Below are 72,089 nucleotides of genomic sequence, written 5' to 3'. Positions count from 1 at the left end.
AGGATGTGTTTGCAGTGGTCACAGAAATAATCCCAGTGGAGAGGCGAGAATAAGGTGGCAGGGAAGAGAAGCTGCAGACAGACAATGTTTGCACAGGGCAAATAATAGGCAAGTCCGGAGTTGGGGGGGGGGGGGGGTGCAGGAGCTGATGCACTGAAGGCAATAGCTTATTTGAAGTGGACAAAAGGTGTGGTTGCTGTTTGTTGAATAAATAAATGAAATGGGATGGAAGACAAAAGGAGATGAGGTTAAAACAAAGGCGAGCTGAGTGAAGAAGGTGAGATTTGGACCAAAATGAGGAAGTGAAGGTCAGGAGCATCTAAACATCATTAATATATCAACTAATTCTCACCACAGAGTGAGAGAGGGTCTCACTGTCTGGTATGTTCAGATTTCAGTGCAGCAGAGATCCAGTGGACATGAAAGAAAAAAAAAAAAAAAGAACTTTGAACAATCAGTCGACTGAATTTGAAACAAATTACACCTCCCTTGATTTTAAGCAAATGTCTTTCAGAAGGTAAAAATGCTGCAGCGACAAAGAAATCTGTCAGGGCTTTTGAAAGAGATTAACAAATAACGGCGCTCAGACACCTGTGACTATTGAGATATTGCAGAATAACGGGAAATTACAAAGAATTCCATCAAGTCGACATCGTGGAGAGGTCATTCACTTGTTCAAGGCAAATTGCATCACCTGAATTTTGTTGGTCTCTGCGCTCTGCTTGTAGTTTAATTTGAGGTCTCACTTTACAAGTAATGAAAAATGTCTACAAGAATGAGGCAACGGGATTTGTACAAAGCTGAACTACACAAGGCAAAACAATCCGAAAAGCCACAGAAAAACATCCCAGACTGCAATATTCATTAACATTTAAAGAGTTTCAACACCATTTTGCGTCATCTTGTGCTGAATAACTTAATCTGTTGTAACATTTGTATTGCTGTAAACTCCTAGTCTGTTTATTAACATATTTTAGCAATAAATTAACTTCTGCTCAAATGCTCAATCAACAAATAAAAGCCATTTCTACCCTTGCAATCTCCTCTTGTCTTTTATTGTAGATAAGTCATTTGATCCCGAAACAATCAAATCTATAAGATGATAAAGCTGACTTTGACTGTGCAGAAAATCCACCCTCTAATCTTTTCTGAGCCCTCTTAGAAGAGCTTTTTACTAAGTGCTCCATTGGATTCATAAACTCTCTGTACTGGTCTGACTAAATTTGCGTAGAGATATGTCGCTGTGAATTACAGTGACAGAGTTTCCTGATACTAATCCTATAGTCAAAGATATTTGTTATCCTAACAGATTAAGCTTTTATGGTTATACCTAAAGGTGACCTTCAGGATCTGCGTGTGATAAAATACTGCCACTCTCAAATTAGAGATTTAGTGTAATCCTTTAATAAACATCAAAGGCTGCATGCTTGAGAGTCAAAGAAAGTGGCATCAACATCACTCTGAAAATAATGGACTCTTAGCAATTATGAATAAATGCTGATTAATTTACAGGGACAGAAGCTTATTTTACAGTCAAATCAGAATTTCCTTTGTGAAATGAAACTATTGAGATTATTTAACTCAAGACAACATAAATGTGAATACTGGAGTTAGGATTTTATTAAAAAAAGAATAAAGTCTGTTATAAATGTGCATAAAATATGTGAGAAAATATTTATTTTCACTTTTAGTTTACTATGTGTGCTTATATGTCAGAATCTACTTTTTATTTGGGGGGGTATAAAGTAAAAGAACCTAATTAAGAACCTTTTATTTTCTTTTTGGGTGTAATCAATAGTTTTATATGATAGAGTGAAAACAGTGTGACATTGTGAAATGAGGTTTTATAGCAAGCTCGTTGTTTAGCTGTCAAGTTGCCAACATTACAGCTTTGATTCACTCTCGCCCGCCTTGTGGTGTCATTTCGGGCCAAGCAGGCAGCTATTTTTAGCAATCAACCCCTATAAAAAAAAAAAAAAAAAAAAAACCTATACACTACTTCCACTGCAACAGACAGCAGACAGAGACAGTGATGGTAAACACAGTGGAGCATGCAGGAGCTGCAGCAACACATATTTCCCCACGGAGCTGGTCAAGACCAGCAGCCTAAAGTGTGACCAGTTCACTAACATTTGTGTTGTGGCCAGAGACACAGCTCCTAAATGATGTTCATGTTATTCCGTGTCGCCTGCTTGTGTGAACAAGCAACTGCCTTCCAACACATTGACGACAGTGACCGTGACGGCGATGATACCCAAGGAATGAGTGGCATACTTGATGAGAGGGAATATTTTTTATATTTGAATGGACTTAAGGATTTTTATTTTTTAATCTTATATGATTTCCCAGGTCTACTTTCTGAACTAGAGAGACCATTCTTTGTAAATTAATGTTAATTAGAATGTAGGTAAATAGTGTTTCTGTGGTTCTTTTGACACACAGCTCATTTGTGTCCTCAGTACTTTAAGAAGATGGTAATTGGAGTTGGCCCCTGTTACGGACTGACTTACAAAATGTCAACTCTGCCAATACAGGGATCACTATTGGACAGTGTCAGGCGATAAAGTAACGCGAGACCTTTAGTGTGAGTTCTTCAAGTATCATTGAGTCTCCGTCTATTTTTACAAGCCACGATGCGATCAAAGCCACAGGAAACTTGGGTTAGAAGACATAATTTATTAAATGAATTATGAAAGAGAAGTGAATGTTCTTGACTCTATTAAAACTAGAACACTGAGACTCAACAAGAGCAACGTGTTTCTGTCTGTCTTTTGACGAGTGTGTTGAAATATTAAATTGGAGCATGTGTACCTGATTAGTTAGTCAGTTCCATGTATCATATTGTGATAACTCATGTACGCATGCGAGCGCATACTGAAGGACGGAACAGCAAATAGTTCATCTGCATGAGAAGAGTTAACATCCAAGGATCATGATGTGCCACACGCAGTGGTGCAGTGGTGTGTGCTCTCACCTCACAGCACGAATGTCTGGGTTCAAATACTGGAGAAGGCCTTTCTGTGTGGAAGTTGCATGTTGTCCCCTTTTCTCCAAGCACTTTGTCTTGCTTTCACCATCCAAAGACTTGCTTGTTAGGTTGGATTCACGGATTATTTTACGTTGTCTATAGATGTGAATGAATAAATATCTGTGTCAACATTGGGACTGAAAACTCACTGGTTTTCCGACCATACAGTAAACGTGTTATGGGAGTCATTTATGAATTAAAGACTTGGAGGGCTTGTCACTGCACCTCCATTCAGCACTGGCAGTGCCAGTAAATAAAACAATGTCTCTTTATATTATTGGCCAGAAGTAACGGTTGCATTTTGTCACTGAAAATTATGATAATGCTGCCTTGCTGAGATAAATAGTCGCGATAATGCCACAATTTCCAGATTCAGCCTGTCAATTGACAAACCTCTGGGAATTCCCAGAATGCCTGCAACGATGCCAGCTATATTTTGCGGTGAGTCCTGACGATGGGGGGAGGTTGCCTGAGCAACGGAAGCGAACTCCAGTGAACAGGAGTTGTTTTGCCACAGCGAGGCTTCAAGGATGCAGACCAGGTGTTTCATTACTGAGTAGTTTTGGCATCTTTCATGAAACCTCAAAAGCCCCTCGCCTCTGCGCTTATGTCATTTTCCCTTGACCGAAATGTTGGCCCAAACAGGCTCCAATTTGCTGCGAAACATCTAGAGCAGGTGTGTAATGATTGATGCTTGGACCTGGATTCAGGGCTGAGGCAGGCAGACCTGGATCCCGAGGGCCACAGGCCTTGATTCTGACGTGTCCCTGCTTCGCCTGATGAGTGGCTCATGAGTAGGATTTCTGCAGAGCGTCATGCGGACACACTTTTTACATTCAGGTGTGTTGGACAAGGAAGACGACCAAAACATGCAGGACTGTGGCTCTGTGAATAGTCTGATCGACCGTACCAGAATGTTAACGTCTATATATGCCTTCCCAAGAAGAAGAAAACAAGATAACATGGCTAGATGTAGGGTTCGTGTCCTTTTTACATTTCTGACCAATCACAACACAGAAAAACATTCTGCCCAGAAGCTGTGTCAAGAACAAGCTGCATGATGTCAAGAATAAACCTTTGCACAGTTACCATTGACCTTTAGTTTATGTCATTCACCCTTTATCTGGCAAGAGACTATATTTGGTTAAGTTGGCCATTTTGTTTCCTGTTTTTATAAACATTGACGATTTAAGGAAAGTCAAAGAACTGACAGTATTTTACATTCAGTATACATTATAAATTATATCAATAATCACAAAACACAATAGTTCAACAATAGTCCATAAAACAAGTGATAATAGACATAAAAACCCTTTGTTATAAGAAGCATTTTAGATTGTAGGGCAGGATTTTTTTCAAAAAGATTTTAATACTTTTTTAATCCAAGGAGAAATATATTCCATTGAGTTAAGTGATCAGATATTGTAAGAACAGAACACTTATACATGAAAATGTGCAGTCATCACACCCACTGTGAGCGGCAGACATTTTGCATGTTTATGCTTAAAATAACAGAAGATGCTCTGTGGGGCTCTAATGACCGTCATTAAAAAAATATCTGGACAACATTAGGTTTTAGTATTATGAAAAGAAGCACCATTTGGCTAAATATTCTTATTTTGCTCATCATTTTCTCTCATTATTCAATATGTACAGCCAAAATGTATAATGTTTCCCTGAGGTCAACTCAAATATGTTAGTTCCTTGTTAATGCAAGAAATGTATGCATTAATATCAAACCGATGACATTTCGGCAGACTTTTTAATGGCAGGGCTGATGCAATGTGCAATTTTCTTTTTAAATTTTTAAAAACATACATTTCAGTCAAGACGAAGGCCAGAAACAAGACCCGCAAAGCAAAACCTCTTGTGACTACTCTGTGTTCAAAGGCAATGATCGGTTGCATTAACAGCTTATCGGTGTCAGAACACTTGAGAAACAAATAACATGAAGCATTGGGCCTCTGACACCAATCTGCTCAGAGAATGAAAAAAGGTCAAGCACAAATAAGGATTTTTTTTTTCTGTCCCATATTGACGTTGAAGAGTGTTTCATAGATAATACTTTGAACCATGAAAGAGTAGAAAATGAGTTATTCGATAGAGCGGCAGTAGTCTAAAGGGTTCATATGAACTTATGTCTAATTATATCAGACATGGGTGAAGGAAAACTTCAAAGTATATGGCAAAAAAAGGTAGAGAAAAAAAAGGATTTGACAGCAACAGCAGACATTGTTGACAACATTCCGCCTCGTAAAAACAGTTATATAATGAGTTTATTATCATTTAAAGCAAGAATCCTCAAAGTGGAGTCAACCACCACCACGCACTCTTGTTTTAATCACACTTCAAGCCTCAGAAGTAGCTTTTTGTGTAGTCAGTAATCAGCTTAATAGCCTGTAAAACAATGTGATATTTAAATTGCCAAAATTAAAATATCAAATTATGAAGAAGATGCAGCATAAATGATCATCTATTAACAAGAAATTTCTTAGAAAACAGCTAAGTAATTATATTTAATTTTTTGATGAGCATTTTAATATCACATTTTGGATCAAAGTTAGAGGCTCATTTATCCTCAGCAGTAGAATCTGGTCAGGCTGTACAACCATGACAGTTTCAGTCATGTTCAATTGTGCTGCATGTGAGTGAAATGAAATATCACTTTTGGTATTTTCACTTTTCATTTCCGTCAGTGATTTTATATGCCAGTGTTCAGATTCATAAGGAAAAACATCGTACCTGTCACTGCCAACAGTTCAAGACACAAAACAATGCGTGCAACACACTGGCTCGCTTCTCTGCAGTACATCATTATGTAGCTGTCGCCTATAAACTGCATCTTCATGGTCATTTACTGGCTGCATCAGCATGACATGCATACTGCAGAGAGATGAATGTGACTCCATCTTTGGAAGCAGGCATTATCTAAGCAAGGCATTAAACCAGACATTTTCTCTTTCACTCCCCTGAATACCTCGATACATCTCACTACTGTGTTTACAGTACGACTCGCTTTATGGTGCTTTGTCGGAATGCTGTCACATACAGCCATTTTATGTGACAAAATGTTAAGCGTTGGCGGGGAAATCAGCATTGAATATGACGAGTACTAAGGCTTTCTTTGCTTTCTGCACCTCCACAGGTACATACACACACTGCGCCCCTGTCACTTGTGTGTTTGTGGCAGAGCCCTGCTTAGCAAAAGAACCTCCTCTCCACTCGTCAGCATTCAGAGATCGTAAGTAAACCTTCATTCTGCCTTTTTTCCTTTGTTTTAGTCTGGCAAAGCCGTGCATGATCCTTGAGAATTCTCAATGAGTGTGAGATTGTTAACACTGGAGGAAATATCAACCAAATCCAAAGGCAAAGGGACTATTAGAACATGAAACATGCAAAAAGAGATTTGAAAGTCTTTCTCTCGCAGTCTGACTTAACAACAGCTTGTGAAACCTAATCTTATAAGGATAACATATTGGATCCTTTATCAATAAGCTTCAGGCAAAAGCAATATCGCTATACTTTTCATAAACACATACCTCTTTCTCACTGAAACTATAATAAGCCACTTAATATGAGTCATGAATAATGATGATTCCTCTAACCGTCACAGTTTTTCTGCCATTCCTTAGAAACAATATGGACCTCAGCACAGGGTACAAGCTCCGTATGAGTTCAAACCCTCTGTTGTTTCGATGTTGCAGGAAACGCTATGATCGGATACAAACAATCTCTCTGCAACTACGTGAGCGTGCGTGTATGTACGCATGTCCTCTGCAGCTTTTGCTCACAACTGCAATTCTGCATTGATTTCATGCCAGTGAGCAGAGAGCCGATGCAGAGCGAGAGAGGAGGGGTTGTCCGTTCTCGCCAGGTACATCAGCCAGTGGCTACTGCCACGGTGGATTGTGTGTGAGGGAGTATGATAATGCCGCAGAAAAAAAAAGACTGCAGTCCATACAGTGATCATATTTGCTGCAGTCATAAATGATTTTATGGAAGTTTACTGTATAGTTTACACCATCAGGATAACCTTTTTTTTGTTTTGTTTTGTTTATGGAACATTAAAATATCACTGCTTACAATTGTGTAAAAAAACGGATTCATAAGCATTCTTTTTTCAATGTTTTAAAATGAAAAAAAGGAAAGATTTCCACATTAGCATATGAAACACAGTGTTCACAAACCTCAGAAATGTGTTGTTTACCCCCACGGCGCTTCAGGATTATAATCAACTCATGGGCCCACTTATTGTCTTTGAGAGTCGGCCACTTGTGCTTGTTTGGACCTCGTCTAAAATGAAATCACAGATATTTCAACACATCCATTCGTCATATGGCTCACCAGCTGAAAGTAGTGGAATGAGAAAGTTTTCAGTATGTCTGGCGAGTCAGCTGATGGCAGGAAACTTGGTGAGCTGATATTCACAGGAGCTCTGAGAGACGCTAAGCGTACAAGCTCCAGCTCGGCGATGGTGAAGCGTACGGACATTTCCCAAGGCATTTCTTCTTCATGCTTAATTTTTTTGTCCTTTTCTACGTTCCTCGAGAAACACCGTAAGGGCTACAGGGATAAACATAAAACAAAAATACATAATAAACATAGATGACCTCTTGCAGGTATACAAATATCACTTCAACACAACTTTTGCTGTAAATGTAAATATCTTAGACACAACATTACTGACTTGTTGAACTTATAGTAACATGCCAAAATAGAACACAAGCAGTACCATAATAGAGGCTAACGTTTCAATAACTGCTACAATACACACAAACACATTTAGACAGTTTGTTACGCAAGTTAAATTCACAAAAACACACCGATAATGATACTGATACTCGTCCTTTTTTCAATAATGATACTGATACTCGTCCTTTTTTTTGGCACTCATTCAGAAAAGTACAAAAATAAAAGCCCACAGCATTAAAAAAATTCATAAATGCACCTTCAAAATGAAAGCATGGGGGGATATTTATTTTAACAGTAAGGACAACCAAACATTTGTAAAGTTGAATAAATTATCAACAGCCAATTATCAACAGACATTTACACTAAGGTTGTAAACGTTCTAGCAAAACACATTGCATTGTATCAGAATTCAAAATGTTTAATTCCTGCTGTTAAAACATGGTTATTTCTCATATAAACTGTAGTTACTAAAAATCTCAATGTATGATGGGGATTTTTTTTTTTTTGTTGGTAGTGTTTTTGTACAGTACAGCAAGTTTGTTTGACATCAAACTAGTGCATGTTAAGATTAAAGACTCAGGGGAACAGAATTGCAGGTGCTCTCCCAGAAAGCTGTCATCCAAGTTACAATCTACAGACTACGGATAATCATAGGACCCCAAGGTATTGTCATTATGTTCCTATAAAAAGCAAAATGAAACACATCTTTGACGGTATGCAAACACAACATTAAGGCACAATATCAGGAGACAAGCTGCACAGGGGGAAGCAGTTAGGACCTTCACCCGATAGTGACAATATCTGCATGGAGTATGTTTGGCTTGGAGATTGTAGCCGAAATGTGAAATGAGACAAATTGATTTTTTAAGCTGATTACGGCGGATGAAAGTTTCAACAACGCTGAGGTATTGCCATCATAACTTCCCATGCACCAAAATGGGCAACTGAAAGACAGACTGCAGTCATTAAAAAGTTTTATTCAAACGAGACCCAACACGTTGTTAAGTAATGCCCTTAAATTTGACAGCTGCGTTAAAATAAAACACACAAACACACACAACCAAAAAGCCACTCATAAATATATCAGTGTTACTGTTGGAGAAGAGAAGCCAGTGTCCTTCACAACTTCACAGACATTCCAGAAAACTGTGATCAGTGGCCTCAGAAGACCGGCCGAGCCGGGCAGGGAAATTTAAAAAACACTCTGTGATATACTGGAGAAATACAGTCCACTACTCAAGCATATAGAAGGAGCCGTGATCAAAGAAATTTGCTGTTCTATCTCTTTATGCACCGTGATGCTTTTCCTCAGACATTCCTTTTGCGTCTGTTTCTTGCTCTTTAATAATCCATGAGAAAATGTTTCCATGCTGGTGGGGGAAAAAAATATCTTGGACTAACAGATTAAATATAGTTTAAGACACTCTCACAATATAAATGTTTCATAGGCATCTCATTATGTGTTGATGCAGAGTCGTCGTTATGTTTAAGAGTCTCACGCTATCCTTAAAACGATTGATTTTATACTAAATGCTTCAGAGTCTGATGGGTCGCATATAAGATTCATATTCAAAAAACCCTTGGAAGATATAGCTGCATTAGTAAGTAATAAGACACGAGTTAGGGACTCCAAAGAAGCGTTAGAGGTGCCTGCAGGCAGGTTAGAGACTTGCATTGAGGCTTCAGACTGTATCAAACCTTTTCCACAGATTTCCATCAAAGTTAATTTGACTTTAATATAGTGACGCCGATTTTTTTTTTTATGTGGCCTGGTCACAAAAAGAGGTCATTCCAGTTACTTACTACTCTTTACCTACATTCCTGAAATAGAAGCCGACATGCTTCAGTGGTTGTATTAATAAAACGTATCGAATAAGAGACCGTCATTTGATTTCGTAACTTGGTGATTTCTCTCTTTGACAAGCCAAAGCTCTGCTGCAGGATCAGGACGCTTCCCCCGCTGCGCTCACTCCAGACGCCCTGTTCAAAGTCTTTAGAGCCAACATCAGTCACATAATCTCATCAAAGACCAGCCGGGATGTTCTCGTAGGGAGCATTTACCAGTTCAAAACCAGCAGACAGATTCAGTCAGCCTTTGGTAACTCAGTCTACTCTAGACACCTTGACCCGAGTCTTCCTTCATCACCGCCCTCGTCTACTGTGCAAACTATTCTTGCTTTTCAACCACTCCCTCTCTGCTTATCCCACGTCGCGTTTGTATATGCAGAGCATACGACCCGAATTTTCTCTTGCTCCTTGTAGCCATCAAACTAATAAATATATAAATAAAATAAATAATGATCCTCTTGTGTTGAGAGCTCTGAACTCTTCACAAGTCCGTCCTCTTCCTCTTCAGGTTGAAAGGTGCTTGAGGGGCTTACAACATTATGAGGAGTGAGTCCTGTCGTAGGACATGGACTTTCTTTTTTTTTTGCCCACCAATGCTTATAGATGTACTTATTTGTAATCAACAACTCGCATGTAGTGTCTTTGCTTTGTGCAAAATTGGCTGAATTCTGGCCAGACTGTTCCCTGAGAACGTGAGATGTGTCCTGCTTAAACATGGCAGGATATTCATCATGTTGTTTGTGTGTGTGTGTGTGTGTGTGTGTGTGTGTGTGTGTGTGCGTGTGCGTGTGCGCGTGTGCGCGTGCGTGTGCGTGTGCGTGTGTGTGTGTTACAAGTGTGCTGCAGTGGGTGTGATCACCTCCAGACTCATCAACACGATACTCGTCTCCTGTCACAACACTGTCTGGCAGTGAGCGACTCAGTCGCGCTGGGTGACACAGCACTCCTATTAATCATAGATAAGGACCACTAATGAAGCCATTATGTTTTCTGAGCATTTCATCCTTGACATTCACTTTTCCTAGTAAAGGAATGGCTCATACAGAAATACACATAAAAGGCACAGTGGGGAATAAATTAGCAAAGATTGAGTTTGACAAGTGAAACTTCTTAACCTTTAACAAGATGTAGATTCAGTGTGGCTACCCTTTATATATATATATATATATATATTGATGTCATGTTGCCCTCTTTTCTACTGTTCTCACTACGATTTCATTGTGGATATTTGTTTTGGACAGCAAGAGGAACACGCGACGCAACACTATAAAATCTGCATTTTATAGCTATAGGACGAACAAATGCAAACCAATCTTAGTGACTGATGCTCATTCTAGTAGTATTTGGTTGTAAAGCAGAACCTTGCTCGTAAACAACACAGCACTGATGGCTAAAGTGATGAAGTCTGTGATTTGCATGAAGCTCAGGCTGCATTGCAGCATGTGCAGTATTTGCTTCTGCACATTCCTTTGTATAATTACTGAGGCAATATCAGCATCAGACAATGAGAGGCAGCATTAGATTTTAATTCTGCATCGGGCTTGTCACGTCCTTCAAGGCAGCGTTACCCAAATCTCCATTATAAGGTCACTTTGAGTGAAGGAGTGACATATGTGAATGGCAGCCGACAGCAAATTAATTTCCCTCAGCCCATGAAAGCTGCCATGCAGGCCACATTAACGTGATTTTGATAATGCAGTTCAACACAAAATGCTACTCGAATTGACGAAAAAGGCGAGATGTACCATGTGCACTGCCCAAGTGCCACCATTTAATATTTCATGTGAATTAGACTCAAGGAAAGCACTTCGCTCAACTCATTTAGTACAAAAAAATTATTCTGACATCACACCCCATTGTGTTTTATCATCTTAGATTTTGGCCTTATCTAATGCTGACTCAAGCGATCTAACTCATCCGCTTTGACTGGAGCCACAAAAGGTTTTACACAGCAATTGAGACCGATGCAAGAAATCACTGGATTTTACGTTTGAGCCTTTATGTGTGAAATGATTACGCTGGATTTTTGTCATTTTTGAAGGGACTTCCTATAGAATACATGAAAAACTGAAACTATTGTGCATGTAATGAACACAATAAGACAAGTTAAAAAAATATGTACGTGTGTCTTAATTTTTTTAGAGTTAAAAATGTTTACAGATATGTGCAGGTTTAGGTTTTGATACAATACAAATGTATGTAATTTCTACAAAAAGAAGCATACATGTAATACCAGCCTGATCAGGATTTTCTTCTTTGAAACGTGAATCTTATCAAATGTTTTATTGTGGGCAGAACCTTCACTGTATCTTAATTATACATTAACAGATGAAGGGTAAAGGCATGACCACTATGGAATAAAATGACTCTGGCATATTTCTCTGTCGCTCTTGATCCAGCAATTGAATTTGGCTTTTAGCTTCTTAGGAAGCCCTTAATGGAAATTTCTTCAAAGCTTGTTTGCATTTTTAATCCTTTAAGCTGCTATCGACCAACAAAAAAACCCTTGATTTGTTATATGTAATCGAGAGGATATATTTTAATCATATGTCATGATAGTCATTTTTATCTTTGGGAGAAAAAAACCCCCAAAGCAGTATTTAAGTGTGATGCAGTTCACAACAGGCCAACACAGTGAGGTCAAGCTACACAAAAAAACAGAGGCAAGTCCACCATTTCCCACAAAAGAGCAATAGAAAAAAAAAAAAAAAAAACCTTCCCAAACAGGATGAAACCTCTGACACTACCAGACTCAGAGGTGAGTGGCCATCTGCCTCAGATCGCTGAGGTGATGGCAGCGCGAAGACGGAACGGAGCAGCATGGAGAAAAGAGTGGACAGGTTATTGGGGCCAACAAGCCACATTGCACAAAAGCCTCAGACCTGTCAAAGATGCTACTGGTGGCTTTCATATTTATTTCAGTCTGAGAGCAGCTGCTCGATAGCAGGTCAGCGCAACATGGAGACATCCGTATGCATAAGCACACATGTAACTGCACAAAGCGCCGGAGAGAGAAGCGAGGTTAAGAGAATAAAAACAAAAAAAATGAATCTTAGACAGGTCTAGAGATCAACACATGCATGCTTGCACAGGCATGTAGACTGCCCGGAGATGAGTGATTCTGATTTAAAGCACTGCAAATAAACTGATGTGAAAAGGCTGAGGTGAGTTGTTCAAATCAATTTGATGCTTTTATTGACAGATCTATGTGTACTCAGTTAGACACTAGTATTAATAGAGTGCAATTCTGAAAGAAAAGCAGGCGATGGCTGAAGATGGAGAAAGAGAGTGAGCGTTAACGATGGGGGTAAGAGGATGACGACGTCGTCTCTGGAGTTTGTACACTGGATCAGTGTTAGTCATAACCTCTCTTCATTCCTTGTCCCTGAGGCTTCGAGCTGCAGTGCAATGAAAACAACACATGTATCCTTGAAACACAGGTTGCTATAGTGATCACAGACCTAAAGATAACATAAATCACAAGGTAAAAACGCCATGGGTGATGGGTGTATCAGAAGAAAAGAACATTTATAGGCAGGTATTGTTGTATCATGGTAGCAGCTTGTAAAAAAATTTTTATAAGAGATTTCTGAATTTCACTGAGAAATAATTCATGGGTCAAAAAATAAGCAAAACTAAAAATGTTCTACTCTGCAGTTGAACTGTCATTTTTTTTTCCTTTAAGCTTTTCAGTAATATTTTATTGACTTGTGTCACTATTTCAGGACATCTAAGAAAACAGCTCAAAACTCAGTTTTGAGCTTCAGTCATGTTGATCCTAACTGAGTATAGGTGAAGAGAAGGGGCACGTCACTGGTCCAATAAAGCGCAAACTCAGAGAGAGAGACAGACACACATGTCACACACAATGTATGATGCATGCACAATAACAGCGATCTATCGCCTCCGGCACCGTCTGCAAGGGAGAATAGCAACCGTGAAAGAACCTCGGGAGCCGGTATGAAAGCTTTGTGGATACAGTGGATCGTGTAAACGCCCCCCCCCCCAAAAAAAAAAAAAAGTGAAGAAAGTTTTGCAGATATACTCGTATTTGTTGTCACGTAAACGGGGCCTGTGAGTCGAGATCACTATCCATTACCTGTGACCCGTGTTAAAGGTTAAGTGATATGTTGTCATTGTAAATGGGCCAATGTGTGTCCTCCCTGAGATACAAAAGTATAAACATTTGCAGGCATGTATCTGCAAGAGCCTCACTTGTTGAGTAAAAGTAATGAAGCAATTTAGCATTTCGCTGCAATATCCTGAGAGTGGCCCCTTACATAATGAACCCTAATGTATCTGTGCAGAGCACTGTTTGCATAGAGTGCAGGAATAAAATCAATACTGGCATATATCTCTGTGCTCAAAGACTTTCTGTCTGGGATTCATTATTCAGTTTTTCTGTGTACTTCTCTCACACAGACACACTCCCACGCATATTTGTGCATGTGTGTGATGTAAAAGCTTTCTGGAGCATGAAATAAGCTTTCCTTGAGAACGGTGAAAAACAGAGTGACTGCTGTCCTTGGCTTTTTCTTAATTAAGTACAGACAGCTCTCTTCTTGAAATCATAAATGTCACCTCGGAGCTTCTGGCTACTGTTCTAGTCCTTCCTCTTGGTTATGGCTCTTCGGTACAACGCTGAGATGTAATCAGAGTAATACAGCACTTGGCCACATTCTTAATAAGATATTGTGAGTCAAGGACTCTGTAACTCCTGTAAAGGGTCATTCATTATCATGGAAGACCAAAAATATAGCTTTTTTTTTCTTTGAGTAAAAGCTTTAAAAAAAAAAAAGTCATGCATTGCATCAACTGCCAAGACATGGATGAGTTTGGTTTTTTTTTTTCCCACTGAAAATGGAGGGAAATAAAAGAGACTCCCCTCTCCTCCCTTTCCCCTCCCTTTTAGTCCTCTGCCTTCAAATCACACTCAAAGGTGTGTGATGCTGATGTGAGGGATATGCGATGTGTATGTGTGCATAGGTGTGTGAGTGTGTGCATGATGTGCTCCAGACTGTAATGAGCCAAGAGGAGGAAGCTCGTCGATAAGGAACATATCAGCACTCTGCACCTGTTTGCCTGCTTACCGACTGACTGACTGACTGACTGACTAACTGGCCACATGTGGATTCCCTCTCTTCGACGCAAGAAAATAGCTAAATGAAATCCATGGCACAAATATCTGAAACTTAACTTCACACAGAATTTTGATTTTTTTTTTGTTGTTTTTACTTCAACAAGTAGCCGGGAGAGCTACACCTTTGAAGATGAAGTGGCTTCAATGCTGAAAACAAACAATTTTGTCTGAATCCCACAAGCCTCAGTGAATTTGTCAGCGCGAAGCATAAAAGCCTGCTGACGGGTTCACGTCTGCCGGTGCGGTTGCACACCTTTCAGCTTGTTTTACCTACACTTTATGGCAGGGGGCTTTCAAAGTGTGGCAAAGGTGAGACTTCTCATGAATCCCGAAATACATGTCCCTTCCTAAAGCATCTCTCCACATGTCATTGGTCTCAAAGCACTGTGAAAAAAATGGTGCGAAAACCACCTGATGGTTTTCACATTATAATATATTATCGGTCCATTTGGATTTACTAGATTTTTATATAATTATCCATATATAATCTTTTTGTGCTAGTATATACTTTCAATTCCAAATATTATTATAAATATAAGTATTTATATGTAGTCTGTGATTATTCTGCAGTGAAGCTTGTTTAAAATGTGTAATTCATCTCATAGGACTTCTTTGCTGAATAATATTATCCTGAAGCCACAAATAGACATATTCTCTCAACATCTCAGAACATTAATTTTTATGCTTTGTAAAGAAAATACACTCTGTAGCTATGTTTTATGTTACAATTGGACCACAACTGCAGCAGAGAAGTAATAAAAGTGTAGTTGAAGACACCATAAAGCAGAGCTGGCAATTATATCAATGCAATCAACCATTTATTTGTCCTAGGTTTATGGTGAAAGACTCGAACATACACTGAACATGCCTACAAACATGGCTGCCTCCGCTGCTGCCACTAAAACTAAGCGCAGCGTGTAATTAACTGTTAACTGTGATCTATACTTCCTACGTGACTACTCGCCAGCCGCCCCTGCTTCCCTTGCACTCACGTGTAAACAATCCCCGCAATGCACAAACCTCTCAGCGCCGCTGTCATAACACCACCACTTTGCAATCAACATTGCTTTCTCAAACTTCGCACACATGGCTGAGCACAGGCTATCGCAGCGGTGGAGAGGAGAGGAGAAAAGACGAGCCGTGACTATTAGCCCAGACAGGGCCGGGGGCCTCGGGGAAACAGGCAATGAGCAGAGAGTGAATACCTTTCAGCCACTCAACAACTTAGGGCCATTCACCGGTTTCCTTTCAAACACATACACAAAGATATTTAAATTACAGTGGGAAGTTCTCTCATCTCATGTGAACATATTATCTGAAATGATACATTTTATATGCCTGTAAAGGGCAGAGAAGGAAAAAATAATATTCTCAAATTACGACACAGTGATGGGCTTACACGGAGGAGCTTGTTATCCGTGGCGTAAATAGGCTCATCTTTTTTACTATTCTTATCTTTGCCATCATGACACAAATGTTCCCAAATGCGCTGTAGGTGCAGTGGACCACTCGTCACGCAGTACAGATTGATCCTTTCAAATGGTCTTGCAAAAATGCTCAATATGACTGACCACCGAGAGCATTAGCTGCAATCATGTTGATTATCTCCACATTCTCATTGATCATCATGCCCCCCACCCCAACACACACACACACACACACACACACACACACACACACACACACACACACACACACACACACACACACACACACACACACACACACACACACACACACACACACACACACACACACACACACACACCATCCTCATATCACTCTGTAGCTGCTGATATGGAGCTACCTTATCGATCGCAGCCCATTAACAAGAATAGAAGTGCTCAGTTGCATCTTGATTCATCACAAATCATGGAGGAGTCTTCACTCAGTGGGCCACATACACTCACACCCGAAGCAGACATACTTTCACAGGTATACGTCACACCAGGCATCTTAAAATTGAAGTCAAAGGAATAAACAGCATGAGCAGGATTTATAGTTCCGAAAAGTCAAAAGGATTATTTGGGGATATTATATTATGTGTGCTGACTGAATACTGAAACAGTCAATTGGTGGTGTAGTGGTTAACACTCGCAACTGATGAATGTATTCAACTCGAGTCTGGATGGGCAGGAGTAGATTTCTGCATTTGTTTTTCTTTCTATTATTCTGGTTTCTTCTTACAATGTAAAAACATGCATTTGAGGTGTGGCAGGCTGGTGTGTTTGCCCATAGTCAGCTCTGTTTGGCTCCCACTCATCATGACCCTGAAGTATATAAAGTTGATGGATCAGTGAATGATCATTAGATTTAAGATCAAGTACATAAATACAGGTCCTTTAGTGCTGAAGTAACAAACTAAATAAACATTCCTGAAATGCTCAGTATATCACAGAACAATGTCACACTGATTTAAAGAAGAATATTCACTGAGCATACTTTTTACTCTCTGTAAGTTAGTGCAGAACTGGTTTTTAAAATATTGAACACCCTGACTGACCCTTGCAAGCAAATTACACATGACAATGATAACAGCAACAAGAAACACAGGCAGTCGGTGGTTCTGCTTCAATGGAACAGTCAGACTCCTTTAGAAGTGTTCCCCACAGAAGGCTACATACAGTTTTCCTCGCTCTTCTCGTTTGCCCAGGGTGCATTAAATGGATTAAAGCACCGAGCGCAGCCAACCATACATTCATTTCCTTCACACTGAGGACGAGAGCAGAAGACTTATATTATACAGTGTCACAAACTCCCTGAACCATCATTCCAAATCAAAGATGGGAGATTAAAATCTTCTTGAGGAGATAACGTCTCTCCAGATCAGCTCGCATGCTCACATGTGAAACTTTATCAGTACGAATAAAAACAAACAGAGCCACCCAGAAACTGTGCCAAGGGAGGAAAGATTATATTCTTCCAGAGACTGTATTTGTTGCCAGTTTCATGAGAACAGCTGAAGCTAATCCTAAACAATACCCAAGGAAAAAGCTTGTATTTTTGAGGGTATTTTCCTGCACCACTGATTGGGAGTGGTGGAGGTAAAAAATAAAAAATAAAAATAAAGTCACAGTTCTGTGATTAAATAGTATTTTTGGGAAACTGGTACATGAAGTAAGTAATTTTAACATTTCATTTAATTTTTATGTTCACGTTTGTTTCCAAAATTCTTTTCCATAATATGTTATGTCATAGTAGTAGCAATGTATTGTTTGTTTGTTTATGTGTTTGTTCATTTATTTATTTATTAATTCTTATCTTATTGATTGCGGAAGAAATTTGCTGAATAAGTACAAGCAAGACCTATTTAGAGTACTGCAGTTTTAAGGGTTATACTTTCCAGTATTTCTTTTTAAAAACTGCCTTTTCTTGTGAATGAGTACATTTCAGGCGAGGTCCTTGAGTTTCAGTTTTCCTTTTGTCTCCACTGATGTCATTATTTAGAAACCAGCTCTTAATACACAGTACATCGACTGCCGTTAAACACAACAGAATGAGATTCGAGCTCCTGTGGCTGCTTGAATGTGCTTAACGTTGAATAAGTCTCAGTTCACAAGTGGATACTAAAAAGATGCATAAATTAAATTAAATTAAATTAAATGGAAGTCCTCTCGATCACAACCCCATTGGGCCTGTGTTAAAGACGTCCAGTATATTATTGATGAGGAATAATAGCACCTGTGGGGTGCTCTCGTTAATTATGTTGCTAGGGCATTTGATAGAAAGTGGCAAGGTATCTGACATTAACAGCAGAAATCAAACACATACTTGGGAAGAGCAGGCAACCACACACACGGGGACAACATGCAAGCTCCACACAGAAAGACACAGCCGGTATCTGAACACGGACCTTCTCACTGTGAGGCGCCAAAGCGCTAACCACCGTACCACAGTGCGGCGTGATGCGTCTTATGTAAAGTCTTCTATTTTGTTTTGTTTTAGATAGCGTGGAAAGCACTTTGGGGAGTTTGTATGTGAAAAGCACTCACTGAAATATTGCCTCAAAGGGAACTGATTAGAGGTAATCTAAGAAAACTCTGCAGAGTGTATGATGGAATGAAGTAGTACTGAACATCAACAGGTTGCTGGAATCCTTTAATAAAAACATTTGCATTTTGTCTGCAGTGTGTCTGCAGGAAAAAAAAAAAAAAAAACAACCTTTACTTAAAAAACAAAATAGCAATTTGTTCCACTGCTGAGTTGCAGGAGGTGAAAGTGGTGGAACAGAGCTTCCAGGACTGACACGTTGTTTTTGTGTCTCGCATGTTAAAACTCCATCAAGATCGAGACTTCGCAATGGGTGCAATGCTGCTAATAATGCTGCATTAAAGATGATATACACTTCATTCAACAAACAAACAAACAAACAAAAAAAAGCCCTGTAATCAGTAAAAAAAAATTTGATGTCACTCCATACGAAGGTGTTTAATTGATCATGCTGGTAGTCTGTCATGATTGCTCAAAGTGCATATAGAAAGTTGTGGTAATCTATATGAAGCTGTATGGTATTAACAACAATACATGCAATTATGAATAAATCAACAAGGTCAAATGCTTTGTATCTGCCGTTCCAGGCTGGGGCAGGAGGAGACGGGGGTCTATCTGGACTTAAGTGTACAGGCAGCAGAAGCTCAGCAGGCTCGATAATTACACACCCTGATGGTGTGGCCACTTGGTATTCTCCGCACACCCACTAAAACATACCAGCAGTAGATAAGTCAGTCGTCAGAGGGAAGGAGCCTCCAGATCAGCCAGAGCCAGACAGCAGGGTCTCGAATCAACCCCTCGCTGTGGTCTGAACTTGCTGTGCACGGCCTTCCAACAGATAAAACCAGCCCCACACGCCAAAGGAGCATCACTTTACCACATGACGTTTAATCATCCTAATCACCTCATTATGTCAATAAACACAGGCCCTCCCCCAACAACACAGACGCACCTCAGTGAGTGATGTGACTGTGGAGCAGATCAGGGATGTCAAACCGGATATCGTGGTCACTATGTGGCTCTATAAGAAATCGTCATTAATACAAGATAATGGACAACGCAACTGTTGAACCAGCTGCTTGTTGATATTCTCTATTGGGTTGTTTTTTGTTTGTTTTTTGTTGCTGTGCAATGAACGAAGAGCTAGAAAAATCTGTTGCTGAGGGTCTGTGAATCGAAGTATTTACTCACATTGTACGAGATGAATATAAGCAGAGGCACAAATACAGAAAAAGCAGAGCGCATAGCAAACCGGCTGCATGGCGCAGACGCCAGGCAAGGGACACTTTGCTGGTCGTCACAAAAGGGTGGAGTCAGAGGGGGCGTGGGGGTGATATCTCATGGGTGGCAGCCGTTGAACGAGGAGGGGGAAGCAGCCATGCTGTATTTTGTAGAGAATGAGTGTCACCCAGTGTCGTTCCGCTGTCAGACGAGCGGCTGAGAACTGTGTGCTTCACTGAAGGGTGACAGCAGAAAGACAGAGCCGCTCTGCTGCTGTCGTAGCCCCGGTGCCTCTCTGTTTTCAGCTGTGGGTAGCTGGACGTTTGGCTGCCGGCTGCTGGGCTACTCTGAGTTTCATTAAAACGGAACTGAAAATCTTTCTGTTTGCTGCTGCCTTCTGTTTGAGCAATCATTCTGCTGCACTGAAGGCTTAACCTGCCTTCTGTCTGCTTTTAGCCTCTATTTTTATTCCATTTTAATGTCTTTTTTTTTTAATGCTCCTATCCATTCATTCATCTATCTTCTATTCCAATTTATCCAATTCAGGCTTGTATGAAATAGAACTAATCCCAGCTGAGTGAGGGCAAAGGAAGGGTGCCGTGGATTGGTCATCAGTCCATCACAGGGAGACAACGAGACAGTCGCATACTCTCACTTTCACACCTGTGGGATTATTCAGAGTCGCCAAGTTACCTTAAACTTCTGGACTAAAGCTATGCATGCACTCGCGACAATGCAAGAAACACTAGAACACCATCCAACATAGTAAAATGCGCTCATATTCTTATCTTTGTTTTGCTTTTAATCACATGTACATATTGTTATATTTGCTTTCATTCTGCTTTTGTGACAATAATGTCCGTGTTTGTTCCTCTAAAGCACTTTGAATTTCCGTCTTGCTGAAAGGTGCTCTGTAAATAAAATTGGAGTTGGCTGTAAACACTGTTAGACAGTTGGTCTCATTTACTGTTCCTTTGATCCAAAAGTGTGGCGGAGTCTGGAATGGATTTTGTCGAGGTCAGGAGTATTAGCCTTTGGTTGTAGTTGGCCTCACTGGCAACATTTACTGTAAAACCTCTGTCTTATTTATACATTTCGAAAACTAAGATTGAAGAAATGACAAGAAACAGAGCAGGCGTTAAAGCCGGCGCACCGTCTTGTGAAACACAATCGAAGAGCTCAGGCCTGCTGGTAAAGTTTAGACAGAATGATACTCAGTCCATTTGCTTTTTTTTTTTTTTTTTTTTTTTACCTTTTAGCTTTCTGATTGATGAAACAAAGGCAGTCTACTGGAATCTCTGCAGCCCAAAAACATATTCTTCCATCGAAAGAAACTCATTGGATTATGACAGCGAATTTCTTTCCCATATTGCTTTTCACAGTTCCTCCTCTCTTACTGTTGTGTACCCGTATTTCATTTGACATGTTGTTTTCTGTTTTACCAGCCTGTAGTTTCACTGGCTTTCCAAACCAATTCTCCATAGCTGCTCTTCACACCACCACACGGTATATTATAAGAAGGGAAGCACATTCAATTGCGTGGCACATACACACAGATTTAATTTCAATAATTCTGCATATTTTGCACCGTTTGCATTCAATCATTCATTCGAATTCTGATTCATTGCAGAATCAGAAGAAGAAGCAAACATCTGACTCAGCACATCAAGCAGCGTAGTTTTGGTCTCTCTCTCTCTCTCTCTCTCTCTCTCTCTCTCTCTCTCTCTCTCTCTCTCTCTCTCTCTCTCTCTCTCTCTCTCTCTCTCTCTCTCTCTCTCTCTCTCTCTCTCTCTCTCTCTCTCTCTCTCTCTCTCTCTCTCTCCTCTCTCTCTCTCTCTCTCTCTCTCTCTCTCTCTCTCTCTCTCTCTCTCTCTCTCTCTCTCTCTCTCTCTCTCCTCTCTCTCTCTCTCTATCTCTCTCTCTCTCTCGTAGATATAAAATTATGACATGACCTTCCTTCAGCAAACCGGTGGGTGTTGTACTGTTTATAGACGGTCTAAGTGGAGAGATCGCTTCTACGTTCACGAAAGCCCAATGTTATAGAGGTGCAGCTCTGCACTTAGCTGGCTTAAAAGCCTTTTCCTTGATGCCTGAAATTAGAGTGCAGCTCATACTACACTGGGATTAACGTGAAGACCAAAAAATGCAAGTAAAATGATCAGTTTTATGTTTAATTTGTGAAATAAATAAAAAACACAACATTCTAAAACCAATGAAAGGCTCCAAATGCTGCAATCATGAAGTGGAAAGGCGGTCAAATATTCTACAGTGACGAGTGCCATGCAGAAAAACGAATGCACAAAATCACCTTGATTGTTTTTGGTTCACCTCGAACAGAAACATCATGCTTGCCTCAATTTCCATTACGTCTGCAAGTGTGCTGCAGTCGAGACATTAAAAGTCTGCCCCTTGTCCCCTATAACACTTTTTTTTTATGGCTGTGGTGGTGAAGGGAAGTCTTAACAAGCTATTACATGGATGAAGTGTATTTCTTATCCTGGTCTACCTTTTATCAAGGAAGATCTTGCTCAGTGACCTGAAGAGACTGTTGGAGCAGAACATCTGTTTGGCTAACCTCTAACACCCACGTCTCCTCTGTGACGTACCGGCTCTTTCTACCCTGCGGGTCCATCAAAGCTCACATTACCTCTTCTGCACGTCTGTTGATCTGAGTGCCCGGAAAAGCTCAAGTGACTGAAAGTTTCTAACAGACAAGATGCAGTTTTATTTAACTGTGGTTGTGGGACAAAGTCTGCTTCAATCCGCAGCGAAACACAATTTGTGATGAACTGTACTGTCAATAACCCTCTGAGACTAAAGCAGACTTCTGGCAATGTGTCACACGATGAACTAAATCAATTCAAGGCTGCACATAAAAAAAATTAGATTCCCTTACTGATTTATCTTGGAGGACTGTGGACCAACAGACCGTCCCATTTGTTCCATTCATCCTCTATGCCACTTTAACCTGAACAGGGTGCTGGAGCCGATCCCACCGTCGCCATCCATCACAGCGCAAACACAGAATCAGACAACCATACACTCTCACACCAATTAAAAGAGTAAAAACTGTGAAAGGTAATCATGTTTTATCACATTAGTTGAGTTCTATGTATACCATAAACACTTTCACTAGAAGCCACAAATAGGGGATTAGAAAGACATTATAATAATAATCATTTGCATTACCACCCCCTTATCACAAATTATAACTATGAATGGTCACTGAAAACACTCTTGTGGCAACTAGCGTGCTTATTTATCTCTTAGTGATATGTATGTTAATAATCGTCCCCTGGAAATGTCATTTCCAAATAACACTTTTTTTTTTGCTTCAATTATGCTGTAATAAGAGTAGAGTTTGTTTATCTTTGGCAAATGAAATTAAAAATGAAATTGTGCATTTATATACTTTTTTAATTGAGAAAGATAAGGTGAATGGTTGAAGCAAAAACCACTCAACTCTTCAATTTCAGACAGGTTTCACATTATTTCACGCGTGTCTCTTTGCTCAGAGTAAAAAATTGTTTTAGTAGAAGTAAGATGAAGATATTGGTCCCAATTGAACATCACAGTATTAATCACAATAATAATAGTATGTTTAAACACAACAAAAGGTTGAAAAATAGCATGAAGAACCTGATTATTTTCCAAGTTAAAAAAAATGAAATAAATTGGTTTTAAATATCCATTTGTGTCATGAAAGAAACTGGACTCGCGTAAAGGTTCAAAAGTATTTCATATTTCTTGTCAATCTTCAGACATTGTTAAAATATTTGCAAACTCTTTCTCTCAGTTCTTCTACAAATAATGAGTTTCGAGGTCTGATCTCAACAACAAAACTAATTTGTGTCAGAATTACAATGTAGTTATTCTGTGATCGCAATAAAACGGGAAGAAATCAAATGCAGCTTCCCAAAAAGAGCAGTGGGGATACAGAGCAACCCCACGAAGTCTGCACTCGGTAAAAAGACCAATGCAAGCGAGACAGAGAAGGCATACTTTAATAAGTCAATTTTCCCTCAAGACGAATAAATATCTATCCATCTCCACAGGGAGCAGACTGCTGGTGCTTTTAACTCCGGTCCTGTCAGACAGCCTTGGCTGGCGCCGCTGTATCACTGCTCTTCAACAGGGAGGTTGAGGGGTTAAGCTGGGCTGAAGACTACAAAGTCTGCGAGGTGGGATATTAATTTCCATGTTGTGTTGAAGGTCATTTGGCAAGATGATGACATTAATAATGTACGAGTGAGTCAGAACTCAGAGCAACTGCTAAGCCCAAGACCAACAGGTCATCCAGGTCTATTCAACTGGAACAAGAATCCTTCAATCATGTGGTCATGCGGACGTTGCTTTTTTGTTGCGTTGCTTCTGCAATGGCATCCCCATGCGATGTCAGATGCAGATTTATTTTGCCCCGAGATTAGCAATGAAATGTTCCCCAATGCCCGTAAATTTAACTCCTTGTTTTTAAGCCCATCTAATACCTATAGCTCAAAAGATAATTTTACATGGAGCAATTGTGAAACAGCTTTTACCGCATACTTATGTGCAGATAAGATATTTCTGTTTAAACTGTTCAGATGACACAGTAGAACATGGTATGATCAAGCCTGTCCACTAATCATTCATCTTCATTTGTCTTGATCGAGCCGCTAATGAAAACAGAGTGGCTCAGAGTGGAGGATGAGGGGAGATGGATCAGTCCGGCTAACAAGGACATGTCAGCTGGACTGATCTGTTCCCCCTGTATTGAAATATTGCTTCAGGTAATTTGGAAAAAAAACAAAACAACAACAACAAAACAATTAAAACGCTACATGAGCTGAATATAAAGGCTTGGCACTTTCACAGATTGTTCTTTACCTCTTCCAACCACCTAAGCAATAACACCTTGAAGTGTGCTAAATTAAATATGGGTAGAGAATATATACATAATATGTTCATTAAAATGTCCAAAGAAAGTGATGAAATTTAGCTTCTTTGTTTTCAACAGATTTAGGTTTTGGTCCAGATGGTTGAGTTGTCAGCACTTGACTAATTTTTCCTTTATGATCAGAATTTTGGAGGGGAAAAAAAGTTAGATATGAGTTTTAGCAATGGCGTATCTCCAACTGTAGGCAAAGTAATACAGAACAAGGTGAGGGTGAGGCAAAGCATTGCAAGTGAGACGAGGCAACGCAAGTCAAAGCACGGCAAGGCGAAGTAAAGAAAAACTATAGTAAGATGAGCCCAAGGTGAGTTGAAGCAAGGCAAGATCAGGCGAGATGAAGCAGACAGAGGTGAAGCGACAACAACGCAACACAAGGCGAGAGAAGACAAAGTGAGCAAGGAAAGATGGGGTGAAGCAAACCAAGCCGCAGCAAAGGCAATTTAAAAAAAAAAAAAAAAAAATCAGTACAAGTAGAACCAGAGAAAGACATAGCAAGGGCAAGATGAGGCGAGGAAAAGCTCACACAAAGCAAGCACATGCTTGTGGTTTATCCAAGCATAAAATTAGCTGTCTTTCTTCACTTAAAAGTACCTCTTAAAGTCCTAATAGCCTCAGTTCAGACCTTGCTGAGCAACACACAACTGAGCAAACTTCACAGCTCGGTACAAATGAGCATTTTCTTTTCTTTTCTTTTCCGTTTAGTTTTTTTTATATACGTTTTTCAAAATGTGTACAAGTTACAAATGTGTGTAATTAAACCACAGCCTTTCTTGACAGAGCAAATAAGAAGCAGTGGACATAAATAATTCAGCCCTGAATGACTGATGACTGAGCAACAACTTCAGGGAGTGAAAGTGATAAACTGACGGCATGACTTGATAAATTGATCCCATCTGCACCAACTTCAAATGCCATTTGTGGAAAATGAGGTGCAATTAAGGCAGTCAGGTAAAGACAACCACAGATAGAAAGAGAGAATTTCTCGACACAAACCTAATGCCTGTATTTTCATTGCACTGGACAGCAATTCCGGTTGTGTGAATAGTATGTCAAGTGAGGCTTACAAAGAGTGATTTGGTATTGTTTACCTTCCAGCACGGGGAAGAGGAGTTGGCAGGAGGGAGGACGCAGGTTAGATCTGGAATATATTAAAGAAAGACATATGAATCAAAACAATGTGCTTTATGGGTGTCATGAAATACAGTTCAAAAGCATGTCTTGGTTTGGGTTTTTTGACAGAGTGAGTCAAACTGCATAGCAACAGTGAAGATCTGTAGCGGAGGGACCCGCGAGATAAAGACAGAAAAGCAATGTGAGCTGTTTCCAGTTTCAGTCAGTAGACTGCCTAGGATTTTAAATGATCCAATCCTGCAGATAAAATACACAATGAAAAGTTTATCAGAAAGGATGTCCAAGACTGACTTTCACATATCAGCATTCACTTTCCCCACAGACTGAATTGGCCACGTCGCATTGACAGAAAGGATTAGGCCCAGTGCCGATGGCTTCATTTGATTGGCTCTCTCAGTGCAGAGGCCTGTCTATCTAGGAGGGTTTTTTTTTTTTCACAGCCAGCAACAGTCAACAGATTGAGAAGAGTGGCTGCCACACTGCCACAGTGACATTCATGTTCATAACGTCCTATAGAGGCCAAACATATGACACGCAGGGTATCTTTGTCTGGGAAGGCTCATTTCACAGTACGCTCAGGAGATTATTGTGTCGCCTTTCTCATAATCCTAACAGGATTTCACCAGAATCGGGGATTTGCTACATTTGATACAAAATGTTGGCAGCTTGCACTTTAAGCTTGACAGAGGATTTCACTGTGATTGAACGTGAAGTATCAACATGCAAGTTGCATGTGTATGTAAAATCAGATACAATAATCATTTAAATAAAATAGACCACATGTCATTTTATCAAATTAAAAACTTCACCACTACTTTTATTCAGTATTCAATTTTGGAACAAAAACAAATTGGTAAAACAAAAATATGTACAGATACAACCTGATATCAAAACACAAAAACTGATGGTAATCAAATTCTGTCATGTTTTATTTATAAGTTTTATCGTCACCCAGTTCTGTCATGAAGCAGGTTTTCAATTGGTCAATGAGGCAACCTCTGACATTAAACTACACCTTCTTCTTGCTAATCATATCCATTGACGGAGATAGACACAGGGAGAAACATGCAGCTTTCATTGATTTTATTAATTAGTTTTTTCTTATATTCAGTGTTGAACACCACACTGTTTGCACATACTATCTTGAAAGTGTTGATTAAGTGTTGCATGAATGTGGAGGTTATATTGTGGATGTTTGTTGACTCTCTGTTTTTCAGCTTTGCTGTTAGATTTTTTTTTTTTTTTTTTAATTCACATCAACAAAGCAGCTATAATGATTGCACAACAAAATTATTTTGTTGAAAGATATCCAAATATTCAATGTTTTGTTTATCTGGATGCAAGATTAATACACTATTTATTGCCATGAGTTCACGTTGAATTTTATAAAGTTTCTGGAATGTTTCACAGAAATGTGTCTTGGCCTTGTATTTCAATCATGTTTGACATTTTACGACTGGATGGATTTTTATGACTTTTACAGGAAGTAGGCCTTGGCTTTCTTGTATTTGAGAATGGCTGAAATAGAGAAATTGTGAAGTTTAAGCTTTGTGAATGAAATGTTCGTATGGCATTAGAGAAAGTATATGTTGACTGCAGCTTCACTCATCCGCAATGAATTGTTGATGTATGAGAAAAGCAGTGATGTTCATGAGCGAATGAGTGCATAATTCACATTTACGCATTTACCTGCTGCAGCACTAAAATCGGAAAAGTCACTGCAGTCTGGGTAACTCATTTCAAAGCCCTCGACTTTGTTCAAGTACCAAACCAATATTGGACAAAATTCACAAAACACCAATGCTGAGACTCAGCACTCTTCCATTCATACATTATTTACTTACACTGGGGATTTAAGCTTGGCCAGTCCATCAGTCATAAATAATTACTCCACCTATTGTCTAACTTCCAAGATAGTGATCTGATAACATACGGCCACTTTTGACTCTGCTCACTTTCCAATTAGAGCCGAAGTTCATCTCTGATTCAAATTATGATTTATGTTTCAGACATTTACTGGCCCTATTAATCAGAGAGACTCACAATTAGTGCAACAGTAAAATTCCTCAAGCATCAACAGTAAGTATCCAGATAATTCACAACCCCGTGTGGGAAAGCAATGCTCATAGTTACTAAAATCGTCTCTTTAATTCCATATTAAACATACTAATCAAACTATGATTAAGAATTAACATCTGGGATGTGGCATTCAGAAGACTAAGCCTCAGTTGCTGCACATGGGAATAACCTAAACTAATTAAGTCTAAATAATGTTGCATAAGCATGAATAATGCTGCATTGATTTATTGTAAATACATTAATCAGTGTTACCAAGCACCATGGAATTTGCTAACAAGTTGGCTATCTCATCAAACAGCCAGCAGAAACTCTTTTTTTCTCAATTATAAAACATATTATTGGTGGTAAACAAGTTAATTACGTATAAGAGACGTTTCAACAATGTTTCAACATACAACTCAAAAAGTTACAGATTAAATGTGCTGCGTTTCCAAAATATGATACAACATTAACTGTCAAGCAACTCAACCATCTTTGAGTTTTTATCTTTGAGGACTAAGCAAATTGTGGGAGGATTTTTTTATTTTCTTTTTTGTTCTTTGCTTTAAATACTTTTTTTTATAGCCGAGCAGAATTTTGTTGTTGTGATGCTGATTAGATCCGAGGCGCAATGAATACCCAGGGTCACCTAGAGTGTTTGAACAAGACGAGACTACTTCCTCTGAATGACTTGAGTTCAGTTCAGAAAATAATTTGAGGGACAAAACAAAAAGCAACAAAAAGCATAATAAAGTAAACACTGGACAGCAGTAGGCAGGTGTACACCAATAAGCTATAGCTGATTCTTACAATTCCTAAACTTAACTAATTGCATCAGAAGCAGCAATAACTTTGAGCTACAGTAGATTTCTTGCAGGTTTGGACAAAACAGGTTTGTCTTTGCTCCTGATATGCACCAAAAATCTTTGGTCACCAATGGGTCTGTGGCTGGTTTCACCAATTCCTCTCTCCTGGACCACTGCAGACAAGAAAAACCCCACAAGAAACCAGATCATCAGGGGGGAAAAAAGGTCCTGCATGCACAGTAAGATCAGCACACAGAATGGCCCTCAAGCCCCAACTTGAACTGGAAATATTCTAGCTTTGGGGATGAGAGTGCTGCAATAACACGGAGTGTCATCACACACCTGTGTGTGGTCAGAATCTTATGGCTGACCAATGCAAGACCAAAGTGTTCAAAGATCATTCACTGAGGGACACACAAAGAAAAAAAATCCTAAAGGCCTCTTGCTGGAAGTGAGGCGTCTCACTTTACTTCTTGTGTTTTATAGTAAGCTGTATCTGTCTGGAGGCAAATTATGCTTGATAATTGCTGCAGGCCAATTAAAAAATGGTTCAACTGGCCTGCAGGCCATGCTTTAGACACCTGTAGTGTAAGTTCATACAGTTTATGCAGAAGTATATGAACTAACTACAGGAGAGGCAACTCATTACCTTCTCAAGGACTTTCGTGTCTCATTATTCCAAACAGGACTGCTGATCTCTGCCTTTTACTTCTTACAGTAGCTCAGAATAAACTTTCTTCTGGAACAGATAATTTGCCTTGTACTCTCTGAAGTAGCTACCCTAGCTTCACCCTGATTCTTCTCTCAGTTCTGCTATTCTGTCCCAAAATTTACAACACAAAAGATTGTGATTCCTCGACAAGGGAATTTTCACATCATTAGTGGGAGTCCTCATAAATTAACAACAATACGTAGTCTACTGCTTTGCTTGATGTACATTTAGTAGAATGTTCTCTAATAATTGTATGTATTTTGCTTCACCACATACATCAGGGACTGCGAAATTTCAGAATTTTTAACCAGGCACTGGTCCAGTAATCATGCAGTTTATACTGGACTGAAGTAAAGTTTGATGAATTTTTTATTTTATATATATGAGGCTGTAATAAACATACCACATTTTGCAGAGTAGCAGCAGGGAAACACTTGTGGAGTCATTTCAGCAGACAGTGAAACACAGACGCGGCTTCATGGATCTGAAATCTCCGCAGGTTGGATAAAAAAAAACATCCAAAACACAAAAAAAACAACTCACCCATTCGGGCAAGGTGGGTAGATGATTCAGTTGCCCAAGCAAAGCTTTTACTAGCCCCGGACGTTCGGACAAGCATTAATGTCGAGCCCTGAGAGTGACAAATGAAAAATTCGGACATGAGACCGGTTTTAAGAGGATATTAACCGGACCAAGGGCATTTTCAGTTTCAGGTCGTTCAGGTCGTTCAGTGCAGTGCTGGTCAGCACTCCCCTCAGACCAGGGGTTCATTTAGTGGGCTTTTCTGTGAGGAGTTGCATCTTCTTCTTGTGCTTGCATGTGTTTTGTCGGTTTAAATGTGCGGCTCTCAGTCTGAAATTTAATAGCAGATCTTGAAGGTGGAAGAGGAGGGTGGCAGGAATAATATTATTTCTAAACTGAATTATCAGACGCTTTACATGCAAGCCTTCATGGATAAGATAGAAAAGGTCAGCCTTTCCACATCCTAAGTCCTTACGAGCGGCAGCAGACTGGAGCACTGAGGCGAAGCAGGTATGTGTTGCCCTGACCTCTAGTGCCTGAGGAAATGCTGGCATGTGGCCATCTTGGCCGCAGGGCATTCAGAGAGCCTCTTACCAGCCCGCTCTCACTTGTAGCGGCCACATCACTATTCTTTTCCACCCACTATCCCTCAATTCGCCTGAGCTTCAACAAGCTACAGAGTGCAGTAGTCATAGTAACCGGCAGGCTTGCCGATGCCCTTGGGGATCATTTCTTGACAGAATTCCTCCATGTCCTCTCAGTTAAAAGTTGGCCCCTCTGCTGAATAGCTGTTTATCTTTGCAGACGTGTAAGCTTCTGCCTGGGTCTTCCTCAATACTAATTTTATAATCCAAAACAAATTTCTTAATTCCTCAGAGGATTTCATTTTTTTTGCCATATATTGAGTTTGGTGTCCACAAAGCCACAGGACAAAAACAGCCAGAGGATACTGGATAATGTACAGGTCCTTCACTATCAGGATGCCCAAACTGTCTCCTCACTGCAGTCAGAAATCTTCCCTTTTCTACACTGGGGAGGAAATACTGAGACGCCTCAGTGTTTCTGACATTTACAATAACACACAGCAATCAGAGACACATATTTCTATAAGAAGCAATTGAATGGGTGTCCTTTCCAGCAACTGGAAAAAGGAGACAAATGGTGAGAAAAATGAGACATTACAGGGTCATAGAATGGGGACAGAAGTGCACTGTCAAGATCTATTGGCAAAATTACAGAATAAAACAAAATCGTAATCAAAAACATGTAATCCTTTTTAGAGGCAGAACCAGCTGCTGCAGCACCATTTGTCTCTGCGTTGCACCTTTGATACAAACAGATGATCCTTTGTGAGTTGGCTGAATACAGAAGGCAGAAAAAAGAATTCATATCTAATCTTTTTAATTTATGGGAGTAATTGAAATTCAAAGCGTGTCACGTAATGGATTTTTACTCATGAACTGAGTTCAATATGAAGACTATCTATGATACATCTGTCGTTATCTGATACCACGACACAAGGTAGAGCTCAGTAATGCATCAGTGGAATTGTAAATGAGCCATGCTCCTCTGTAAGCCAGTGTTATCAGAAACAAGTGACGAGAATATGAATCTGAACTGTTGACTGATGTGAGTCAGCTTCGTGTTGCTGACAGTTTGCTCTCTGCCTCTGGCACTCTGAAAGGTATTTATTCTCAACAGAGTGCCACTGCATAATGAAACCTGAGCACTCTTGCTATTGTCTTTCAATGTCTCTCTCCATTTCAAGTCCATCTGAAACATTACCATCACAATCAGTGTCTTATCTTTAGTCAGCAATCACCAGTGTCCTCGATCACAGATATGACCATAAATATCTGTCTCGCTTTTCCTCACACAAAAATGTCTATTTCCATTTTTATTTCCTGCCACAAACACAGAAACCCACAGACACACTCACATTCTTGTCTTTCAGTAATCTTGTTTTCACTGCCTCCCACACAGGCTTCTGTAAAAGAGCGTGTGTGGTTCAAAGCAATAGTTTTAGTCCACACCGGCAAACACTGACATATACGGAGACGTAATGCGTTACATCTTTTGTGTGCATTATGTTATATGTCCTTGATAATTGCAGCTTCTCTAAAGGCATGCCATTTACTTTTAGCCTGCACATTTACCTGTAAACACCTCCTTTGCTTTCTTCTTGTGCATTTCTTTAAACATAAAAGAAGTTTGTACTTTATAGAAAGCCAAATGTCACATGAAGAGATGTGCGCCATTGCAATCTTAAATGTTTTCAGCTTCATCCTTGTGGCAAGGTGTCCCCAGATAAACTCAAAACAACCCTCCAAAACAGGATTGTTGAAAAAGCTGTGATTCTCATCTCTTTTCCCGCATCCCCCCTCTCTTCCCTTCCCTCGTGCAGGTGAATGATTGCGAAAAGGAGACCAGCCTTTGCAGTACAACCCCGTCCCATGCTGCTCCCTCCTCTCAGGGGATGGCCAAGGTCCAGGATGGACACACGAACGCATGTGACAGGTACAAAGTGCTTCTTAAAGACTGGTTTTTCTCAGCCTAACAGCACATTCTTCATTCTCTGCTTTTAAAAACAAAGGTTGTACTTGTCCTTTTGTTGTGCACACGTGTGCAGCATTGCAATGTTAGAGGAGAGCCAGGATGGTATGGACAGTGGTACCCTAAGTCCAGCCTCAGCTCGACAGGTCACCATCCAACGCCACCCGACTCAAGGCTTTGGCTTCGTTGCAGGCAGCCAGAGGCCTGTTATCGTACGCTCCGTCTCTGCCGGTTAGTGAGCATGTATGTGAGAAAGGGAGTTAATGAACACAGGGGCAGTGATGGCACTTTAAATAGTGCCTTTGAAGTGTCAAATAAAAAATTTCCTTTTTATTGCACGTGTGTGATTTCGTATTTCATCTGCAGACGGCCCATCCTTTGGCAAGCTTCTCCCTGGAGACCAGATCTTGGCCATTAACGAGGAGACGGTGAGCGACGCGCCCCGAGAGAGAGTCATAGACCTTGTAAGGTAACATCCTTTACTGTCCCAGGAGGGAGGGTGGGGGTAGGAGGGGTTCCCACACCAAGTGGCCAGCAGCACAGGGTAAGGGACGCAAAGAAGACACGGGTAAAGAGGGTGGATCAAAAAGAACACAGTGGTTCTACTGATGCCTCAACGTGAACCTGTGGATGAACTGGTTCTTTTGCAGCTGAAGAATGACAAGGACATGGCAAATTAAAGAAAAAAAAATGGAGATGTTCTCCAAATACCTTGCAGTCCGTTATATTATCTAACCTACTCCACTCTCTGTTATCTCTACACAGACGCTGCAAAGACACTATAGTTCTCACTGTGCTGCAGCCCCATCAGGTAGTATAATGGAGCGCTCACTTTCATGTTCACATCAGTTCTGACACCTTTATTTTCACTCTGAATCGTATAGAAAACAAATTTTATTTCAGCGGTGCACACTTGCATAGTGCAACCATACAGAGTTATTCACGGATATGCCTCATCCATTGAAGTAATTTCTTTTTGTTCAGTAACAAGTCCCAAGTAGGCACATAAACCGCATAGCATAGTGAGTGTTATAGCATGTGTATGCATGCATCAAGCCATAAAAAGAAATGTACCACTTGTTCAGCTGCCTCACTTATTGACAAGACAAAAGAACTGAAGTACAAGAAATATTTCATTCAGGTGAACTAGAAAGCAGATCAAAAGGCAAGTCACTATGCATCAACAACTGTTAGGCGCTACCATGTTTAACAATTTTCAAGTGAGCAACATCTCAACGGGTGAACTTCACTGCAAAGATTGCAGTTTTGCTGCAGTGGCATTGCAGCAGCATTAGCAAGCTCTTCAACACATGTCTGTTTAGCACTGGCAGTCACAGGGGCTTTTCTTTCATTTCTGTCTCATCTTTGAAGCCGAGTTCCTACTCAACGTCCCCTATCTCTCTTCTTACTCTCAGTCACCTAAATCTGCCTTCATAAGTGCAGCCAAAAAGGCCCGCCTGCGAACTAACCCGCCTAAAGTGCGCTTTTCAGAGCAAGTGTCCATCAGCGACCCAGACTCAGTAAGTAGTCACCCTGTGACATGTGCATGCATCTGACATGTGTTATCCTCTCATCACCTTCACGTTATGCATTTGTTTCATTTATTGATTTGACTAGGGACCCTTAAACCTTCATATACGTTCATCCTTTTTCGTCAGTCAGGATGTTTCTCCCTTCTGAGTAGTGCAAGTGCGTGCGTGCGTGCGTGGTTAAGAGAGGACACAGTTTTTTGTCAAATAGTTTGACCTTGAATAAATTGCTTTTCCGACTAATTTGGAGTCTCACAGGAGCACCCTGGGCCTTTTTTTTTTTCAGGGCCATTTAAAGAATGTCAAAGTCCTCACATCAATTCTTGTACATGCTTGGCTTTTTAGACCACTTTGTTACTTAGTTACACATGGCAGATAATGGCCATAATCAGCACCTACAAGCTGCATAAAATAACCTAATCAACAAAAAATAGATGGTCTTTAAGAGGTTAAATGAAAATGTGAGGATTTCATGAAACTGGCCTGCTTTGCGGCAGTAGAGAAAAACAAATGCAGTGAATCAATGTCAAGGTCAAATCAAGGTGCACAAATTAGAAAAGTTATTATTATGTTGTTGTGTTTTACACGGTACAGCAGCTAAAGGCTGGTATTGATTGTTTGAGGGCTACAATAAGTAGTCGGATGCTTAATGATCAAAAAAGAGGAAGTTTCGGTACTGAGCTGTGACTTCCCTCTTTGCGTTGGACAAACTGGTTGCAAACTCACCCATCCCTAACGAAAAAGAGAGGTCGTAGCAGCTCTTAACATAGAACGATTGGCCTATTTGTGCAGTTTGTCCACCAGTGCAACCTCACTTCAGTACCGCATGGAAAAAGATCTGTTGACTCGTAACTCAGACTTTTGTTGTTTCCAATTTGCACAGAAGGACAGCTTGTTGAGCCTTCTGCATACTTAAGTTCTCCAAAAAACAGACTGCCAAGCATCTGCTGTGGATACGGCTCAACATTTCAACTACATGCGTTTTGGGAGAGACAGTATATTGTTGCACTAAATTCACATCCGGTCGCCATAATGTGCAAAGTGTGCCAGCATTCGCTCAGGAGGAAAAGATAATAACTTATTTTGTTTTGGTTTCTCATTGATGGAAAATTTCATTCAGGCTGCAGCGGTGTTTCCTGCTGCTTCACTGGTGCTCGTCACATTGAAACTACAGGCCCTATCGTGTTGCGTTAAGACACCTTTTTCCCCCTGTGATCACAAGCGTGGCTTTTTGAAACTGCATAATGAGAACTAAGTCATTTTCTTAAAAAGCCCCTGGCAAGAGGAAAAAAAAATGGAGCGCGTGAGAGGAGATCGCCCGTCAAACCATATTCAAGCAAGAGAGAACTGCATTGCATATCATAACTTTTCTTCTAACGAGTGCTTTGAGTAAAAGCAGTAACCTTGATTCAGCCCCACCCCCCAACCCCCCTTTCCTTTCCTTTCCTTTGCTCACGCAACTCTGTGGTGAATGCTTTCAATCCCACCATCCAATTTTCTTGGCATGGCATGCATATTGAATGGATAGACCAGAAAAATTGAATAAGCTCCCCTTTGATCATGATTCAATACATGGGGCGGGCATCTTGAGGCAGACTCCTGCTTCTTTTTAAACTGTTCAGACCTCACTTTAAACATCCATTGTTTGCATGATGCATCTTTGTTCATCATCCCTCTTTTTCAGTTTGTTTCTCCTTTTAATTTCAAAATGGAGAGCAGAGCTACCATCACAGTAGATTCCGTAATTCCTCTTGACACGAATGTATTCACTTTTGTTTCGTCTTTCGATCTCTTTCAGACAATGCTCAAGGACGACTCCTTGCTACTCATACCAAATGTGTTGAAGGTGTTCTTGGAGAATGGACAGATTAAGTCCTTTACGTTTGACAGCCGTACCACTGTTAGGGTACGTATTCACAAAAGAACACGCACATTTGGAAGGCCGCCAAATTTCAACAGCTTTGTGACATTCATTTGATGGTTGATATTATAATTTCTGTTCTATTACTTAAATGACTTCTTCTGTGTGGAACCAACCAAAAAGCAACCTTGACACTTAATATTCAAAATAAATGGCTCTTTATAAATTTGACAATTTCTATACAAATACCATTAAGTTCTTCATAATAAAAAGCCTCCTGTCATAAGTGGGTATTAGGGAGCTGTTAGGGGGTTGTCACGGTGTTGTCATCATCTTTGATTTGCCACAAATCTTTACCCATTAACAGTGGATTAGCATTATTCACTTTATATTATACCTGATGGGTATATTTTACCCTGTCTTGTACAAAACACTCAGCAAATGCTCAGAAAAAAACCAATCCTAATAAGTAAATGTAAATGGATAGATTTACTATAATAAAACAAATTCCTTAGTGGGCTCACTCTATATGAAGCATGTTTAGAAGATGGATGGGTGGGTGTGTGGAGTCAGCAAGGCATGGAGCAGCAGTGTATGCAGAAGGAAGAATATGAGCACAAAGGGAAAGTCTGAGTGCAACCACCCACTATGAGAGTATAACTTCTTAATTATACATTAATTGTATCCACGTTCCATTTTAGTCATGCATGATTAAATAATAACAACCTCAGTGTCAATATCTATTTAATTGAGTACAAATTGGAGGAAGTGATCATTTACTGTACATGATAATAAATCTTTAACTTTTGCATGACCCACTGCTGTACATAATTACAATTAATACATTCAAAACATGGATTTTTACACAGTGTATCGGAGGACATGGTCTCTCTTCACTGTTATTGACACTGTTAAAATACATCATCTGACTTCCAGTTTCACTACTGACAGTCACAATATGATCTCTCTGTGGGCTTCAAAGAGAAAGCACCACTAGTGGACCATATAACTCCTTTAGAGTCAGTCTTGAAGCCACCTGCAGCTGTCCTCAGATGTATTACTGATATATGGTCTGTTTTACTTTCTTGTTCATTTTTCCTTGACTTGACTCTTCTGGCTGCCTATTTTATGAGGCATCACAGCAGCGTGTCAACATGCAGTTTTGTAGCCACTTTGGATGGCAAAACTCAAAATAATTAAAAACCCTCATCTGTAGTTCATCATTATTTCACACAAGTGTGAGTCCACTTTCCTTTTTTTTTTCGAGCCCAGTGGCTTATACAGAGGGACTTTGCAGCTGCGCAGTGAATAAATGACTACACCAAACTGAATTACCAACAATCCTCAGAAAAATGTATGCAAGCAAGAAATCTCATTTGAAGTTGTTAGATGTTTTCCAGCAGTGCAGCAGCTATATTTTGTTTTTTAAAGAAATGCTTAAAGTTCATGCTTGAAACAAATTCACCTCTGCAGTTTGCAAAGAATGACTATGAAACCCGAATCATAACATCCACCGTTTGTTTTTAACTTGTTCAGCAGGTACAATTCTTGCTTTGTTGGGTGCCATCATTGCATTACGTTACTCAGAATTTACTGTATAATGATTGATTGGACCACGGGTGTAAGAGTATACTTAACATGGGACACAATAGAGCCTATTGATTGACTTTTGACTCACGGGCAAAAAAGTTTGAGGGTTTTTTTACTCTCACAGAGGTATAGTATCTTTAAAGCTAACATCTAGTGAGCAAACATAGCAAAGCATGAAGTTTCTAAAGAGTTAAACACAAAGACTGAAACCACATTTTTCAGGTGACAGAAAACACTTCAAATACAAATAAAACTTTGATTAGAATGTCAGGTATATAGTGTGAGTTGTTTAACAAGGGCAGATGAGGTATGTACACTAGGTTTGTTATTTTGTTTTGTTTGTTATGGTTTTATATTTCTTTTCAAATTGAAATGTCCATTTCTTTTCAAATTGAAATGTCCATTTCTTTTTGCTGTCTAAAGGTTAGGATAATTTTTTTCTATCAAGTCAGCATTCTAGTTATAATGACTGAGTGTCTGCTTCACCCAAATAGGCTGGGCTCCAGACTAGATTCAACTCTCAAATAAACAAATCAATTGAATCCTAGAATAGAATTTATCACAATATATTTTAGAGCTGCATGTGTCGTGATTATGAATACAGTCTATGCCTTCCTCCTCAAATACAATCCCTCATGCACTACCAAACTCTGACCACAAATCTGTCTTTCCATCAATCAATTGATCAGTCTACTCATCTTCCTTTTAAATCTCCTTTAATCGACTGTGGCTGTGTACACCCTGCACATATTACCTGTCCTCCACTTGTTTACCACAGAGAGACAAGGAATTGCACAATTCCACACTCACAGTCAGTCATTGAGCTGACATATATGGCTCTGGGCTGTGGTAGTTCGATGGCTCTCTCAGTAGCACCACACGTGCTCAGTAAGAACATGCAAACTCCCCAAATGCAGGATCTCTCCCAAAGTTGAAGCTGACCCTTCTTGCGATCAAGTGAGAGTGCTATCTACACCACTTGGCCAAGAGTCATTTTTAACTTTATATCGACCACATAATTGGTTTAAGAAAATACATCAAAAAAAGATCCTGACCTCTTGTGATACATCATCCTGTGAGTTTCTAAAATGTGAAATCACATTAGTGTGATTAAAGTTATTTAAGGCAACAAATGCATCAAGTGAGAGCGGGGTCAGTTCTGTCACCGTGTCAGCTTCTGAGATGAGTCCGACATCACCGAACAGACTCATTAAATAAACTCCATTACATTTCAGAAAACTCTCCTCAGCTCATGGAGGGTGAGACAGGAAAAGAGAAACATATGAGCACTTAAAAGGAGAGATGGAGGAAGCACTCTCCTGTCAGCCTAATTAAATGGAATTTCAGCATAATAAGAACGCTCAGATCAATAATACAATGCCCCAGATTAAATCAATGGCACAATGGGATACCCAGTCGTATGCCCATTAGACTGTCTGTCAACTAAAAAAAAGCTTCCCTGCAGTGTTTCAGGCTACAATCCATGGCATTGTGTAGGTCCTTCACTCAATTGTGTGGCTTCCCAGGGTGTCATTTAAAGTATACCACAGAGGTCGATGCTGTTAAAACTGCTTATCCTTGTTTTTCAGGGACAACTGCAGCCCAGAATATATCAAGCTGGTGGCTGCTGATGTATCTTTATGTTGTTTTCCACTCTAAGCTTTATTTTATAAATTCTAATGAGCAGAGACATTAATATTTAAAAGTAGAATACTGTTTGACAGTATAACACATAAACATGATAATAGTTTTAATATCCACCTCTTTGACATTCTAAGCAGGTAAAGAAATTATGAACCTTTATCCTGAGGCATAGCCCATGGTAAAATTTGACAAACCATACGTTGCACTTAGACAGCATTCTCTGTGCAATATAGAAAAAGGATGAGAAAAACATAGACGCTCATCAGCACAAGCGCTAGTTTCCCCGCTTACCTCAACACACCGCTGTTTTCTCACTTAAATTAGATGCAATCACTATGTTGGATGAAGAACGACTATAACAGCCCGATATTGTACAAAATTAATTTGACAATCGTGCTGTAAAAACACAGAGCGGAATCCAAACTGAAATGGGGTCCATACTTTAAGAAACCATTTGTGGACTTGTAATGTATTCTTTCTGTAGAAGACTCCAGTCTCTCACTTGCTTTCATCTCTCTCCGTGCAGGATGTGATCTCCTCCCTGCAGGACCGCCTCTCACTGCGCTATATTGAACACTTTGCCCTGGTGCTGGAGGCAGGCGGCCTGGACCAGAATCAGAAGTTGCATTTTTTACAGGACAACCAGCCACTGACACATGTAAGAAGCTCACACCTGGCAAATTAGTTTCAAATGTGTTATTAGTGCTATGAAAATGATAACAGAGATGGCCTGCAATCAATGGCTACATAAAACAAGCCGAGATATTACACAGTTTTATCATTGCCACTTTTGCTTGTATTTCAGGATTTCGTCTGTGTATTGCTAGATAAGATCCTCCTTCTCCAGATGTTAAACAACATAGCCTCTGAGTGGTAATCATACTCTGTCAGAAAAAAGAAATGTAAGCAATTTTGTTGGTGGCCCGGTCACACCACTCCAGATCAGAATCACACAACTCCACGCAGGAAAAAAGATAGCTGAATCTCATTCTTTTATATGATATAGTACCAACAGTGGGAGATTGTTTTTACAGTTTTATCAATTGGGAGATTGGATATTTCATAAACAGTCACTGTGGGATTGCGAATTCAGTCTTTTTTGTTCACTTGTTGAGAACGACACTGTGATATGTGATGACATCCAAAGACTTTAGTTGTGATCTTGCTGACACAGTCGTATCCTCTCAGGTGGTGCACAGAACCTATTTCCAAGGGATGAAGTGTCTGTTCCGCGTCTGCTTCTTCCCCAAGGACCCTGCAGACCTGCTAAGAAGGGACCCTGCCGCATTTGAGTACCTCTATATACAGGTGATGTGCTGGATTAAAGCCGGGGCATTTAAACAAATGTCATTCAGTTTTATGGTACTTTTAGAGAGCTGTCTTCGTGATGAGTGAGGGGAAAGGTGCCGAAGCATTTGAGTTCTTTTAGACAGTTTTATAGATTCTATCATATTATATTCAACTTTGCCTCCTGTGATCGAATTTAAGGGTCAAAAGTAATGCTTACACCAGAGTCTGGCTTCAAGTGTAATGGATTTAGGGCCTCATAAATTCAAATGTTGTCACAGGCAATAATAGTCACATTTCTCCAGGAATGTGTTTAAAACAATGTTTCATTATGTCCCCACAGAATCGCAATGACGTCATTAAGGAGCGTTTTAGCATGGACTGGAAATCTGACATCACGTTGCGACTGGCCGCACTCCATATTTATATCACTGTGTCCTCTGCAAGGCCCAATCAGAAGATCTCTCTTAAGCACGTTGAGTAAGTTGACAAACTAAATGATTTGCATATCAGCAAGTCCCATGGTGAAGTTTGTTCATTAAATAAAATCTAAATGATTCCAAAAGGAATAAAAACTTAAGCTACGCAAAGACCATCTTCCCTTTCTCCCTTTCCCAGGAAGTAATTAGCTGCAGCTATCACAACCACAGAGCCAGAACAGAGTCAATGTGCTTGTAATAGACTTAAGATGGTCATGTCAAGTTGAGGGGGATGGAAACAAGAATTACTTTAGAGTTGGCCTTTGGATGATTGCCTTGAAATCGATAAATCACTCTACTGTTTATTTTTCTTATATTGTGTTCCCTTCTGAAATATTCCTCTTTGCTCTCTGTCATAGGAAAGAGTGGGGACTAGAGCCTTTCCTTCCACTCACGCTACTACCAACAGTGAAGGAGAAGAATGTGTGCAAAACCCTGTCTCAGTTGCTGAAGACTTACCAGCATCCACCACCATCAGGCAACAAGGTTTCTCAAAACAAAACTATGATCATTTTCATCAATGAATTATTCCTCTGAGTGATTTCACTGCTTTTGATTTTACAGCGTTCCTTTAGAGGAATGACAAATATCCACAGCTCCAAACTGCTGCAGTCTTGATTACAATTTACATTTCAATCTCAAAGCTTTGTTGCTACCTTGGAGGAGATTTTACTTTACTGTAATGTGTGGTTACATCAGCTGCAGAGTCAGTCCTGTAGACAAGCCTTTTATCCATGTACATTTAGCTGTTGCGTAAGACTTCAGTAGACAGATCTGTGGCTCAACAGCGCCCCCAAGAGGAGGCATGAGCAGAGGGTGGGCTTTTGTCTCACACAGATGAGCGTTCACCTCCTCCCTATCATTCTCATGGCAGGTCCCTCCACTCCAAGGAAAGCTGCAGTACATGCGTGTTCTCAATGACCTCCCACCTTTTGGTGGAATTTTGTTCCACACTGTCGGACCGGTAATGTATTTTGGAATCTTTGCACACCATTAATGTATGATTCATATATTCTGTTATTATTAGGTTTTGTACGTATTTGCCCAGTTTCACACACTGGCTGTTTAAAGAGACCGTTACATCTAAAATGTGAAATCTGTATGTTGTATTTGTCTGAAAATTCCTTTGTTTTTCTTTAAACAGGAGGAGAAACAGTCTGCAACAACACTACTAGTGGGCCCTCGTCATGGCATTAGTCACGTAATTGACCTAAAAAACAACCTCACAACAGTTCTGGCTGAGTTCAGCAGAGTTTCCAAGATCCAGCTGTACAGAGAAAGCCAGGGCGTGGCACGAGTGGAGGTGTCAATTCATGAGGCCAAGGTACTACACAATGTTGAGGAAAAAACATTTCTTATGTCAAGAAATGTTTCAAATGCACCTTCTGAAAAGTCTCTTACAAGTTTTATTTCATCAGGTCATGACAAAATGAGCAGGCAATGCTCATTGCCTGTCCCCTAAATAGTCTCCTAATTCCCCTCCCTACCACCCACTACAGCCTCTGGTCCTGCTCATGGAATGGCCTGATGCCAGTAACTTTGCGTGCCTCATCTCTGGCTACTACAAGCTGTTTGTTGACCCGAAACGGACCATTTACTTTCGAACCGCTGGTCAGTCTCAGCTGACCAAGGCAGGTAAGTCATGGATTGCTGAGTTTTAAAGTTTGCGATATCATTGAAATAATTCTGTTGGAAATAATCCAAATATGAATGAATGAATGAAACTGAAGTTGTATAACAAAACAAAACACATATCACTCAAGTTTTACAAGAGTGACATTCTGTCAGCATTGCTTTGAACAGTGCATGTCAGTAGACTATTGTCAAAATTCATTGTGCTCAGTCGACATGGACATTTATGGACACTGCTTCTTCATTGACTGAAGTCATTACCAACCAGTTAGTCCTGGATCTTCCATCCCATGGCGCCCTCTGCTGTCTCATCTCTCATCTTGGGTCATCGGAATGTAATACTTCATAATCCTTTTTTCAAGACTGAACAACTCTATGGATTTGTACTTTTTGCTGTGATCATTAACATCCACTGTCTGAACGTGAGCAGCTCTTTTGCCATCTACTGTGCCAACGTGTCTTCCGCATTAAAGAAGAATAGCATCATCACGTCATCACATTCCACCAGAATCAAACCATCTGATCCAGAGCAAACCTCAACTTTTAAACATCAATGTTTGAAATCAATAACTCACACGTGACCACCAGCTGTCACCTCTGCATTTCCATCTGGACCTTCTTTATTGCAGCTAGTTCGTAACACCTCAAAATCTTCACTGCTTTGACAATTCTGTCCTCAGATTACAGAAGCTCCCATCATGCTCATCCACGTTCTGGGGCTACCAGCCTGCCAAGTGGAGGGCGGCGAGGGGAAGAGAGAGAAAGCTCGCACAGGGAGTCGGGGTCTTCAAGAGCTCTGGTTCCCGCAGAACCTCAGCATCTAGGCTTATGTCATGTCCACCTACGAGAACAACAACAATTTCAGGATTTCCAAACACATGCTGAAGCTGAACTTGACATCAATGAGAACTTTATTGCTCAGGACCCCCCTGGACGGCCCCGCACCAAGTCAGATCCAACACAGCAGAGTACAGAGGAAATAGCTGGAGTCGTAGAGAACCCACCAGTCGAGAATACAGCATTTAGAATCCGAGCCCAAACAACTGGTCAGTCCCAAAAATCTTCACGATTCTTTTGTGACTCCTGCAAAGCCAGACTTAGGGCAGAGGGGCTGTCATCAGTAGCGAACTCCAGTGGGAGCTCGGGGAAACATTGTTCCAGTGCTTGTGCTTCCCGGTATGGGGGTGCTGTTAACCTCATGGCCCTACCACCCCCCGGGAATGAAGAGGAAGACGAGGAAATAGAAGGTGGGGGAGAGAAGTTGCAGCCACCACCAACTGCTATTGCTGCACCACCACCTGGGTTCAGGGACAACAGCTCTGATGAAGACGACTCAAAAAGAGCAAGAAAGGCTCGAACAAGTGCCAACGCGGGTCTCCCTACAGGAAAACTGGCTCAAGCCAAGGAAGATGTGCCTGTGACACTGATTGACAATGTATCCACAAGGACAGTCCGGGATCATGCCCAGGAGCTTGATGATGCGTTGGTGTCCACTTTACAGGCACTTGAGGCTTTGGCAGCCTCTGAAGACTACCCCCATCACCCCCAACAGCCAACACAGACTGCAGGTCAACAACCTTAGTCATGCTACAGCTCACATCTCACTCACAGAAACACAGAAGTTTTCCTGTAAAAACGGTTACAAATGTAATGAAATATCCATGCCACAGTATGATGTACTGTAAAAAAAAGGCAAGATTTTCAAAATGCATTATAACAGTATCCATTTTCATTAGGAACTGAAATTATTAAAGTCCTCAATTAAAATATCACTCAAGTTTAAAAATATGTCTCATATTAGCTGTGAAATGTTTTTACAGAATTATATGAGCATCAGTTAATGTTGCTATGCCAGGTAACTTTAAAACAAGCACAAAAAAATGTTGACATAAGTATATAGGTTCATTTTACACAGTAATGGTAGTAGGAAATGTGTGCATCTTTTTTTTAAATCAGGTGAGGAAAGCCCAGTGGAGCATACAGTAAATTAGCCTGGAGGATTATGAGAAATGTGATCAAAATCAACTGATTTTGAAAAGTATTTACATATTTTCAAAGAATATTTATTTTATTTTTGAATCACATTCAAACCTGTCAAATATTGTCCAGTCAACGTCTTTGCTAATGTTTGTTATCTGTGTCGTTTTTCCTTCTCAGGGCTGATTGTCTTGGCTGCCATTACGCCTGAGTCATCTCTTGACTCGGGTCATGAGACCAATTCTTCTGAATTAACAGATGTTTCTGAGATGGTATCAGCCATGAAGCAGAACCAGAACCAGGCCTACCTGCTAGCGCACCACATCAACAAAGACCGTATCATCTGTCGTCGTGACTTTCCCCTGGCCATCCCAGGCTGCACTGCTAAGACCATAGGGACGGGAGCCTTTTCCGTGGGTCAAATCCGAGCTGGCTGTCCACCCAAGCAAGTCATTCTAAGCAAGACTGTTCCCTTTAAAGTCAATCCCAGCCAAGAATCAGCAATACTCAGTGTTGTGACAGAGCAAGGGGGAAATCAAGGCAAAGCTCAGGCTGATCACAAAACCGAATTAAAAGCAAACTCTGAGCCCACCAAAGCAAATACCCCTGATACGCCCTCTAAAACACTTGAAGGTTTTCAAGTGACTGATCCTTTAGTAACTGCTCAAGGTAGTAAAGATCAGAAGTTATCAAATTCTTCTGGGGAGGCTGTGAACCAGACTTTCTCTGATGGTTTAAAGGGGAAAACAACAGCACCTCTTAAAACAGTTAAAAAAAGCAAAGCCTTACCTGTTCTCTCGCCTGTGGACAGAACTGCCTTTGCCAAGACATCCCCCGCTATTATGTGCCATGATGCCGAGACTGCCTCCAGCGAGACCATGAAGCCTTCAAGCTCTACAGACCTTTTGCCAGTTGATGATCTTTTCTGCACATGTCCAGTGCAACAGGAGCCTGCACCTCAACTCCGACTAAAAGACCCACAAGTTCAAAAGATAGTGGTGTTTCAATCCTCTTCTCCCACAGACGATGAGCGCCTTCGAGCAAAAGGCCTTCAGCTGGCTAACAGCAAAGAAAATGCAGTCAGGATAGCAACTGATTCTAGCTTAGTGAAACCCAGCCCACAATTACAAAGCAAGTACTCACCTCATTTACCTGTAAAAGCTGAGAGAAAAGAAGCAGTTGAAAGCAAGACTGAGGGTGTGCAAAGCAAACCTCACACTGAGTCACAGAAGTGCGTGAAAGCATTACCAATTTTAGATGACCCAACAACCCCTAGCCACCCTGTAGATAAGGTTTCTACTCTACCTGCCAGAGAGTCAAAGAAGCAAGGCAGTGTCAAGGGCAAATCTCAGCGCAGTGTTCCTTTCTTGAGTTTTAGAAACCTTCTTTCAGCTACATTTCCAGCAAGGATGAGAAGAGAAACAGATGAACGAAGAGCTCAGTTGCAGAAAGTCCGGCAGTACGAGTTAGAGTTTTTAGAGGAGCTGCTGAAACCCAAGTCATCACAGGGAGAATTTTTGCCCCAAGGATCTTCACCTGTGCCCTCAGGCACTCCTTGTGCATGCCAGCTCCGTACTAGTCCTGTCCTAAAAGCCCCAGGGATCTCCAGGGAGCAGCGACGTAGCTGTGACTGTAAAAGAATGTGCAGGGGAATGCGACTACCTGACACTCCAGTTGGCTCCACAACAGAGACACAAAACAGAGGCAGAGAGAGAACTGTCTCAAAGACTCCTCCAGCAGTCACAAAAACCCCTCACACCCAAGGTGCCCCACGGAGACCCCAGACATTAGAGATCAAGACCACACGAATACGATCTACCAGCCTTGAGTCGAGAGAACCAAGGGGAGAACATGGCTCCTGCCTGCCCACTTGCACATCATCTCAAACGGATTGCATGGGAGCTCCCCAATATAAAAAGCTCCAGCGACGATACAGTATCGGTGAGCTAGATAACAGCACTAGCACACCTGTGTATGCTGAGGTGAAGCCCAAGGCCAAAAGTCTAGAGAAGGAGATGGAGAGAGTGAGGGCCACTGGATTGAGGCTCCCTACCCCAGTAGAGCCCGTTCATACTCAGTCTCACCAGGCGGAAGGAAAAGGGAAGAAGGGAGTCTTTTTCATTCAAGGAGAGGAACTACTGCGAGAAAGCAAAGAGGGGACAGGGGAGGTGTTACTTACCCTGCCTAGTGAAGACAGCGACGACAAGGATAAATGCTGCTCCTTCTGTTTCTGCTACAGGAAATGTGAGGCTGCAGATGAAAGCAGTGAGAAAGATGAACTTTCATACTCCATACCACTTCAGGTCCTACCAGGCATGGAGCTGGACTCGCGTACCTTTCCAGTTGTGAGCAAAACCCTCCAAGTTCTCAATGCAGAGGATTGCAGTGGGGAGGAAGAGGAGGAGGAGGAGGAAGAGGAGGAGCCGCAGACACAGGAGATTGACCTAAGAGCCTGTGGTACACTGGAGGGAAGTCTAGCACGGGTACAGGCTCTACAAGGGAAAACGTTCAGCTTGCCTGATGGTTTCCTAAATGCACAGTTGGATGCAAACGAGTTGCTGGCTATCCTGCGTCAGTGTGCTAACAGCCCACAAGCGGAGGGCGAGGCCCGCCTTCAGCCCTCACGGATTGCAGAGTACAAGCAGGAGCTGGCAGTGCGCTTCAAAGAATTCAGAGCATCATGTCGGAGAGTGGCAAGTGTTGAAAAAAGTCCGACACGCATGCTTGCTGTTGTCTCAGCGAGCTTTCAAGTATTATGTGAACTGACCCAGACTTTCATCAAACTGGTCCGAGGGGTGCGGTCAGAAGCCCAAAGGTTGCAGCTGCTGAGAAAAGTAGAGGAAGTGGCTATTAACTACACTTTGCTTTTGCGTGCAGCAGAAGAGTCAATGGGACACTCAAGCAGCTTGCCGACAAAGACAGTGAGTCCTCAAGTTTCCTCCAACACCAATAACATGAGTTCACTCACTCGACCCATCAAAACTCTGCCTGCCCAGTAAGAATAAATTGGGCAGGAATGTAATCACAACCGTTTCAAAGGTGGATGGCCGCTCTATCTAATTCCATTATTTATTTATTGTTTACACTTTTTACAAAATGTGCAATGACTCATCCTCAGTAAAAACTGCAATGCAACTGTTCCATCCCATGTTTACAGGCCCTGAGGTAGCCTTGTGGATCTTGTATGGAAATATAAAGATACACCAAACTATTGCACAATGGAATAAGAACCCTATAACAGACTGGGTGACACAGGGCTAATCACCTCATATCAAGACTCACAATATACATAAATCATGAGAGTATAATATTTTATATGTAATGTATATTTGAGTTGTGTCTACTTAGCAAATAATATAAAGTTTTGTGGAGAAAAAAAAAAGGTAAAGAATATATTTGAAATGTATTGACAAATTATAATACACCAGAATTAAATGTATGCTTTGGACAAAAAGATTTTGAAGATCTTGTTGAGTAGCGACTCCTGTAAATTGCGTAGTCCAGAGGGTTGGTTGATTGGTTAGATGGTGATGTGTTTGTTTGTTGACTTTTCTAACTGTTGTGATGCAAAACTGATCTCTTTGGCTATGTTGGCAATGTTGACTGTGTATGACATACTGATACAAGGGTCAAAATGTGAGTGATGATGTTGGAAACATGAAAAGCACTGAAAGCCAAGTATTGCATACTTTATTCTGATCAACAGAGGCCCATTATCTCACTTATAACACCTGCACAGGGCAGACAATGTAGCAGAGAACCAAGTCACAGTCTTATTATATACTGTACAGTTATGAGTGTTGGTACTTCACTCAGCTGTGGAGAAGTCATACCCACAATGTACTCAATAGCGCAAAGATCACCACCACTAATTTATAACTAACTCACACCTCACCATTGTGAATTCTAGTTTTATTATCTTTAGACATCCAGTTGCAAGTGAGGAAACTTACCACTAGGATTTTGCACAACCTCTGAAGTTAGTTCTGAAGTTGAAATGTAACTTTCAGTGTTTGATTCAGTGTTTGTTTTTTCATTCACTCTGCTGCTGAATAACTAACTTGACGACATTAGTTTTTCATATCTCATCTCCTCAAAGCTACCGCTGATTCATTTCAACAGTTTTACTTGTTTCTGTTGAGGTTTTCAGATTCAATATAAACAAATTTGCTTTCTGTGTGCTGTTACACATTGTGCAATCTAGCAAATATATAAGAAACACAAAAAGTAGTTTTCTATGTATTTTAATAAAACTAACACACAATTTCCTGTCTGAAATCTTCTTTGTGTCTCACACTGTTGTTATTCCCGGTAATTGAACAAATAGTCCTCATACTCATGCTGGCCTACCATGTATACAGGACTCACTGTTAAAAGAAAGTGCTGTAAAACCAACGTGACATGGACTGCTACTGTACTTGAGACAGAAAAATACATTATAACTTAATGTTTCTTATCTAACAAATAATGCACCGATCATGCCAGTGGAACACTGCTCTGATGAAAAAGACCCTGATGTTTTAATAATGTCACATATGTTCTAAACATGCACACTCTTCCTATGTGTTCCTAAGACTGTTTTTTTGGTCAAACTAATTTTACTCATTGCCATGCTGTGTAAATATGTATTTGAGTTGAGTTGAAATTCTAACAACACTAAACAGTTATGCTTCAATGCTACAGCACATTTTAGTTACAAATATATATTCAATTTGCAATAGTTCATCCTCCCAATGCAATCATTTGTCAATTAAAGTGAATATAGCACACCGACTCACTTAATATTGAATGTTTTGGATTTAAAATCAGGTTATTTGCAATTTTCTTGCACTTCGTTTCTTGGATTTAGAACACAGTACTGGTATTTAGGAGCACTTTCTTTTAATAGTTTCTCCTCTGCTGTGTTTTCTCCTTCATTGTACAGTGTATTTCCCCTCACACATTGGACTTTCATGAGCAAACAGATACTTTTGACTGTTGAAGGAAAGTGATGCGATCTGTACAGATTATTTTCCAAGTCTATGTTGAGGGAAAAAAAAACGCAAGGTTATGATGATAGTGTGATAAAACTTTGCCAAGGGTAATCTGTGTGGAAATGTATTCTTTTACACTGCAAATGTAAATAGACATTTTAGGGGAATAAAATTCTCTTTTAAAGTGAAGCTTGTAATGTTAAGATTTATCCCATCCCTCCAATATTTTGTAAATACGAGATAAAAACATGTCTGTAACTTTATTATTTATAGTAGTAATGTAACATAGAGACTAATAGCAAAACATATATTTTAAAGAATATATTATAAGTATAAAGCATGGGACATGTTTATTTTTATAAACAAAAAATATCTGAAAGTATTCGTTCATCAGCACTTGAACATTTCAACATTATATTGAACATTTTCTGTGGTTGTCATTGTTTAGTTGCTTTGCTAAACTGTGTGGATTAGTCTGTGTTTCATTCACACGATGAGCCTACCATGACTTGATCCATTGTTTCTTTATGTGCACCTTTTCATCCCTGTCTTTATTTACTGTCAATGATCTTGTCGTCACTGTGGTTCTCTGTCTGTGTACAAAGTTAACTCATGTTTTAAGAGCAATAAAGTATATTATATAAACCCCTCCAGCGAATTTGGAAATGACATTGCATGCACTAAACCTATGATGATTTCAGGGTGCCCATTAGAATGGCCAATGACATGTGAAAGCTATATCACAAAGACACATCTCTTGCTCCTGCCAGCAGGTTTTTACTGCTATCGCAGTGTCATCCACTTCTGGCAACAATTGATGTTGGCTCAACTGCAAACTGCTTCAATTTGACACTAATTGCTCACATAGACATGGCTTTGTTTTGCTAACATTTAATATAAGTTTATATAATTTTCCCCCTGAGTTGTTTGCATTATTGCAAAATATTCCAAAACATCCGGGTGGTTTCTTGGCTGAGAACAAATGTGTTCAGTTACAGAAATGTCAGCGAAAAAGATTACTTGTAAAAAGTATCATAACCAGTATGCAAAATTATGGATGCAAACTGTCTTTAGAAAAAAAGTTATTGTACAGATTCACTTGAGAATACAAATCCTTGGCACTGGGATTAACGTTAAATATGATGTCTCAATACAGTTTATCTGCTTGGTTTTGTGCATGTTGGATCCAATGTCAATGCTTACATTAAGATAGTGACAATTTTATGAACAAATATGCTTTTTCTAATGAAACAAACTGTCTCCTGCAAAAATGTTTGTGCTGTTCAAGATGGCTGCACTTTTCTCTCCATGTGTTTTCCAATCTTACCTCCTGTAGGAACAGCAGTTTAATCAACTTCTAAAGGTCACCATGTTCTCTCTGCAGACCGAAGGGAAGTGCTGGGTTTTATACCAAAATGAGAGAGACAGACTTATTTAGTATTTATCAGAGGGTGTTACTTCTCCTTAACAGTATTGACAGACATTATTTGCTATTAATGATATTGAATAACAACTGCCTCCAACATAATAGTTCAGTCATCCGAGTGTGTCAAGATGAGGCAGCAAAATAATAATGAAGCCCAGTTCAAACTTACATTGTCACTGCTCTTATTGCAAAGTTACATTAACAGTTTTAGTGCTATAATGAGCACACAGTCAATAATAAATATAGTTACTACTTTAAGGTCACATTTCAGCTCCTAAAGCTTTAACTACTGATAAGACAAACTGAGACTACCGAAAGGGGTTACCTGATGGCAGATTAGCAAATGCTTCTATTTTGTGAGGTTGGCATTACAGTAATTCTATTTCAGGTGATTTAGAAAATAAAAGCCTTCACTTTCTGAGTTGTGACCTAATGTTCATTACTATGACCGTGGTGCACGTAGTTTCAGGTGTATATTTTTTTCTCTCCTATTCATTTAGTCAGTTCATCATTAAATAAATGTAAAAAAATATATAATGAGTGGAGAAAATGCTGACAGAAGTGCATTGATGTGTTGTTGTTTTTTTTAAGGAAACACCATTCTGGTACATTCGTAAACAAAATCTTGGTAAGTCTCAGACAATTCTGAACATGTACAATGGAAACGTAAGCAATAACACAAAATATGTTTTCAGCATAATCATTTTTGATATAGTAAGTGCATAAAGATTTTTCGAACCAGAAAAGATAATGCAACAACTAAACCTCTAATCTATCAATCATACAGGTGGAGTGGATCCCAGCTGACTGGGCCAAGACAAGAAACATGCTGGACAAGTCGCCATAACATCACAGTGCCAACATTGGAAGAAATAAACATATACACATACTCACATGCATGCCTCGGGCCAGTGTTAAAGTCGTCTATGGACCTCAAACAGACTTTTGGACTACTTGAGAGAACATGAGTACCCGGGGATAGCGTTCAAAGAGAAAAGGGCCGAACTGGAGTTGAACCAATGTTATTCTTATTGTAAGGCATGGCTGCAAACCCCAAATCTAAGAAATGATGGCAATTTGACTCGTCACTTAAGACTTGTGCTTTTAATTAGCTATTTACCACAAAAGTGCAGAAATGTGAAAATTAAGAAAATGTGCCAAAATAATAATGAGAGACCCGAACGACCTTGGGATATAAGTTAATTTTTGAAAAATCTTTCGTTGTACTGAACATGCGAAAGCTCCGGGCAGGCGCGTATATGCGTAATGACGTAATCGCGGCAGGACGTAAGGCGAAGGCGTGCGCGCTCGCCCCGGGAGGAAGAGCTTCTTCACGCGTGATGTGTGTGGGACATAATGGTGGATAGGTAGGGAACACATTTAAGCTCGCTAAGAGTCGCTCGTCCGCTGTTGGTCTGTTCGCTGCGGTCGTCCCGGCCTCTCTTCGCCCCATTCGACCCGCCTCACGCTCCGTGGCGTCGCCCGCTCGACTGAACGAAGCCCTGGACCGCAGCAAAATGCCGAATATCAAAATATTTAGCGGCAGCTCGCATCCGGACCTGTCTCAGAAAATTGCAGACCGCCTGGGTCTGGAGCTGGGGAAGGTGGTGACGAAGAAATTCAGCAACCAAGAAACATGGTGAGTTATTGCCGCCGCTGCTTGGGAGGACAGTATAATCCGGGGCGTCGCTTGCACGCAAATGTTTGTAACCTAGCGACATGTAAGGACGAGAAACGTGGTGTCGCGGTGGATTTTTGCCGCGCAGTGTTGCCGGGAACTTGTAGTCCACGCGTGGCCTGTAACTCATGCCATCTGTTACAAACCCTTTCTGCCCCCGAATCAACCCATTAGAAAACAGCACGGCAGAGCTTGTTTCGACCTCAGTTTATGTGCGCCTGCCTCTTATCTGGCCTCACGTTGATGAAATCACGCGCCATTGTTTACTCATCTCATCAGCCGGGCCGTGTCTGCTCCCCTAAGTACTGTTTGCCTTGTCACCTCTTCTCTCCCCCCACCACCACAACTGACAGCGTGGAGATTGGAGAGAGCGTCCGTGGCGAGGATGTCTACATCGTGCAGAGCGGCTGTGGGGAGATCAATGACAATCTGATGGAGCTGCTGATCATGATCAACGCTTGCAAGATTGCCTCGGCCTCCAGGGTCTCTGCTGTCATCCCCTGCTTCCCCTATGCCCGGCAGGACAAGAAGGACAAGGTGGGGGTGAGGGATATCTGTCTACTTACTTCTGTCATGCCATTTGCCATCCGCTACCATGACAAGAAGCTTGCAGCCATGTCCATCGGCACCCCCCCCCCCCCCTCCACAAGGCATATTTGCGTTCGCTTTTTTTTTTTGCTTTCCCTCTGTTTCCTGTGTGGTCAAATCCTAATTTGTGTTTTGTGTGTGTGTGTGTGTTTGCACAACATTTTCTCTCATCCGATCATTTTTTTTTAAGTATTGCATGATTGGAATGATTCATACTTGGTGTAAGATTATTATTAAACATATAATTGACGTGTCATTTATATAAACGTAGCTCTATAGCCCAAGCTTGTTGATATTTTTAATATGTGGAGTAAAAAGGGAAAACATTAGACCGGTACAATTTTTTGACTCTCTTGCTCAGCTCTCAGTTGAGTGTTTATTTTTAGCTGTGAGCTGTGCCTGCTCGTTCACTTATTCCATGTGACTGAAGAGATCTATTTTCACTTCAGAGCCGCGCCCCCATCTCTGCCAAGTTGGTGGCCAACATGCTGTCCGTCTCCGGTGCCGACCACATCATCACCATGGACCTGCACGCATCACAGATACAGGTGAGCATCTTATTCACCAGTCTGTGGGTTTTCACGTCTCTTCGTGTTATTTAGGTGCATATTTGGGACTGGTTTTATGGAACTTACATCAGAAAATTGATTTGTTTTGTGTTACGTAGGTGTTCCTGGGTGTTTTTTGGAATTTGCATAGTTTAAGTCACTCAAAAAGGAAAACACATGAATTTCAGTGCAGGGGCAGAATATACAAAATATACAGAGGGAAACATAAAAGTAGTGCATTTACAATCACAATCTATACATGCTTGTCAACATTTGAATCGTGACGTTTTTGCAACCAAATTGTTCTTTTCTTCCCAGGGATTCTTTGATATTCCAGTCGATAACTTGTATGCAGAGCCAGCTGTGCTGAAATGGATCAAAGAAAATATCCCTGAATGGAAAAACTGCATCATCGTCTCTCCAGACGCCGGAGGAGCCAAACGGTACGCTGGCCCCGCTTGTCATCGGTGTTCCACTCTTGAGCATAGAGTCAATCAATCAGTCTTCATTCCTATAAGACTCTGAGAACAATTACATGAAGCACAAAGTGCTTTAAAGGTTAAAAAAACTTCTGCGACAAGACTCTTTCTCTGGGATTAATAAAGTGTTTCTATTCTATCACCTTTTTTTTTTTTTTTTTACTGGCCATGTATAAATATTTCTCATAAACCCGAGATGCAGGTTGGATTTCTATTTTCTCCTTTCCGTTTCACAGGGTCACTTCTATAGCAGACCGATTGAATGTGGACTTTGCCCTGATCCACAAGGAGAGGAAAAAAGCAAACGAGGTGGACCGCATGGTTCTCGTTGGCGATGTGACGGACCGGGTCGCCATCTTAGTGGACGACATGGCCGACACGTGTGGCACAATCTGCCATGCCGCTGACAAGTAAAGCTCCTCATTTAAGAAACTCTCAAAGTGACTCTTGCTGGTGCTCATGTTTCAGTCGCGTGAAAATCTGTGGTTTGTTTGATCGTTTTTCTCCTTTTAGATTAATCTCTGCCGGTGCCACCAAGGTGTATGCCATCTTGACCCATGGCATATTCTCTGGCCCAGCTATTCAGCGCATCAACAATGCCTGTTTTGAGGCGGTGGTCGTCACCAATACAATTCCTCAGGAGGATAAAATGAAGCATTGTCCCAAAATACAAGTAAGGAGACGGATTTCTCAGCACTTAAAGTTGGAAGGCTGCTGTTTTGTCATTTTGTTTCTGCAAAGAGAACAGATCCCGGACTTGGTGTTTTGATTAAAAAAAAAAAAAAAAGAACCTTAAAATGTGCTGGCAGGACGGTCACCTGATGCTACTGCATGAGGCAGTAGGTTGAATGAATTGAGAAGTAAAGTGTGAAGTCCTCGGGTCAGACCAATGCCAGATTTGTTGAGTTGATATTTATATGTCCTCCATAACCAGGCTCTCCTGTCTCCCCCCCCCCCCCCCCCCCCCCCCCCCCCCCCCCCCCAGGTTATCGACATCTCCATGATCCTTGCAGAGGCCATTCGTAGAACTCACAACGGCGAGTCTGTGTCATACCTGTTCAGCCATGTTCCCTTGTAACAAATGGTACCAACCATCAGCTGTACGCTATTTACACCAAAAAAAATGAAAAGAAAAGAGGGAAGCCTACCCAAACACAACCATTAACAAAGATGTTCTTCTAATTAACCGTGAACTGTGACGTCTGTTACTAATGTCGACCCCCCCCCACCCACCCACCCACCCCTGCCTCACTCGAGTCCCTTCTCTTTAGAGTGGAGTGTCTTCATTTCTTGGCACCTGCGCAATCGCAAGCTGGCGTATTTATTGTTTATGGATAAACGGTTGTTTATCCGCTGTGAACTTTGTCGTTTCATAACGTTTCGCTGCAGAGTTTCTGCCGACCTCCCAGGAGCCCTTTCAGTCAATTATCAAAGAGCTTATACACGAATCCCCCCCGCGAAAGGCTCCCGTGGCCGGCAGAAGCTTCTGGCGTTTAAAGCTGTTACAGTGCTTTCTGTTACAAAAGAATGAGTGTAGTTTATCATGTCGCTCTTGTATCCTCTGCTATTGGAGAGATTATAATTAATGAAGTGAATGTGTATTGAAATAGTTTACAGTGCCACTGAAGCTCCACTCAACCAAGAGTGCCTCAACAGTCTGAAATGAAATAGCGGCACCCCCACCCCCTGCCTGTTTTACTGTTTTCTTATGGATTTAAAAATGTCTGTCTTTGCAGCCTGTTACCAATGTTTTATGTTTCTTTCAACTCTTGAGGTGCCCTCATTGAGTGGGGCTTGCCCAGTGTGAGATTTGCCCCTCGAGGGTGTAGAATGAAGATCTTAAAAACTGTTGGTTTTTTAGCTTTGAGGTCTCTGCAGGCTGGAGCTTCCTTCAGAAATCTTCGCCTGTTTTTTTTTTTTGGCTTTTTGTTTTTCTGATTTATTTCTTTTTGTAAGTCTGGAGGATTTGTCATTCGTGTTTGTTCCAAATCTATTGTTTATTTTTTCTTTGTTCCAGTAGAAAGAATGTTCCAGATATTTGAGGGCGCATTCTCAATAAAACTTAAATATGAGTAAAATCTTACAACATGGTGTTGTTGTGGTCTCTGGTATCCGGAAGTATATTTACAAGCATAGTGAGCATTGAGTTTAAATTACTCTCAAAACTCCTGAGTACAAGCTGAGTTGAGATGGAAAAAGCCAAGGAGGTACAGTGATGGGAGTTAATGAATGTCACACTAAATAGAGGTCAGATTAAATCTTTCAATGACAGTTGCTTTTAATTAGTTGGATGAGTGACTTAATAGCCAAGGGAATGTACGCTACTCTGAAAAAGTTAGGATATTTGTCTTTTGGGTGAAATTTCAGGACAAACTTAAAGATTCACAGGTGAATTTGATGTGACCTCTAAACCTTTGAATGCACATGTTAACCTGTTCAATCATTGAATATTTTGAGCATCATTAATCCAGTCACTAAGCTACTGCACAAACGGTACAGGCCTTATTTCATCTTCATAGACGACAATGCTCCAGCCCACCGAGGTGGTATCGTGAGGGAACAGCTGGAGACATCGGGTGGCCTCCACAAAAACAACAGGTTCTATTCAGTTACAAAACAAAACCATTTACACCTCTCGGTGATGATTCATAACCCTATAATATCCCCAAATATTCAACGGCTGCTCATTTATCAGAGTTACACAAAATATACTGATATGAATATTACTAATACTGATATATTAGTCTAAAGAAAGGAGAGTGTGTGTGTGTATGTGTTGCAGTGGAAAGAAATGTCAGGACCTCCACTCATGCATTTCCGGTTCAGGATCGCCTGTCAGACAGGAACTGACGACATCTCCAGCTCGAAGTGCTTGAGGCACATGGCGGTAAATACAAGTTTTTTTTTTTATTTCAAGAAAGAAGTTATGAATATGTGGCTTATCGCGTGTGTTCCGTTGATACACCTGCCGCAAACTGACATACATTAATGATGCAAATAATGGCGTGTTACACCTGTGGTTTAGGTCACGTGTCATATTAAAGCTCTGTAATGCTAACCGTGGCTCGCATTAAAACGATTCTCGGACAACTCGTCCACAAACCTGCAACCCTGGACAACTCGTCCACGGACAGAGCCCATTCCATTTGCTTTTTGTCATTGTAACTTTCCCTCTTTTACGTCAAATAAAATATATAAATGAAGTTAAGTTGGATTTTATTTATTATGATTCAAACATTGCATTGCAGCCACCTCCATTGGTGTGTGAATGAGATTAATGGTGGAAAGCACTTTTGGAACTGCTAAAGCTTTTGAAAAGCACTATAAAATGGAAATCCATTTATCACAACACTCTTTCTGTCTTTTGCAGATGCATCATTCAATCATTTCAAATGGCAAAAAGGCTGCAGGAGCACGCTGCACGACATACTCCAAGCGGTTCCACTGTCCTCTTTAAACCAGCAATTGCATCCAAAATTCAACAGCACCTGGATGTCCACTTGAAAAATGCAATCGCATTTAAAGGTAAGACAAACGTACATGTATGCAACTATATCTTCATGTGCCTCTCTACTGCTCCATCACTAGTTTATCACTGAGTGATTTTCACTTGTCTGTAAACATATGTGCATGTGTGTGTGACTTGTCATTGGCTAATGCAATTCTCTCCCCCCCTATGTTTCTTTGTTTCTTGTAGATATGAAGATCTGTCGCTGCAATTTAAACTGCAGGAAGACGGGGCATTTTCACTGCCCTGGTTGCAATAGAACAATTATGAGGAGGAATTGCATGGTGGAACACTTAACTGTTTGCCAAAGTTCTGTCCATGTAGCATCCACCTCAGCTGCTACCTGCCCCCGTCTGCATACATCTACTCCAGCTCCACTTGATTCAGCCTCTTCATCCCTGCAACTCGCTGGAACTCCACCTGCTGTTTCTTCTGTACAGTCAGTTGATACATCGACCATCCACTTCTCAGAAGACCCACAGTCTTCCTCCCCTCAGGTTTCTGTCTTTGGCGAGGAGATTAAAGATCATAAATCAGAAAACAAAGAGGTAAACTTTCCCCCCTGTCAATGCACATTATCCAGGCGAAACCTGGCCATCCACACGAAGAGGAAACAACTGACAACACGAGAAGACATGACGGAAAGTAGCCATTTAAAAAGCGGCTGTGTGGATGCCACAAGTGGCATTTATTGTGTCCCAAAATCAGGGCAAGGTTTGTCAGTCGCTCTCCATGCGCAGAGCAAAACCTGGGATCGTGTGCACATGGATCAGTGCGAGTTGGAGGAATGCAGGCAGTATTGCTAAATGGCTTCTCGTAATGAACTTCCACACATCCAGTCATTGGAAGAGCTGGCCACCGAAAAAATTCTTGAAGGGGACATGCTGCCTGAAATAGTGGGGTTGAAATTCTCTGGCAGCGCTAAAAAGGCCATGTGTATCAAAAGGCAAAAAACTGCCCAAGCAGCTCATCTGCCTCTGTGTGTGGAAGTGGCCTTTGGGGAAAAACCCCAACAATTTTGTTTTGCGGTCTATCCACCGATTATTTCTGTATGGTGGACTTTACATTTCACTTCAATTGTATGAAATAAATGGCAACGAATACAGAATAGGACAGAAGAGAAACTGGAAAACAGACTAACATTAAATACAGGTTATAGTGCAATACAGTTTAAATGACAGGGAAACTTATTGACAGAGTGAAGGTCCTGCAAGCACTTTTGATAGCAGGTCATGTATCATACGACAGGGGGCGCTGCGGTCCTGCGAATGTTTTTTTTTTTTTGGTGAAGCGGCTTCTTCAAATGAAGTTTTGACAATTTATTGAATAAAAAAATGACCCCCTCCACCCCTTTCTTATTTGATTTTCAGATGAACAATGCAATGCTTTGAAAGTGTAATTTTGTTTTGCTGGGAATTTTCTTAATGATTTATTGGAGGTTTATCACAATTAGCTTAAAGTCATATAAAAAAAATACTGACATTGAAAATAATTCTCTGATGTCTTACTTCTACATAGACCAAGAATGTGCATCAAAAAACGTGCTGAATTGTATTTTAGGTTTATCTATTGAGGGCGAAAATCCACAGAGAAATTGAGGTATGGAACCAATAACAATGCTTTCAATTGAGACGTGACTTCATGGAAACCCCACTGAAATTCGCTTTGCTATTTTTCCTCACCAGAAAATCCTAAAAAGTTCATTTTCTGTCCTTTTTTTTCCCACAAGGAAAGAATTGATAGAGAAAACCGTCATTTTGATATTTCAATGCAATTTATTTGCTAATTATATATTCGAATCTTGTTCAAATGCAAACATTCCTCTGTGAACACAGTGTACGACATTCTGGTAGAGTGCATTAGAATGTCCAAAAACTATTCAACTACTATTCCTCATAATTTTGCTCTGATCTTTGCAATTTAATGATTTATCTTTTTCTAAACATGTCTGTGTGTTAATAATAATGATTGTGTAATAAATCCACTGTCGTGACAGTGGACCTTAAAATATGTTTTCCTGATAGGCATCACTGTGTACCATAGCGGATTGAAGTCATAGTTAGGAGCGTAGAGTACTTTGACTGACAGATTATCCAGCCAATCAACGACGACGTGACGCAATCGTGTTGACCAATAGTCATTCCCTCTAAGGCGGGTCAATCTCAGACACCGGTCCTACAGATTAGTGTGTTTTCCTTCAGTGCCGCTGCATATACGTCGCAAATTGCGGTATCGCCCAGCTTGATTGCACGAGACACTGGACATCACGTGCAGTACTTGAAACGAAAAGGCTTTCCGGCAATGAGTGGCGGAGAATAAAGTGCAGCTCTTGATATTTTCTGCTGCAGCAGCCCGGTGGCAGCTTGGTGGGTGAGTAATTGTTTATGGCCACAGGCTGTAAATTGGCTGAGGGTCATTTCTATGCATGTGATTCTCTGGTCATCTTTGTTTTCCGTGTGTTTGTTTTCAATCAGTGCAAGTCTGACATGATTTGTGACAGCTTTATTTAATTATCTTATTTGTTTTTCCAAGGATGGCAAGAAGCACTGACCTCAAGCCTGATGAAGATGGCCACGGGGAGCCGATGGCTCGTTTCCACAGTTACCTGCACGGGGGAACCTCCAGCTTGGTGTCAACTCTCCCCACCCTCGTCGTCTTCCCAGTCTATAAGACTGTTTTCCGTCAACAGATCCACAACACCCCAGTTCACCAGGCGGTGGGACAGCTGTACAAGGAGGGGCCGGTGAAGCTGTACAGGGGTGTGGCTCCGCCACTGTTGATGAGGACGCTGAATGGGACCCTCCTCTTCGGCCTCCAAGACACCATCCATCACCATCTCTCCAAGTCGCCCCAGAATGTCATCCCTGCCTCTGTCCTGCCCGCTCTGGCTGGGTTTGGTGCAGGTATAGTAGAAGCTGCGGTCTTCACTCCCTTCGAACGCGTTCAAAACGTGTTACAAAACGGCCAGAATGACCGCCAGTTGCCCTCCTTGAAAAGTGTCCTTGTTCGACTGAAAGCACAGAGGATGTCGTCGGGTTTCTACAGGGCCTTCCTGCCCATCGCCGCTCGCAACGCACTCGGCAGCTCGCTCTATTTTGGGCTGAAGGGCCCGGTGTGTGCGGTCGTGGCAGGCCAGGGACTCTCCCCGGTGGCCTCCTCTTTCATCTCAGGAACGCTGACCTCAATGGCCATCAGCTTGACCCTGTACCCGCTCTCTGTGCTGGTGGCAAACATGCAGGCACAGGTGGGGGCAGAGGTGAAAGGGGTCCTCCCTTGCTGGAGGCTCCTGTGGAGGTCCCGGCGTCGGAGTCTGGCCCTTCTGTACCGAGGAGGCTCCCTGGTTGTTCTGAGATCTTGCATCACATGGGGAATCACTACTGCTATTTATGACCTACAGAAGAAATGATCAGGCTGAGCAGACACTGCTGACGGTTACAATGTTCTCTCCTGTTGCATTCCATATTCCGCAAAAATACTTGTGCTCCTGCCTGTTTGTACTGTTTTGATGACTCGGTAAAGCAAGAAGAGCACATATTTGACATATTTTGCATTAGAAATAGCTCTTGACTATTCAAGTGTCCGGTAAGATATCACTGTGTGACACTGATCCAGCGTGAACAATTATGTTAGCCTGAAGTCAAAGGGAGTCAGACGCCTTTCAGTTTATTATTTACTGCTGAGCTTGTGAACAAAATGCCCAAAGTGGAAAACGACCATTATGAGGATTAAATGTGGCCGCAGAACATGATCCTGGTTCAAACCAACAAACTCGACGATTATATGGTGCTATTGACTCAAAAGGGCCTTTATTTCAAGTTCACAAGTCAGTTTCCAAGACTTTTTCTTTTAACCTTCTGTAGAGTCCGCCCCCTCCTTTTTCAAGAGAGGTGTGTAAAGATATCTTAACGTCAGTTAAATCTTGAATGCAGTAATTACACCCTCTGAAATCTTTATTTTTAGAAGCTTGAGAAAGAATCATTCAACTCTGTTTTGTTTTCAAGATGACTACTTTGTTGCATTGCGGTGGAAAGGTTGCCGTACTTGTCATACGTCCTCAGCATGAAAAGTGAATAAAGTGAGTTGCATGATGAGAAAGGAAACAAACAAAAGGCTGATGCACACGAGGGCCTTTAATTCAGCATACAGTAATTTAGCAAATACTACCTTGGTTTTGACTCTCTACCTCTTTGGGGAATCCCCAGTCTCTCGCAGGTACTCCTAGTATGGTATTACTCAACACTGTACACACTCAACACTGCCTGGGTGACTGTATGTGAGGTCTGTTAAATCACAATAAATTATATGGTATGGTGACATTTCTGTTTATAAACAGACACACTGATCAAGCAAGGCTCGCATATGTAGCAGATAACGTGAAGTGGGATTTTGTTTAATGCAAGTTTTGTGAGCTTGTTTATGACAAACCTTAGGGAATCTATGCTTCTATAGCTGAGAATAAGTATGTACTGTATATATGGTGTAGTTCTCGAATTTGTATTTAAACAAAGTTTTCTCAGGATTGTCATTGTCGCCCATACTTTATGCAAATGACATGCCGTCATTTACTCCAGTGTCATATGTTAGGCCATTTGAATGTATTTTGTTAGTGAAAATAAAATGTTTGTTCTGAACTTTTAGAACGTTCCATTAATTTGCTTGCCTTCTTGTAATGTAACTGTAATTTTATTTTATTTTTAGATGAGCATTCACATTGTTTATGTAATCTATGAAAGATTTATAAGCAAAACTCTAATTTCATCCTTTGAAGGCACACACTCATTCTCTTGTTTTCAATCATTAAGCTCATACAATTGCCACAATCATGACATAGACCGAACACACAAATGTAATGTTTTGAGTTATATGCCGAGGCTCAGAGAAAAAAAAAAACTTTGTTGGCTTACCAACAAATTCCTCTGTCGAGTATGTTCTATTCTTAGCATGACTGAACAAGATGTGCAGCACAAGTATATGCAGGTCGGGTGAATGAGGAATTGAACAGTTGGTGCATTGTCAGTCAGTTCATGGTCGATTAAAATTTTCCTTTTGGCAAAGTGGATAGAATGATGCCCTTATTTACTGTGCCGAATCGGTAACTTAAAACCATGACAGAAGATAGCCACATTCCCTGTTCTCAAAGTGCTTCAACAAACAAATAAATCTGATCAGACATTGGCTGCATTTTACAAGATGGAGCGTGAAGAACCTGTCGTGTTACGAGTCGTCCACTAGATGGCGATAGACAAAAGTGTAAAAGCATCCACGGCGCTAATAAAAAAAAAATGAGACATGAAGCTTCAGTCGCTCTTACGTGCAAGTACATGAATTGAGAGATGATTCAAATGATTGCGACACGGCATTGCAAGAACTTTGTCCGGGTCTGGAGAGTGAGTGAGGGCGATGGGAAGGGGCGGTGGGGAATCGGGATTATCCAGTTAAAATCCTCCTCGGGAGCTTTGGGAGCCAATGGGAGGAGGAGCGTCAGAGTCATGTTGGCGTGCAGAAGGGCGTGTTGTCTCTATTTAAACCGTTGGTTTTGCACGGATTAGACACACACAGACGCATCTTTACCTGCAGAACTCAGTCTCATCACCGTGCACTTCTGCACCAGGTAAAGTCACTCTTTTTTAAATTCTTTTGGATGTTTTTTGTTAAATAGACGCTGTCAAATGTGCGTGTTGTTAATGGGATGCAATATGACGGAAGTTGAATTTGTAGAAATGTACATGTACATATTTTTAAGGCCAAGAGTCGTTGGTGTTATGCAACATTTTTTTTTTTTCAATAAAGGCCATAGATCCATAACGGCACAGAAATATGGGAATATATACCTGACAGGGGCTGCATTCTTCTGCACGCCAACTGCAATGTTTGTCTCACCTGCGCATGATCTGCAGACGGAAATGATCTGGCAGCTAAAAGTTTTGCAGGTCATTTTTCTTGCCTTTCTTTAAATTGATACATTTTTACAATATGATAACTTTGCCATGGCCTGATGCAGGGTGTTGACACCTCCTGTAAAATACACGCACCCTGCTTTGCAGTCGTCTGAAATGCAGACTGTGCAATGTGAAGGTGTGGGAGGTGTCGACGAGAAAATGGCCTGACTGAGAGCTTCACACGTTTTCCCCCAATCACTGCAGGATGAACGACGCAGAAAACACGGTCGCCTTGAAAGTCCTCATCACTCATTCGTCATGCCTTGAGCTGCTATTTAATGTACTTTCACGTTGACTGGCATGCATACGTGCAGTGCAGGAGCAAACGGAAGTGCAAGTAAATGAAGTCTGTTGTACATGATTTTTCCATTGTGACGCTGCACTAACAATGCAGTGGAATATGAGACCACAGTGTGCCCAGGTGAATTCAAACAAGTTCCTGCTTGTTCTTTGCGTAACTCGGGCAAACCCCCCCCCCAAAAAAAAAAAAAACGAAGACTATAAGGTGTGGCATGTATACCTGTTTGCACATGTACTGCAGACATCTTATCCTGTCATTGAGATCACTTTTCCACTCCTACATCTACATTCTTCCACCACTCAAACACACAGGATTGGGTAAGAAATAACTTTTCTATTCTTCCTCTTTTTTTTCTTCCCCCAGTAAAACTCATCCAAAATGTCAGACAATCCAGTCAAGGAGGAAGTGTCAAAGTATGACAAGGGGAAGATGAAAAAGACCGAGACAAGAGAGAAAAATGTTCTTCCAACTGATGATGGTAAGAAAAGACTCCTAACTTCGTCGTCTCTCTTGCTCCTGCTTAAAACATGGCTCATTTATGGTTCACGTCCTCCACGCGTATTGCACTGACTGCAATGAAATGCATCACTGATTTACTACTGGTACACACCCGATAGTCTCACAGCCAGAGCTCATTGTACTACCCACACACCACACCCTGACACTTTATGACCTCTTGCTTCTTTTCGACGGCATAACGTGATCTCCTATAGACAGGTTGAGCTTCCACGGAGGTCTAAAATGCAAAATCTGTTGGATGAAGCAATAAAGTACAGACTTGAATCATAAATTGTGTTGCTGATAAGCCACAGGAGAATAAGTGTGTCAAAATGCTCCTCCTGCTTCAAAGAGGCTCCCTGCTGTCTTAATCTGAATACAGCCCTGAGAGGTACAGCAGAGTGGAGGCACAGAAGCTGTTGGCACTGTCTGGTGCATGTTTTTATGAGTCATAACTTGCTGCGTTCTTCAATCTTGTCCCTGTTTACACCCAATTCTTGTTGAAGATATGTGCAAGTTTTTTTTTTTCTCTCTCCTGTAGTTAACATGACTATTTCTTTTCTTTTCTTTTTTTTTTTTTTAACGCATTCCTTCTTATTTTGACTCTTGTGCCAAACTCTTAATATAATCTGCGTTTACTCTCATCGTTCATGTTGCATAGAACGGCTCGACTTGGAATTGGACATTAAAGAGGCATTGTCACCACCGACGCTGCGTTAAGTGCTGGTGTGTTTGTGTGATTTCCCTCGTGGATCTGGAGGCAGCTGCATGAATCCAGAGAGAACACCCAGATATCAGTCATGTCATCTGGGTTGGATATGACATCCCACATTTAAAGCCTTTAAGCTTTATTTTCCACTCCTTTTCTCAAACCATTACACTGGCTACAGTCTGAGGATATCAAATTATCCAATTTCCTCAAATCTAGTTTCATGATATTGGCATAAATTGAGTCCTATCTCAGGCGATTACATTTTTTTTCCCCTCTAAATTGCATTTCATCTTTTATATAAACTCGAAAGATGTCCCTGGTGTTCTTTCAGATGCAAATTTAACAGTTAAACATATATTTAATATGATGACATGGAAAATAATGCATTTTTTCATAATTATTCCCTTTTTCTACATTTTCTTTGAATGTATAATTCAGTGACTTAACTTCTTTGTTTTTCTGAAGAGAAGTAGCCACTTGTCTAACGTCACTTACTTGAAGACTGCGTAAGAATGTAGGCACAAATTGAATTTGTATATATATTTTATGCTATACCACGATTAGGTTTTTTTAAATATTGATTGTTTATGTATGTGACTGGGATTACTCCTGTTGTTTTTTTGGGGGGAGCGGGATAAAGAAATGTAAAATTAAGATTTAAATTCCATCTTCGGGATGAAAAAGAAGTCCACACACATTCATATAAGGGTTTCATTAAAGCATCGTCTCCATGACATTTACTGAGTCGTAAATATCATTTTTACAGAAGTTGTTTTGCATCTTGGGACCCATTTCCACACAGGGCACTACCATGAATTATGTATGTTCTTGGGATTAATTATTTATGTGCTATTTTTCTAATAATGGTAGGCCTGCACTTTCAGTGACTCACACAGAACTTTTATTTGCTTTCCAAGCCTGTATTGGCAAACGGCTGTTTTAAATGGTGGTTCAAGCTGTTCATTTGCGACATGATAAACTGCTGAAATGTCATTTGTAGATTCTGCTTTGAAATGGGTGTATACCATATTTATTTGTGTGTGAATCGCCACCTGTCCTTTTGTTGGTTGCAGACATCAAGCAGGAGAAGAAGGAACAGGCTAAGTCGTGAAACATCCCCGCTGTGATCCTCCAGCTTCAAGTCCTGCCCTGTTAATCAAACGAGGAGTCCTATCTATCATCCCTGCCTCCATTTTCTGTGCTGTTATGTTTGATTATAAATGGTATATGGGTTGGTGCTATCAGGGGGGAAATTCTCTGTTATCCTGGCTCAATCATTGCAATGGCTGCTTTTTACTATGCTTGTGTCATGCAGGTTCCAAACTGTTGGACAAAGCAACAACTATAAACGGTGTTGGTTTTACCTAATTGGGGGGTGAAATATAACAGTATAAAATGGGAATCAATCACATTAACAATGCCATGTGTATGCCTGTAAATGTTGCCATCGAAAAAATGTTATGAAAAACTGCAAAAGATATTTTGGTTTGAATAAAAAAAAAAATGTCAAAAGTTAAAGCTATTTTGTGTGTTTTTAATCAGTGGGGGGAAATTGGTAAAATCATTTGCACTACATTCACTTCAATTGTGCTTTGTAAGTAACTTTAAAGCTGACTGCTGTGCTGCTCTCAGACTACATCAAAAGTAATGTTTTTCTTTTATTGGGCAATGATCTGTATTTAAAGGAAATACTGTAACGTTGAGGTATTCTTTATGATGGTAACATTTTATATTTCCAGTTTGTGCACCTGATTTGTCTCAACCTATAAGCCACTTTGCAAAGCTAAACATAAGTACAATACACATAACTCTATTTCTGACCATAGTTTGATAAGATTACAAAGTCTTTCCTTTGTTGTATTGCAGGACTGTAGTACTCAAACGCTTTAAATCTTTAAGGGGGCCTAAAACCTATGAAATTATTTTTTTTTATTATATTCATTGCAACAGATTTAGAATTGACATATTTGCACATCTTTATTCTTTAGGACAACGTCTTAAAGCAATATCCTTAATATCTTGTAAAACAAGGTTGTAAGTCCAGGACATTCACTTCCTATACATCTGAATGAAAAGTGCTCTTCGATATGCAGGATAATAAAACATTGCGTGGAAATACAGATGTATTTTTGCAGCATTTCTGTTTCCAGATCACATGCCTGTACTGGCCCACAAACACGTCTTGACCCGCCCTTCTTGCGTAATGTTTCAATAAAGTTGTCTTTTGCAATCGGAGGCTTGTGAATTATCAGTATGTTCTCTAACTATAGGCTCCAAATATTTTTGTTCAGGAGTACTTTATTTTTAGTTGATATGATCGTTATCAGGTTAAAACCTCATCCAGACCTTTAACAGGTCCCAGCATGCATGGAAAGGGGAGTGAACGAGCTGCTTCTTTTTGCACATTCCTGACTCCCAACAACATCTATGCTTTATGTTTAACATTTAAGGTTTTACATTTAACATCCATACGTACCAGATGCCCGTATTCACTCTCTTTCTAACCAAGAGTTGTACAAAAATGTAGTACTTTAATATATCTGCTCTTCTTTGTGTTGAAAAGCTCCTCTTGAAGGAGAAAGTAAGGAGCATGAATCAACGACCGTGGGCACTGTGTTTTTCCATGGCACGCCTGCTGGGACCTGTTCATCTGGCGCCATGTCATGACATCTTGACAGCAAAAGACATACCTCACACAGTCTATATGGCTTCTGGTTGAAGTGTTGAAATTGTCACCTAAATGACGTTATATTATGATGATGATTTAAACTCCAAGAGCACGTTTAAGAGTAGCATGGCTTTATTTTCTGTGAAGTGTGAGTGTAGAAATGTTTTTTTCTCTTTGACAGACATGCTTTGACGGAGATATTTGCCCAAAGACAAAGAACACAATGGCACAGGTATAGTGCATTGGAAGTGACGCAAGATTTCCACATGAGTATCACTTGTCTTTCACTTACATTTCTCTCAACTGCTCCGTTTCAATCACGTTATCTCAAGTCTCCTGTCGAACAAGTTATACAGGTCCTTTCGCACACATCACTACGTCCTTATTGTCACTTTGCTGTACAAATAAAAACGGGCAGCTATTAATTACCCAAAGAAACAGCAGTTGTGGATTTGTTTATTTTGTACTGTTTTCTCGGGGACTATACACCTCAGAAATATCAAACAAGCCAACAATTTAAGATAACCACGTGAAAGTTTATTACAGTGATATTTTTTCATGAAAGTAGAGCCTTTAAGTTGATGCCTTTAATGGTGATTAACAGTTTGACACGTGCATTCAAAATTTAGAGAAGGTCCCATTCAGTTCGCCTGTAAAGGTTATAGTGCATTTTAGGTTCATTCTAAAATTTCTCCTGGAATTTGAACATCCAGAACTTTTTGCGAGTCGTCGTGCAGCTACATTTTCCACGTCCTTCAACTTAAGGTTCTGCTGTGCTGCAGCCGGTCCCAGCTGACTATGGTCTAATACACCCCGAGCAGATCGGCAGTATATCAGAGCGCAACCACAGAGATACTGACAACCACACAGTTGCATTCATGCCCACAGGCAATTCAGAGTCATCAATCAACCTGAAATGCATAGCTTTGGACTGGAGGAGGGAAGTTGAGTTCCCGAAGAAACTCAGTCATGCAAGCAAGAGCTCAGGACACAAACTCTCTACAGAAAAGCCTCTTGCGTCTTGTGCCATCATCACTTTATTGTAGCTATTAAGGTATGAATGTTATTGTTTTGAGTTCTCAACATCATTATTAATGGCAGAAATCTATTTATAGGCAGAATTTCTCTTTGGACAAAGATAGTTAAAATGGGCCTCCTTATTCCTCCTAGCTTTACTTTTTAAATATCACTAACCCCAAAACTATCACATGGCTTCTTATCTTTGATCCATGCAGGCGATCAGGCGACCAACTCCTGCCTCTCCCTTTTTTTGTTTTCGTATGGTGGCTCTGCAGTTTCTTTTCTATTTTTCCAACCCCCAACACAACCGCCAGGCTGTTGTTTGGTGATTTCTCCTCTGCATTTAATACCCTGCAGCCACACATTTTAGCAGGAAGACTCACCACCCACTTCCATCTTGATAACACGCTCGTCCTGTGGATCCTGGATTTCCTAACCAACAGGCCACAGAAATACTTTTTAAGAACTTTTTTTTTTTTCTGATGTCATCTCAACTGGCTCACCACAGGGCTGTGTTCTCTCCCCTCTTCTGTTCATCCTCCACACCGACGAGTGCAGGTCAAGCCACCATAACTCAGTGCTGGCTGAGGCTGTAGTCATGGGGAATCCCTGGAGTTGGTGGAACAATACAAATACCTCGGCACAGTCTTCGACTGGCAACTGAGGTTTGCGCGTAACACGGGTGAGATTCTGAGAAAAAATGCCATCAATGACAGTATCTCCTGCGGAAGCTCAATTCCTTTGGCGTGAGCAAAAACATACTCACAACTTTTTACTACTCACTCATAAAGAGCATCATCACCTTCTCCTTCACCTGGTGGTTCCACCCATCTCCATACAAAATTAAAACCGGCTGTTGGGTCTTGTCACAACCTGCTCTAAAATTATGGGTCTCCTTGTCAGAGCGCTCTCCACCCTTTGTGAGCAACAGACTGTGAGAAAGGCCAGCAAGATCTTTCAGGATTCATCACACCCACTGTTCGCTGCATTCCAGTGGCTCCCTTCCAGATGTTGCATTCGCTGCCCAGCCTGTCGGACTCAAAGGAGGAGGGCAAAGTTTGTCCCTAGAACGTTCCTTCTCCTCAATGTACAGCCAAGCCTGACCCGCTGTCTCCCTGCTGGCGCCCACTCAGCGCCCCATGACCCCATGACCCCCCCTCTCCATGACTCTGAACTGAGCTCTACCTGTTCACTTTTTCTCGCTTTGCCAAGTTGCTGGGACCACAATGCACTTCATATGAGTCTAGATGATTATTTATTGTATTTATGATATTTATTATATGGCTGGAATTGAATTGGAAAAAATTTATTTAAACAGTAAACCTTTAGTTAATTGTGTTTGTGTTTACGTTTCTATAAATGGAGCTTCAGAGACGCCTTACCTTAGTTATCAGCCCTGTGTGTGAGCGTGTGAAAGAGCGAAATTAAAGACAAATGATCAGTACTATTCCGTCTCCAGTATCTGATTACTGGTTATGAGGACATGACAGAATGTGAAGTGGAATGCTCACACTGATGGCACATTAGCAACCCTCCATGTTTCTCCTTTGCTTTCAGTCGTCCTCCACACAGTAAAATGACTCCACATTGGAGTTATGTACTATTGCATCATTCTAGAGACACACACACACACTAGAGAAAGAGAGAGAAATGCTTGTGTTTTTAGTTCAACTGTACTAAAAACACTCAATTCATGTGTGAATGTATTTACATCTGATGAGCGAATGCATGCATGTACAAGTACACACTGGGAAACTGCAAAGGAAATGCCCCTTGTGGGATAAATAAAGGTGTCTGAATCTGAATCTGAATCTGAAGAGTGTTGGTGTGAACTGAGGAGTGAAGAGAAAGCGTTTCCTCACCATAAACTCAGTGCGGCCGAGGGAAACCCTTCGGACTGCAACAGGAACATCAGCCCGGACAAAGTGACCTCCAGAGCGCGAGATAGAGCCAATGAAGTGTGCTTTCAACTGCTTGTTGAACCTATAGCGCCATCGAGTGGCCAAGCCGCCTATTTCATAGTTAATACCACTTTAAAGATGTTTCAACATCGTTCCCGAGAAATTGGACTCTATTGTGTACTTATTGTTGATATATATAGTAAAATGCAAATGGGAATTAACTATATGAATGCGTCACACGCCAGAACACTTATTTGGATGATATTCTCACAGATCAGTGTTCCTTGCTGAGCTGGCTTTTGGAAGACTGAGTCCCAGCAGGATGCTGGTTGTCTGCTTTTTGGAGTTTGAGGCTTCCCAGCGTCGGGATCTTCTTCTGTTTGACTCAGGGAACTTTCCTCCTTAATAGAAGGAACCCAAAAGGAACCACGTTCCACCTTGAGTGTCAGACTCACTCCCTGCTGGCTGGTACCGAGTTCCTGTTGCTCCTCAAGCTGGGAAACTTCTGTTTCCTCTTTGATCTGTGGAGGTTCTGGTTGCTCCCGCTCTCCACAGTAGTCTGTTTCCTGTTTCAAGAGCTGCTCCCGTTTGGGTCCATCCACACTCCACTTACATTCGCTGATAGAGGTCGGTTCGTTCTGTCAGGGAATGCAGGTGAAGTGTGAATGGACCAAAACGCATACACGGGATGTTCTGTAAAAACCAGGTTTATTGCAACAAAAGTCCATGAAACACGGGGAAAACGCAGGGACACAGGAACAACACGACAAGAGGCGAGACATGTTGACGAGACAAACCGACAAAGACAACTGAGGGAGAGGGGTTTATACACAAGTAAGGGAGGCACATAGGTGGAACACAACGATAGGAGCACACAGAAGGAGAAGGCCGTTGCTTAAGTGGAAACACGAGGTGAAACACACAGAGGCAGACAAAGAGACAGACACAGAGGCCTGACAGTTCTATTTGATGAAGGATACACGAACAAGCCATATTTAGGCATTTCAACAGTTCTTTTTCTCCCAAAGAAACAATTGTACGGTAATGGCAGTCATAAAGCACATGCTAAAAGATGGTAAACATGAACACATTTAGGTACTTTGTCATAGCTAAAACCCATTCCTTCTTTTTTATTATTATTATTATTATTATTATTATTATAAGCAAATAGCTACTTTATCAGTGCACTTCTGCATTGTATCGCGACACCCAGTGGT

General features: G+C 40.8%; 3 protein-coding genes and 1 long non-coding RNA gene across 5 annotated transcripts; all 4 read left to right on the top strand.

Annotated features, from left to right (window-relative positions):
• Positions 1-32,491: 32,491 nt before the first annotated feature.
• Positions 32,492-47,632, top strand: frmpd3 (FERM and PDZ domain containing 3; the record flags this gene model as incomplete). The annotated part of the gene is made up of 15 exons (XM_080502048.1): positions 32,492-32,598; positions 32,711-32,865; positions 33,001-33,103; positions 33,400-33,445; positions 34,050-34,154; positions 35,962-36,069; positions 39,785-39,916; positions 40,447-40,566; positions 40,889-41,025; positions 41,384-41,510; positions 41,899-41,988; positions 42,169-42,348; positions 42,524-42,659; positions 43,337-44,224; positions 44,814-47,632. The coding sequence occupies exons 1-15, from the start codon at positions 32,558-32,560 to the stop codon at positions 47,630-47,632; spliced, it is 5,187 nt and encodes a 1,728-aa protein (XP_080358174.1). The 5' UTR covers positions 32,492-32,557.
• Positions 47,633-52,354: 4,722 nt separating this feature from the next.
• Positions 52,355-56,411, top strand: prps1b (phosphoribosyl pyrophosphate synthetase 1B). Of its 2 annotated transcripts, none has more exons than XM_080501741.1 (7): positions 52,355-52,671; positions 53,064-53,247; positions 53,748-53,846; positions 54,165-54,289; positions 54,562-54,735; positions 54,839-54,998; positions 55,311-56,411. In XM_080501741.1, exons 1-7 carry the CDS (start codon positions 52,550-52,552, stop codon positions 55,401-55,403), a joined length of 957 nt encoding a protein of 318 aa, XP_080357867.1. In that variant the 5' UTR covers positions 52,355-52,549; the 3' UTR covers positions 55,404-56,411. The 2 variants fall into 2 exon arrangements, with proteins under 2 accessions (XP_080357867.1, XP_080357866.1); XM_080501740.1 differs by having other exon boundaries at positions 53,064-53,253.
• A 3,955-nt stretch (positions 56,412-60,366) lies between these two features.
• Positions 60,367-61,239, top strand: LOC308134795 (solute carrier family 25 member 53-like; the record flags this gene model as incomplete). The annotated part of the gene is made up of 1 exon (XM_080502587.1): positions 60,367-61,239. The coding sequence occupies one exon, from the start codon at positions 60,367-60,369 to the stop codon at positions 61,237-61,239; it is 873 nt and encodes a 290-aa protein (XP_080358713.1).
• Positions 61,240-63,339: 2,100 nt separating this feature from the next.
• On the top strand, positions 63,340-66,801 carry LOC308134233. The gene is made up of 3 exons (XR_013936758.1): positions 63,340-63,444; positions 64,437-64,551; positions 66,357-66,801. It is a non-coding gene; the product is annotated as an uncharacterized lncRNA (long non-coding RNA).
• Positions 66,802-72,089: the final 5,288 nt, after the last annotated feature.

Source organism: Blennius ocellaris (assembly GCF_963422515.1).
Source record: "Blennius ocellaris genome assembly, chromosome: 9".
In the NCBI taxonomy this organism is placed as follows: Eukaryota; Metazoa; Chordata; class Actinopteri; order Blenniiformes; family Blenniidae; genus Blennius; species Blennius ocellaris.
This window is presented reverse-complemented; position numbering and strand designations above follow the sequence as displayed.

Bases quoted from the DNA above. Each gene is read 5' to 3' on its own strand.
- prps1b (XM_080501740.1), top strand. From the start codon at position 52,550: ATGCCGAATATCAAAATATTTAGCGGCAGCTCGCATCCGGACCTGTCT. The intron at 53,847-54,164 runs GTGAGCATCTTA...TTTTCTTCCCAG, and splicing joins TGCACGCATCACAGATACAG to GGATTCTTTGATATTCCAGT. The intron at 54,736-54,838 runs GTAAAGCTCCTC...TTCTCCTTTTAG, and splicing joins ATCTGCCATGCCGCTGACAA to ATTAATCTCTGCCGGTGCCA.